Source organism: Rhipicephalus sanguineus, chromosome 1 (assembly GCF_013339695.2).
Source record: "Rhipicephalus sanguineus isolate Rsan-2018 chromosome 1, BIME_Rsan_1.4, whole genome shotgun sequence".
NCBI classification, from domain to species: Eukaryota; Metazoa; Arthropoda; class Arachnida; order Ixodida; family Ixodidae; genus Rhipicephalus; species Rhipicephalus sanguineus.
Window position 1 is genome coordinate 81,372,357 of NC_051176.1, and position 72,089 is coordinate 81,444,445.

Sequence of the window (72,089 nt, forward strand, 5' to 3'; positions counted from 1 at the left end):
CTATCTATCTATCTATCTATCTATCTATCTATCTATCTATCTATCTATCTATCTATCTATCTATCTATCTATCTATCTATCTATCTATCTATCTATCTATCTATCTATCTATCTATCTATCTATCTATCTATCTATCTATCTATCTATCTATCTATCTATCTACGGCTTTGTGCTCTCGTGACCATTTCGTTAACCTGATATATACCAAATTGGTACGGCATGACATGAGTATGACGATGACGAACATAACTGTCAGGTCGTAACATGATAGTCATTACATGCATGTGATGTACGTCATGATTTACATGGCACGGTCTTGGTAGTGGAGTAGGTTTGCTTTCGATAACAACGAAGTCAAGCATATCCCCCAGAGTGGGTATGAGCCATGCAGTAGAGGCTACTACTACTACTACTACTGCCAAGTAGGCGGACACCGCGAGTTCTCTTTTCAGCGCCTGGAAATCAAATAGCAAGCAAGTGGTTAATCGGCCACCTTTAATATTTCTGTGCAGGCGTAGGTAAATGCCTTTTATTCTGCTCTGTACATCGGACCACAAAATAATGCGAGCCGAATTTAAGCACATGATATAGTACCTAGAATACACTGTACTAAAATTATCTCTACACCCCCTCCCCTATATAATTGCCAACGGGCATTCAGGGTAAATAAAATTTCAAAAAAGGTATGGTGAGCGTCCTGTGATGAGAACCTTGCTTAGGCGGATGAACATCTTTTTGAGCTTGCAGGGATGCGAGGTTGCGTCGTTTGCCAGGGGTTCGCAGATAAACACAATTTTGTTGCAAGAGGCTGTCGCGGCAGTGACCGCCGTTGCGGTTACGCGTAAGAAAAGTCGGAGGCGTTAGAATCCTGTCATTTTGCTCCAATATTCCGTTTTGCCTTTTGAGCCAAGATTGTTATCTGCGAGCCGCTGGCACAAGGGTTAAAGGAAATGCGTACGAGCCCCAGAAGGCGCGAATTCACCCAGGGAAGCTTTGAGGTGAGAGAAGTTCAGAGCAAAATTGTGTGCGAAGAGATACTAAGGAATGTGAAAGGCAGTAGATTGGCAGAGAAAGTGTTCCGGTATTTGTATAGAAAGAGTGTTGACGCACGGTGGAGCAAAAAAAAAAAAGAACTAGGAGGCTCACCAGCAAGTGAGCGGCTGGCAGCGTAAGTGATGTGGCAATGAAGAGCGTTAAGCGAAAAGTCAGAAGGGGGAGAAGATTGATTGAATAGCAGCGATAGAAAATAACTGTCTCTGTGTAACTACAGAAAGGATAAGGACAAAGTAAAGAGGGGAGAATTTTATAATAACACGGAAGCGCTTTACTGTTTGAAGCGAGGTCATGTTGCCTTCGAAAGCATACTTATGAAGCGTTCAGCAATGAAGACAATTGTGCTTGTTGTGGTGAAAGCTGAGGAAACGATGGAACATGTTGTGATTGAATGTGGAGATATCCACCCGGGTGCATGTTTGGGCTCTAACTAGCCCACATGAAGCCTTAGGTATTAGGTACAGCACTACAAGGGTAAACAGATTCACGACAGAAATTAGTAAAAGACGGTATAGGAGGACTGGCGACGGAGCAGTAGGGAGAAAGGACAAAAATAGTGTGGAAACTAAGGTTACCTTCTACCCGTCGTGGTTGTCTAGTGGTTATGGTGCTTGAGTGCTGACCCGCAAGTCGCGGGACCGAATCCCGGCCCCGGCGGCTGCATTTCCATGGAGGCGAAATGCTAGAGGCCCGTGCGATTTAGGTGCACGTTAAAGAACTCCAGGTGGCCGAAATTTCCGGAACCCTCGTCTACGGCATTTCTCGTAATCATATTGTGGTTTTGGGGCGTAAAACCCCGACCATTATTATTATTATTATTATTATTATCATGGTTACTCTGCCGTAAGGCGCACAAAGTTGGGCTTCGCTTCGAATTTATGAGCTTTCTTTCTATAGGAACAAAAATTTAATGAAGATTGACAAGGTATTAGGCTCCATTAATGATAATAAACATAATAATAGTAATAATAATAATAATAATAATAATAATAATTACCAATTCAATCAATCAACCATTTATTTAACGTGCCCAAGAACAACCGTAAGGTCTTTGTGCTGGCGCACGAGAAAAAGAACACTAATAAAAAAGAATAACACAACACGATAAAAACAGAAGGGCAATTATAAATGCACTCGCATACAACAATCCGCAAGGTTTGTTGAAAGACAAAGGAGAAAAAGATATGTACAATGCGCAAAACTATGTTAAAACAGTGCAAGGTTCCCAGGATAACAATGACTGTGAGTTATGAAAAACACCGAGATGAACAAAATAACCATTATAAAGATTTTGTATCCTTTGTATGGTTCAGTGTTGGCAGAGGCAGGCAGGTACTTCATGAAACGGCCTGTGTTCTCTGGTTACCTTACGCCAGGGTTGCCGTTGGAGGCTACCTTGCGCCAAATTGGCTACTTTTAGACCTCGTTTGGCGACGAAAGTTTCCGGTTGGCTCCATGGCTGCTTTCTTGCTACTTTTAAACTTTTAATTCGGCGCATTAATAACTCTCCATTTTTTCTCATTATTTGCAGGCAAAAATACATTGTCTTTAAGCTTTTTTTTTGTCGTTTCAGCCGATGCGCCCACGCGTCCTCCACCCACCAGCAGGCTGGTGCGCATCGAGGCACCCTTACGCAACGCTCGGCAAGCCTGCAAATACAGAGTGCCGAAGTTGCGTGCATGTTAGCAAACGCGTGGCCAGCACGCTGCTCATGCTGCTCGCCATCTACGCTGATGCTACGCGCAAGTTTCTACGAGTAATTCTGATGCGCAGTGCGTTTTCTCGTGTAAACTTGACAAAACCAGAGACCTGCAACAAAATGAAGTCGGTTGCATGGTGTGTTCATCTTTAACCAGATTTCCCTATGTGAAGTTGGACTTGTATTATGTGAACTACTAATCAAATTAGGTTTGCAGCTTCAAGAAAAAGTTTCTTTGGCTTATTTATTTATTTATTTATTTATTTATTTATTTATTTATTTATTTATTTATTTACTTTCAATTACTGCAGCCCTATCTAGGGATATTGCATGAGTGGAGTACATTTTCATAACGCACAAACAAATAGGCAGTTCACAAGCATAACATGAAAGCAAAAAAAAAACAGTAATAATATCATAACACCACTTCCACAAAATCTGACAGCGCCAATTCACGAACAGAACCAGGTAAATCGTTCCAGCTTTCAACAAAGTTCGGAAAATAACTGTATTTAAAAATGCTAGTGCGCGTAAAGAAAGGCTTCAAGTTGAGGTTGTGACAACGTCTGGTTGAAAGAGCATTGGCATACGAGACGCAATCATTCGAGGATAGACGACAAAATGAATGCAGAAATGAATTTAAGAGCTTCAAGGAATTGGTATCCCATCTAGTGCACAGGAAAGACAGATCCAGAGACTTAGTTGCAGATGAGGGCTAAAAATTACGATCATCATCATAGCGATGGTAAATGAAATCAACCGTCCTTCTTTGTACAGATTCAGTTTTGCTAATGTATGGATTCATGAAGCATGCTCTGATATAACACGAATAAGCGTTCCTACTGATTTGCTGGCTGGAATACTCTAATATTACTCTGCATCTGGTAAAGAGCCCTTTCTTTTGTGCGTAAGCTATATGCACATGCACTGAATTCCATATAATTTGTTCATTTACTTGCAAGTTATCTGTGGCTTGTAGACCAAGCAAAAGGGGAAAATTTGTGCCCTTATTTCTATGGTCTTGATTTTCAAAATGGTATTACTTATTGATGAATAGACTACTCATAATACCGCTTCTGTTCTATACTTGGCTACAAATATGGCGATCATATTAAATGGCATGGCTACTTTTGGCTTGATAGGTGGCTCATTTTCAAGTCCACGCAACGGCAACCCTGCCTTACGCGGTATACGAAAAGTAGGACAACGCCGCAGCTCACGGCAGGTTATGATACCGTGAACAAGTTTCCAAAGAAACTGCACATCAGCGCGATTTCGTCGGAAGTGAACTTATGGCAACGATAATAGTCCAAGATTGCTATAACGAGATCCAGGATCATTTTTAGCGAAGCGATGGTTATATGTTCTAAGAAATTCTTTCTGAACCCGATCACTGGTAATACCGCTGGATTTAGAAATGCCATTCCAGATCACAAACGCATATTCAGTTTGAGGAATAATAATAATAATAATAATAATAATAATAATAATAATAATAATAATAATAATAATAATAATAATACTTCATTGTATACATCCATAAAAAGTACAAAGAAACGGGCCTGTCGAAGTCTCCGAAGACTTGTGTGACAAGGCCCAGCAGAGCCGGATACAGCGATGTGGTTACGAGGTCACAAAGTAACTTTTTTTTTTTGTTTTTGCCAACGAAGAGACGGATAATAGACTGCAGTGCTTGTTTACTGGCAGTAAATAAAAATGGAACAAAGAGGGGACAAGAGCATATATAACGTAGAAGTAGACCATTCCTAATGTAATTTCACAGCTCAGAGAATAATTTCTTCAACTGCTTTTTTGATGTAGCCGAAAAAAACTCTTGCGGTAGTTCATTGAAGATTTTAGGGATATATACATTTGCGCACGCTTCTCCATATCTGGTAGAAGAAAGGGCCAAAAAATTTCGCGAACCACCGAAATTGGACCAAGTAGAGCTCTTGAGCTTGGTAAGGAACCCTGCGGCAAGAGCGACTGTTGAAGATAGAGACAGGTGCATTCAAGAAGGAGTGGACTGCCTGTTACCGATGAAGCAAGCCGGGAGCTCACGTCAAACTTCCGTCATCAAGTCGCTACGCGCCGCAGATATCAAGCTGCTTCAAGCAGACGAGGAAGGTGGAATTGTCCTTGCTCCGACAGCCGTCTATAGAGAGAAGGCGGATGCCGCTGTCACAAGCAACTTCCAGGTCACGAATGTCAAACCCTCCAATGTCAAGGCAACGGCGGCCAAACTTTGTGAAGGAGGCTGGACTTCAGAAACTAGCGTCGTCAGTGCGGTCGGCGAAGGGCTTGAACCTTTCGGTGTTCTTTTCAGCAAAAACGCATAAGCCGGAGATTCCCTTCCGCGTCATTGTGTCGGAACAGGGCACTTGGCAGCGCCTTGTGGGAAGGTTCTTGCAACGTTCCCTATCTGTCCTTGATGTGGAGGATCCCTGCCTCATCAGAAAGCCACAAGAAGTGTCTGACTATCTTCAGCAAGGGTGTCCTTCAAAAGTGAGCTTCTTTTCAGTAGATGCTAAGGACCTATACTATTCCTTGCCGTTGGACCAGTTCTGCGCAGAGGTGAGCGAATGCATCGACCGCTATGGGAGCGTTAGGTTTCAGGACTCGTGTGGAGTCAGCGTCAGGAACTTTTTAGAAACGCTGAGCTTTTATTTACGTTCCACATTTATAAAGCATGATGGCAAACTTTATATTCAAAAAGAAGGTGTTTGCATAGGTTCGTGCCTCGCGCCGATCCTAAGTGATATTCTTTTAGCCAAATATGACAGATCCCTCATGGAATGCCTGCATCAGACGACCGCTGTAAAAGTGTTTAGATTCGTGGACGACTTTTTGATATTTTACAGCTCTAACCACTCTGACACACAGCAATGTGCTGATCGAATTGTTGAAGTGTTTCGCTCTTGCATGAGCAAACTGCAACTAACCACTGAATTTCCCACTGGTAACAGACTTCGGTTTCTTGAACTTGAAATGTTTTTATCTGACCACGTGTGCTGGCAGTATGCCCCCCGCTCCAAGAAAAGCTTGTTACCTTACAGTTCTGTTCATTCTAAACTTGTCAAGCGAGCGATTGCAAAATCTTGTCTAGGGGCAGCGTTGACGCGATCATGCCATCACACTATGTGCACTAGCTTTGACTCGCAGGTGCGCAGACTGCGCATGGCAGGCTACCCGGACAACCTACCGTGTTCCATTGCCGAAGGTCTTTTAGAAGGCTTAAAACAGCCAAAAAAACTGATTAGGCGTCAGGAAAAGAGCCCACTTTCAAAAACAGCGGTAATTCCGTATTTGCATAGGGTGTCGCATTGTTTAAAAAAAGTAGCACGAAGAGCAGGCATCAGAGTTGTCTTTTCAGCAAAAAATAAGTTCTCTGGTATGTGCAATAAGGTGAACAGAGAAGACAGAGGGCCTCACGTGTGTGATAAGAAACACGCCAAAAAGTTTGTTGAATGCTGTCATAACGCGGTATACGAAATCTCCCTCTCATGCGGTCGCTGCTACATCGGCCAAACTGGTCGGTGTGTAAATGACCGCCTCAGGGAACACCGCAATCTAATGAGGGGTTCTGTGGGCAGCCACCTAGCTGCGCACAGCTCCGTATGCGGCTGTCATGCAATGTTCGATGAATGTAAGATACTTCGGCGATACAGTGATCACGAAGCACGTGAGATTTATGAGGCATTTTGCATTGACAAAAAAGGTGATATGTGCGTGAGTGTGCCTTCGTTAGCGCTCCTCATCAGGGAAATTGCCTATCTGTCTAGTGGATGATGGTTTTATTATTTTTTCAGAAGCGTTCATAGAATTCGTGAAAAAAGTTCCACGTCACTGTTCTCCTCTCCTTCCTTTCATGTTGCGTGTGCTATATATACCCCCATGTACGAAATAAAACCTTGGTTGTAAGTCAGCGCTTGGTCCGTCTCTTTCACTGTCCAATGTGTCGCGCTGTTTCTCGTATCGTGTTAATAGCACCATATCATCTGCATACTGATACACATTCGCTTTACAAATTCCTGAGGGAAAGTCATTCATAAATAAATTGAATAACAATGGTGACAACACCGATCCTTGTGGTACACCGGCGGTAACATACTTTCTATTGCTAATTACTTCCCTACTTCCCTTAACCACCTGTGACCTGTCTTGCAGATAATTATGGAGCACATCATAGAAAGGTCCTCTGAAGCCCAAACGAAATAGTCCAAGAACAAAGCACAGCAAAAGAGGTTCTTGTCTAGAGCCGAATATATCTCATCGCTAAACTCTCCTAATAATGTTATAGTACTGCGATTTGCAATGAATCCAAATTGCCGGGGTGTTAGTACCGAAAAGTTTTGTAGGAAGGACGTCATACATTCAAGAAGAAATTTTTCTAGTATCTGGGAGGGTATAGGCAAAATAGAAATTGGTCTGTAATTTTCTATATCATCTTTTTTTCCTGCTTTAAACAGTGAGCTAACAATTGCCGTTTTTAATTTCTTGGGAATAGAAGCACTGGCTAAAAATCCACTCAACATAAAGAGAAGTATTTCCGCCAATGCTTCAAAGTTCCTTCGTAGCGTGGCAATTGCTAACTCATCAATTTCTGGTTGCTTATTCGGACGAAAGCTAAAAATTATTCTCCTAAGATGTTCCTTCGACAGCAGGGGCAAATAAGCAGAGGCCGCAACAGATTGTTTAAATGTGTTAGTGCGTTTATGAGCATGCGCATTCTTAGAAAAACGTGTGAAGAAGTGATTGAACTTATCCACCACTATCTCTGGTTTCTCGGAAAACGATTCAAATAAATCAGTGAGCGTGATCTTTTTGCCTCGGAGATTATTTATCAATGCCCACGTCTTTGCTGCATTTTTGTAGGCTTGGTTGAATCGTTTTAAAAAATACCGCTGTTTTGCTGACCTTAAAAGAGCGACTGCCCTATTCATCGCAATCTTGTATTCCGTTTTTAAATCCTGATTTTTCGGTGCTCGCCTGATCCGCTTCCATAGCCAATCTCTGTAAGAAATAGCTCTCATTATATCCGCCGTAAACCAACCAAGATTAATTCTTTCTATGTTTTTTAGTTACGACATAAGTACTTGAACGCTCAAATTTTCGTAGCTGCTCACAAAAATTTTCGTAAACTATGGAATAATTCGATTCCACAGTTAGGTGCGCCCAGTCAAATTGTGCAATCAACTGATCAAATACTTTGCTATTAAAGATCTGTATTTCCAGATTATTACTATTATTGTTTGCTTCTGTATTTCCATCGCTCGGCAGAGGCATTTGTCCACATAGGCGACATGCCACGAAATAGTGGTCAGCTATCTTTTGACTGATCACGCAAGACATTAATGAATAATTTGGTGCTCGAATATCTATATGGTCGAGACAGGAAGATACCAGTCTGGTCTGAATATATTCTTCCCGTGTAGGGTAAATTATGGTTGATTGTAAACCATATTTTGATAATATCGAAAGGTAATCAGATACAATAACTGAAGTAGAGTTCAATATGTTGATGTTTAGATCTCCTGCCACGCAAATTTGATCCGCTGCTGCTTTTCCATCTAAAACATCATCTAGTTCACGCAAAAATCGTGTGACACTATTTTTAGGAGGACGATAAATCACTAGCAGAATGAGGTCTGTGTTAGGCAGCGAAATTTTCATTGGCAGGCATTCAGCATTGGTGAAGCTAATGTCTAATAATGCAGTGCAATATTTCATCCTAACAAACAACGCGATAGCGCCGCCTCGTTGCTTTGACCTTGACCTAAAATGGGCTTTCTAACCATTTAATACAAACATGTTAGTGCCATCTTCTGGTACATTGGATTCGATTATAACCAATGCATCCACACAGTTCATCGCCGATTCAGCTAAGATTCAAAATTCATCCCAGTATTTTCGAAGGCTTCTAATATTGACGCTAACTACTGTAAAGTCGGGCTCACGGTTGATGCCAAAAGCTTCTTTAAACTCAGAGAAGTTTGATACAGTGTAAAAGTTCATTGCCATATTGTTTATGAAATTTTGGCAATGTCAAAGAGGTTGTTCACTCGGATCAGAGGCGCACTTTCGTCTTTCTTCGCGAAAATCTTGCCACCCTTCACCCTTGAAAATCTGTAGCCTTTTTCTCTTGCTGCCGTTCTCGTTCGCCAAAACAGATTACGGTTCAGCCTTGTCAGATTATCATTGAAGAACAGCCTAGGCAACAGACCGTTTTGGTGCAAACGCATTAGTTTTGCTCTAGCATCAAACCACAAGTCCCTTGAGGACACAGAAGAAAAACGCACCAGTACAGTCGGGCTAGACTTGTGTTTGCTTGGCAAGCGATGAACGGCTTCGATATCAGCGCTAACAAAATCTGATAGTTCCAGTTTCATGGTTATGTCCGATAAGACTTCTTTTAGGTGTTCCTCATATTCGACTGGTAGCCCTCCGATTTCCATGTTGGCCTTTCTGCTATATTGTTCGCTTTCATTTAGATCCTGTTGAAGCTGCTGAATTGTTTCTGCTTGCGTTTTCAGTTCAGATTTCAGTTCAGCGATCTGGGTCTCACGCACGGCTTCCCTTTCTTTGCTGGCTGATAGCTGCGCCAGGACCAAATCGTACTGTTTTGCCATTAAAGAAAGAGTTTCTTGTAGACCCTTCACCAGGGTTGCCACTGACTTTCGAGTAAATGTCGCCAAACGAAGAGCAAAAAGTCGCCAAAAGTCGCCATTTTTTTTACAAATGTCGCCAAAGAAGTCGCCATTCTAGATATGTACGGCATACCAAGTAATAAAAGTTTCCACTCACGTATAGCCCCGTAGAATACAGTACCATCCAAGACCCTGAAATTATGTTGACGTTTCTCAATGCCAGTCGTTTCACCCGCTTCACCATGGGAGTGCATAGTGCTGCTTCGCCGATTAACTGCAAGATGTGCGTCGTGGCGCAAGGGTGGATGAATGAAACGCTCATGATATCGTTCCATCCCTGTCCGCTCGTTTCAAAGGTAAAAGTGTGGTAAACCTTGGGCGAAAACCGTGAAAGCGTTGTTTGTAGACAGCTTTACGTACCCTTATATGAATTAAAAGTATTAAAAGGTTTATTGAAGGTAACACAACAGAATTCTTACAGGAACCGATCATTAGTGAGTATTACACCTTTTCATTGTGAACTAATATGATACCGGACGCCACCGACCCTTTCTTAAAGTCACCTATATCTACACCCGTCAATCTGATGCGTTATTAATGATCAGGTAGACAATGTAAAACGTTACAAAGCAGTTGTTTTCATTGCACACGCTCACCGAGAACAGTGGAAAATGCCTCAATAAATATTTTTTTATTGCACGAATAGCCGCGTATCCGCCTCTCTTCGCTATTCCAAAACAGTCTTTACAAGCTGAATTGGGGGTACTGCAACAGTAAGTCACCAAGCTATTCAAAACAGTTGGAGCTTTGGCGGAACAAATGGTCGGAACAGGCGGCCAACCCGTCGTCTAGCCCTTTCAGAAGCGAAACTTTAGAGAAGCTTAAAGCACCTAAAGCCATAAACTTATAGTCAAACACTGCCCCCTCGCAGTTTGCAAGGCAGTCCGCTGACTTACATTTTGCTAGAATGTCGCTGGGGGACTTTCCAGTACCTCCTGCATCTAGATGAATTGAGGAGATACACACGAGTTACAGGACGGACATACCGAACGACGCGTAATGTACACATACTACTCGTGGGTCTAAAACCAAGAAAAATACAGAGAATGTTGCCGATCATTCGTAGGGAAGACGCTGAGCTTAGGTTGCATGGCTCAGTGGAGACATAAGCCGAAAATCGCCAAAAATTCGCCATGTCGCCATTCATAATTTTAGGTCGCCACGGGCCTCTCAAATTCGCCAATTTGGCGAAAAGTAGCCACCATTGGCAACCCTGCCCTTCACTGACGTAGTTACTTTTGTGAATTCAGCTTTTAGGAGAAGCAAGGAGTCAACTTTCCCGTGTAATAATAATAATAATAATAATAATAATAATAATAATAATAATAATAATAATAATAATAATAATAATAATAATAATAATAATAATAATAATAATAATAATAATAATAATAATAATAATAATAATAATAATAATAATAATGTTTCTTTTTGGGCACTGAATCCCGGCCGCGGCGGCCGCATTTTTGATGGGGGCGAAAATGCTTGAGGCCCGTGTGCTTAGATTTATATGCACGTTAAATAACCCCAGGTGGTCGAAATTTCCGCAGCCCTCCACTACGGCGTCCCTCATAACCACGTAGTGGTTTTAGGACGTTAAACCCCACATTTATTATTCTATGTATCAATTACTAAGAGTGAGCCCTGTATTTCTTTCACCGTTTTTAAAGCTGCAGTGTTGCTTCGTAACTTTGAACCCCGTAACTTTACTTTTTTTGAACTACGACGCTGTTATCGCTGCGCCACCGCTTACTGCGAATCAGAGCTATGGCAACACATTCCGTGGAAGCACATCCTGCGTGATTCCCCGCGCTAAGAACATTTCGTAATGAATGTGACTAGCAACTTCCAGCGACCATCGATGATATTCCCCAAAAATAATCAGGTCGCGGAGGTGGCCCGTTTGCTTTCCATGCATGGTACGCGGACCATATATGAATGGCACCATGTGCACATGGCTGGTGGCAAGCGAGAGGCCGTAGGAGCGCGCTGTAATGCGCTGCGCCTCGGTGACCTATACCTGAAGTATCCGAGGAGAAACAACCAATGGAAGTGCGCTCAAGCAAAAGCATAGTGCCTTAATGCGCCCTCGAAAGGAACGTCACATTTACCACATTTCGTTCATTTGCTTCTGCTTCGTTCGTTTCTTTTTTTCTTTTTTTTAGTAAGCATTGCTTCGTTACCGGAACTTATTTCACACACACAGCCCTCACTGCATTGACGAAAATTTCTCGCCGCTCGGGGCTTCCGGAAATTGGCAAACAGTTTTGGCCGCGGGCTTTTCTGACAGCATATTTCGTACGCGAAACAGGCAGTGTTTGCAGCGTGGTGTGTGAGCTTGCAAATTTTGTTTCGCGTCAGTGAGTTGCGAGTGTGAGTGCCAGCGAGCCAGCCAGCAACGTGTACAGTTTCGTAGGTCATGTTCTGACGCGCTTCAGCAGCATTCACTGCCAGCGGCTATGAAGCCAAGGAAATCATGCATTTCTTGGCCTCATTATCTGTTTACTACGTAGGGTGGTGTTTATAAAAAAAAGAAATAAAAACGGGGGCCCTCGATCCATTCCTCTTCTTTCATTGTGTTCCTTCGAGCCACGAAGGGTAATGACGTATTTTCGTGAAGCGGATGTCCGCGGGAGAACTCGACGGATGAGTAAAAATTGAAGAATGGCCGAATATTGCTGACGTCGCACATTTGTGCGTCCTTTTATCCCGTTTGGCGAGCTTGGAGAACAAAAAGCGCTGCTCCTCAAGCGCACACGCGCGGAGACGAGGCAGGGAGAGCGGGTGACAGGTGAAATACGTTTCAGTATATGCGCGCGTTAAAGACTAAGAAACTGCTGCTTTCTTTCTTCAGACAGTGGCTCCACTTTGTGAGGCTATTCGTAGACTTCAAGTTAAGGGCACAAAAGTAGTTCTGCTACGGTCTTACGCACGGTGGATTGCTGTTTTCTTTGCAGCGTTTTACAATATAAGCCTAATGCTGCAGATTGAACGAGATGTAATGAGATCAGCCATTTTTTTACGTTAATATCAACGGTCATTGCTGTAGGTAAAACAAGCGTGTCAATAAAAGCAATACCAGCACCAGTAACGCACGCAGTAACAAGGGCATGATGAAAGCACCATAGTATAGAGGCGGGAAGGGGGTGGGGCGGGGGTTGTTCTTTACCTAAATTATATTAGGCTAGCACATGTGGAGACGACGCGTGTCACTAAGACAAAAAAAGAGACAAGCGCGACGAAAGCAAAAAGCGCATAAAGTCTATTACATTTCATGCTGAGATTCGCATAACTTAACCTGTGCGACCAAGTTATAATCTACCTCAATATAACTACCGAGTTTCTAAAGCAAATTACGCGCCTTTTTGAGTTCCGTACCTGCGCAGACACACCGTCATAATGTAAATGGACTTAATTTTACACGTCACCCGCGAATGTGGAAACCCCAGAGTAAAATATGTGAATACAAAACTGGCAGAATCACACAGCAGAAAAGCGATGAGGTATAGATTTTTCCAGGCATGAAAATTCGTCTCGGCGCTTGTTAAAATGCTGCAGGCCAGAAAGGGGCCATCTGCTCCAACAGACAGTGTAGCCCTGTCGCTGTGTATGTGTATAGAGCTAATTCGTGCCGAAATAAATGAAGGTAGCACGGGTTTTGCAATGGTTAGTTTTCGCCGTTTCTTTTCATGCGCTATACTTATCAACCGTACCACCGAATGGCGTAGGCGATATATAGACAAGCGTGACTTCGGGCGAGCCGTGAAGTTGAGAAAAAGAAAAAATAAATAATACACAAGCACCGTTGCTGTACAGATACGATTTCTGCATCCAAATTTCATTAGCCTCAGTACTTCATGAAAACAAACTGTTTTTCTATTCGGCAAGTCCTCCTCATTTATATCTTGGATCAATAAATGGCAACACTGGTCATGGAACAAATGAAAGGGAGTTGTATAGCAGTGTGGGGAAGGAACACATGAGCGCCGAGATAATTCCTCATCGCGAAAACCATTCCTGCGCAAGACGAGCAAACATGTGCTCGTACTCGTTCACTCCAGAAATGACTACGCCGCATTTAGTTTAGCGTATACTTCCTGACAAAATATATTTCTAGCTTTTGCAATTAGCAAAATATTTGTCCATGCCGAATCATTTCTCCAAATGTTTCGGCGTCACAGGCATCTCTGTATTTCCAGATGGCGGAGAGTCCGTATATACTCTACTCCACTGATTGCGATAAAACGAGACGCAATTTCATCGCCGGAAATAATACTGGCACCTCGTAAGCAACGCTGATCATTAAAAAAACGCGAGCTAAATTGACGTACTAAACTAAGCGCGTCATGGTCGTGGAAAAGCATATATCATTTCTCTTCGTTTGATTCATTAGAGTATACCCCTCGTACCAATAATAATCCCGCTACGGTGAAGTCGCGTGCTTATCAACGCGACCGGGGTAGCCGTTCGTGGCTACCTTACGCTATATTGGCTACTTTAGGATCCCGCTTGGCGATAAAAATTTCAGGTTGGCGCCATGACTTTTATTGCGATAGCAATTATATGGACACTTTTGGCTGGTTTTTGCCGTCGGCGTCGCTGCCGCCGTCATGTCCCATATATATATACATATATATATATACAATATTAATGAGCACTAACAGACAATAATGCCAAAGAAAGTATAGGGGATGTTCTTACTAGTAAATGTAAGGTAAATGTGAAGAAAGACAAGTGGACGAAAAGATAGCTTGCCGCGGGCAGGGACCGAACCTGCGACCTTCGAATAACGCGTCCGATGCTCTACCAACTGAGCTACCACGGCGGCCATCCCCCCGTCCACTTCATAGGGTATATATGTACATCTAAACGTGGGAGCGTCAGTCAGCGCCGCCAGTAGCCATGACGGCGAGTGTGGAACACCCGTTTTTTTGCCTGTTGGCGTCACGTAGCACGTGAACTTATTACGAGCTGGCAGCTGACCAATAATCCCTCGCATACCACCTGAAAGCATCAAGTCTGCCAGAACGAGACCCTCGCTATGATTGAAGGAAAGAAGTGTTAATTTCAAGGGATTGTTTTCTTTGTTATACACAATATTAATGAGCACTAACAGTCTTGAAATTAAGACTTCTTTCCTTCTATATATATATGTAATGTACCTCATTTACCTTATATATATATATATATATATATATATATATATATAAAATCTACCTCATTTACCCTTTCCGACGCGTGGAATCGAACGGGCGACCTCTCGCTCCGCAGCGCGCGGCGTTAGACGGCTAGGCCACGAAGAGTAGCGTCTTTCTTTTATATCTGGGATTTAACGTCCCAAAACCACGATATGATTATGAGAGACGCCGTAGTGGAGGGCTCCGGAAATTTCGACCATCTGGTGTTCTTTAACGTGCACCTAAATCTAAGTACACGGGCCTCAACCATTTCGCCTCCATCGAAATGGGACCGCCGCGGCCGGGATCGAACCCGCGACCTTCGGGTCAGCAGCCGAGCACCGTAGCCGCTATACCACCGCGGCGGACAAGTACCGTCTTTCAGCACGCTAACGGCGAGCTATTTATATACACCATTTACTTCAGCGTGCTTTCTTGCTCGCCAGCGAAATGGCGCGAAGTGCGCGAGGGGTGCGCTTTAAAGGTCATCGCCCCGCTCGTAGAGCTGCGCGCGCGCGCCTCCGTGCACTTCCCCTACAGAGCGTGGTCTTATTTCGCGCTTATTTCGTGGAGGCAGGAGGGGAGGGGTGTATGTCTTGTGCTTTCAGCGCGATGTCCGCAACTTCAGCGCGATGTCCGCGCTGAAGTTGCAGAGCATACGAAGGTCACTTCGCTCGCTGCAGCGGCCGTGTTTGCGAAACGAGCACGCAGTTGAAATAGAAATAAGTAACAACTGTGACACTTGATGTACAGCTCGCGCTCGCCCTGTGTGTGTGCTTTTCGTGCGTCCTTTGCGCCTGAGCGACGCGGTGGAAATTTCGAGCTGCTTTCCGTTCCTCGCGTTACATTCCAATTTGTTGCTATCGCATTCATTTCTTCGCCGTTGCGGCGAAGCTGTGACTTTCTTAGATGCAAAGCATCTTATAGCGGCGGCATCATAGCGGCGTCGTGGGCGTCCGCACTCACACTGCGCATGCGCAACTCTCCTCCTTCCAACTCTCCAACAGCTGTGCGTTACTCTCTCCACTTCTCTCCTACCAGCTGCTTGCGCTTCTGCGTTCTCGCTTCTGCTCTCGCGGCGCATGCGCTAGTCTCCTTCTCTAGTCTCCTCTCCAAGTGTGAATATAAAGCGGCTAGAGCGCTGCGCGCGTTCAGTTCGGCGCTTGCTTCGGTTCACCCCGCTTGACTCCGTTAATGCTTCCGATGAAGTGTGATGGTCCGATGAAGTGTGACGGAAGGAACAGCCCCGTCATTTAGTGGGTTGGCGCAAGCAAGCGTCAGCATCAGGCCACAAACTAACAGCAATGCTACCTCCACTGAAGACAAAGCTGCGCAGCGAAGGGCTCGCCACGCTGAGCGCAGACGCTTGAAGGGAGCTGCGGACCCTGAGCTTCGTCACCTCAAGTACTAGACGCTGCTCAATACAGACCTTCGTAAACCGTTTCACCTTCGTCTACGCAATTAAAACAACGGAACCCCCCCCCCCCGATGCTTCGTATCACCTCTTGGTTCCCTTCGGAAAGATGCGGTTTAGATGCGAGGCATCTTATGACGGAGTTCAAACAGGTGGTGGTGGTGGTGGTGTGCGGCGTGACCACCATTAGTGCGCATGCGCAAGTCCTCTCCACTCCCCCTCGCCCTCCCCACTCACTATTTCTCCCTCTACCCTTTCCCCACTCCACTTACCCTCTCTCAGCCCCCTCTACACTTCCCCTGCCCCTCTCCACTCCTCCTATGAAATGCGGGCTCGACATACCGAAATTCTCTCCTGCGCGACGTCGCGATGAGCGCCAGCGCATGCACGTCCCCTCCCCCTCTCTCCTCTCCTACGCTGCCCCCTCTTGCGCGCCTGTTGACCGCGTTCCCCGCTCGCCCTGTGAGAATTAACGGCCAGGCTAGAGGAAAGACACGACGCGCGTAGCGTTCCTCTTCGCGCTCCACGACGCGAGGTCGGTAGCATGCCCGAGGTCGGTAGCATGCCCAACGAACGCCAACGGAACGCGATCGTGCAAGTGCTCCGGCTTCGTATCGCCTCGTGGCCCCCTTTAGCGGGAGATGGTTAATTTTTTGGCTACGTTGACACATATATTCGTAGGCAAAATAACAAACAATCCCAAAGACTACCCAGGCTTCCAAGCCGATGCGCGTGCATGCCACTGGTCGATACAACTAACAAAAACAAGTGGTGTACACGATTGCGTACATAGCGTGTGATAGGGTTATTACATGACAAATACGACTAGGATTTGAATATTTCGTTTCAGTATATGATCCTGGGCACGTTAAACAAATCGTTGCCCCGTAACTTGTTCAGAATGATTCTGCTCGTTTCATTCTTCCTTACTACAATCGCGCTGCTAGCATACAGGGCTGCGCAAAGATACTTTGAAATTGTATCGCGATACGATACAAGATACTCGGGCAAGAAGTATTTGAGATACAGATACAAGATACTTCCGGAATTATTGTATCCGATACGATACTTCCAAATTGTATCTTAAGATACTTCGATACATTTGCAAATTTGTTATTATCGAGCTATAAATTAAGCATCAAACGCCTATGTAGAAAAGTGTTTACTTGAAAATTTCTTAACTGCGACAACGTTTAACTTTAATGGCATATCTGTTTGTATCCCAAAAGTTCTGTCTTTCTTGCCTAAAGCATGCAAAGCATACTAGTTTTATTTCAAAACAACTTACTGGGATTTCTTTGTCTGCTTAACATGACAGCTTTTAATTCGCTGCGCAGTCGGTAGTATTTGCGTGACAGTTTTGCAATTGATTGGTGGGTGATTCCACGTAAGATGGAACAAACGATGGCTGGTCGACCTCTCAAATTTATTTCAAAATTTTATATATTATTGCCTGATGAGTGGAAAGAAGAGATCCGCAATTTGTTTTGCCGCCAAAAATTTTTTCGAACCACAGGAAATCAATAACGACGAAGAGGTGGAGTGGAGCGCTCATCCGCTCTGCTGTTTTGGCCAACTTTCGTTATGAATTGCACAAAATATATTAAAGTTAGGTAGCTGAAATTTATTTACCTAAATATATGCATGTTTTTGTTTCTGCTCAGGTATTTTTAGTTTTTATGTGTAGTGTAGATGTTTTTATAAAAAACCTCAAAAATGGCCCAATCGGCAAAATTTTCTTTACTTTGAAGGTCTTTATCTCAAAAAAGGCTTGTAGCAGAGCGACAAAAACTCTGCATTGCGTTCTTCGCATGCTTATCTACCAAACTGCCAAATCTTGTATTTATATAACTTTTCAGTAAAGAGATATGATCGGGCTAACTTCAAGAAAACACCGAACAATGAAAACTTCTGACGACAATTAAAAAAAAACCCCATTTTTTAAATTTCTTAAACTTTGTCCACTTATTCTCCTCCACATCAGCTTTCACAATCATTAAAAACATGTTGCATAATGTCGTTGCACTAATAGTTACGGCCCCTCCAATGAGACCCTTTGGCAAGGATGGGCAATTCCGACTTCTTGCCCAGCAAGTGTATAAAATGCAGGCAGGATTGAATTTTTAATAGTATACGTTGTTGGGCTACTTGGTTCATAATCTTCAAAATTGGCTAGCGCGAAAATCGACGAGGACTAAGAAGGAACACTGATGAACACTAGCGCCTGTCCTGTACATCAGTGTTCCTTCTTAGTCCTTGTCGATTTTCGCGCTAGCCAATTTTGAAAAAGGATTGAATTTCTTTTTATTAAAAGGCCAGCAGGTACCTAAAAAGGTGTCGCCGGCACTGAAGACGTTAATTTTGAAAATATTTGGTCACTGCAGCGGCCACGAGCGCGGGGCTATCGACCAGGCGCGCGCGCACCCAAGATGCTCGTTGTAAGAAACGGCGCAGTGAGAGCTCGTTTTCGCGTCCTCAGACCGATTGAGTTCGAAACAGCAACACCTCTCGGGTGACTTGAACGCACGTGCACCGGTAGTCGCAGTGATCTGGTTAATTGTATCGATTTCATTTTCAGGGGGCATAAGAATGTCATCGTTAAACTGTGCGTTCCGTGAAGATCTTTCATTGCAGTGGTAGCAAAAGCACGCGTAGCACAAGTAGTCCGTCTCACTGACAGTCACTGATCTTTCGGCCGTTAAACGTTCCTTCAAAGCATTTATGTCTAGGTCGGTAACTCTGCGAAATTTTGGCTTCTTTGCAATAATTAAAGGAGTACTGACACGATTTTGACACATCGCAAAAGGGACATTTTTTGCTTCGTTGGTATGCAGTGTCCACGCTGTCCACACACTGGAGTCGGAGAACACGTATAAAATATTTTAATTTGACTTTGAAGTTTTCGTCGCTGAGCATATGCAAGCCAGCCACACTGCAAGGACATTCTCCCGACAAGTCAAGACAGTTCCTCCGAGTTCGCGAGTTCTGCGTCCTGCATGCTGCCTAAACCGTAGAAATCACTGTCAGGGTCACTGGACGACAATTCACTCATCGTTGTCTATTGCCCCACGAGCAGATGACGGATTTCCCGCTAGTACGTCGCGAATTTCTGTATCTCCGTGACGTCACACTGCTATGAAACGACACTGAGAAGCCACCCCCTCGATATCGAAACCGAAAGTGTCTTTTTAAGGTGGCGCTAATTAAAATATATAGGATGCATCCCCAGGCACGACAATAGTCGTTTTAGGTTTCTCGACACCAGTATTTTTATTTAGAGCAACAATCCGAATTTTTTTAAAATTCGTGTCAGTACTCCTTTAAGCTTCTTGTGCTTCGAAAGGTAGTCTCCACAATAGACTCATTCAGAGCTATACTTTCTCGTCATGAGACGCACAGGAGGAGTAGAGTAAGAGCGAAGCACAAGAACTATCCGCGCCGAATGAAGTGTGAACAGCGCACCAAACGCGCGGCCAGTTCACGCCGTCTGCTGCCGACATCTAATATAGACAAGCGCATCCGGTTACCGATAGTTTTGCTTTTCTTTCCTTTGACAATTCATATTTTGCTTTGCCACTGGAGCGCCACGTTCATGCTTTCCACTGATCGCAACTGGCGCAGCGCAGTTTCTGTGGCAGCAGCGTGCGTGAAGCGAGCGCTCATAGCTCCCTTATAGAGTTTTCATCTTGCTTCCATCTCCGCCGTGTTATCAGCGCCTAGCTGAGATGCGAACAGAGGGCGGATAGAATAGCGAAGCTCCAGTGCACGTGCGTTCAAGTCACCCGAGAGGTGTTGCTGTTTCGAACTCAATCGGTCTGAGGGCGCGAGAACGAGCTCTCACTGCGCCGTCTTTTACAACGAGCATCTCGGGTGCGCGCGCGCCTACTCGGTAGCTCCGCGCTCGTGGCCGCTGCAGTGACCAAATAATTTCAAAATTTACGTCTTCAGTGCCGGCGACAACTTTTTAGGTACCTGCTGACCTTTTAATAAAAAGAAATTCAATCCTGCCTGCATTTTATACACTTGCCGGGCAAGAAGTCGGAATTGCCCATCCTTGCCAAAGGGTCTCATTGTAGGGGCCGTAACTATTAGTGCAACGACATTATGCAACATGTTTTTAATGATTGTGAAAGCTGATGTGGAGGAGAATAAGTGGACAAAGTTTAAGAAATTTAAAAAATGGGGTTTTTTTTTAATTGTCGTCAGAAGTTTTCATTGTTCGGTGTTTTCTTGAAGTTAGCCCGATCATATCTCTTTACTGAAAAGCTATATAAATACAAGATTTGGCAGTTTGGTAGATAAGCATGCGAAGAACGTAATGCAGAATTTTTGTCGCTCTGCTACAAGGCTTTTTTGAGATAAAGACCTTCAAAGTAAAGAAAATTTTGCCGATTGGGCCATTTTTGAGGTTTTTTATAAAAACATCTACACTACACATAAAAACTAAAAATACCTGAGCAGAAGCAAAAACATGCATATATTTAGGTAAATAAATTTCAGCTACCTAACTTTAATATATTTTGTGCAATTCATAACGAAAGTTGGCCAAAACAGCAGAGCGGATGAGCGCTCCACTCCACCTCTTCGTCATTATTGATTTCCTGTGGTTCGAAAAAATTTTTGGCGGCAAAACAAAAATGCGGATCTCTTCTTTCCACTCATCAGGCAATAATATATAAAATTTTCAAATAAATTTGAGAGGTCGACCAGCCATCGTTTGTTCGATCTTACGTGGAATCACCCTGGTGTCGCTGCTTTACTTGGCGACCAGCCAGCGCGTTGCCATCTACTTGCAAGGACGTCATTAAGAAGCCTCCGCACGATGGCACAAATACCGCTGTACAGTCTTACCTTGTCCGTAAGTGTATTAACTTTTTCGGAATACCGCATTACCCGACAGGTGTAGAGCAGCAACACCGCCGGTAGCGATATTTTTTGTGACCCATCGTGTGTAGGCGATAACTACAGAGTCAGCGCTCACAATTCATTGAGGATATAAAACTGCAATGAATTTTGATATCTTACTTATCTACTGGCGTAAAGCGTTCGTTAGCAACATACCCACTCACGTGCAATCTTTTACCATTTCTTTTCCGACAGAATTAGTGCTGCCCTTAAATAATAATTGTTGGGGTTTAACGTCCCAAAATCACGATATGATTATGACAGACGCCGTAGTGGAGGGCTCCGGAAATTTTGACCACCTGGGGTTGTTTAACGTGCACTTAAACCTAAGTACACGTGCCTCTAGCATTTTCGCCTCCATCGAAAGTGCGGCCGCCGCGCTGCCCAGAAATATCTGAGACGTATTGTAGTCGCAACACAGAGCGTCGCAAGATCTCACTGCTATTCACACTATTGCCACTTCTAGGTCTGCTTTCCTGCTGATTTGTAACAGTAAAAAAACAACTGAACGGTGACCTAAACAAGAAAAAACAAATATATCTCACTCAAGTAGCAAGGAGGTTACGTATTAAACAATCACAGTGAATAAGTTTACAGGGTGTTTCATGTACTAGGTAGAACCAGATATTTAAAAGACAAGTTGTTAAAGACGACTGCATGAAAACAACAGCATATGGTTTACAGTCGTGTGGAACTCGTTATGGTATAGTTTATTTTGTGCTTTATTGATTAATTAAATAAGGTAAATTATTCAACATTCTCAACATTTACTTTACGGCCAAGTGCGCTTCCTCACGTCGTAGAGTGGATTTAAAGAAGACCGATCCATTCTTTGTTTAGTTGATTTTTTTGCGACGTACAGTGCTCACGGGTTGAAACACGACATTAAAACTTTTCGCAAGCGTTACTTTTACGCAAGCGAAAGTATGTGCGTTACTTAGCCTCAAGTTGAGAAAAACGGAGTACTTGGTGTTATGTTTCTCAAATGCTCTTCCTAACATCCTTGAAATTTTTTCTTATGATTTCTATTGTTCTAACAAAAGCTCAATTTCGCTATTTTACTAATTCGTAAGCAGAATTTTTGTCACTGTATGCACTCTAGGCACGCTCAGATTATTTTACCTTTGTCGTCAACATCGCCTCGACAGAACAGCAAACTCACGTGGAATGTACGTATGCGCAATGACGCAGACAGTCAAAAAAATAAGAATAAAGCAGAGAAGGTATTTTAGCAGCAGGTTACAAAAGAGATATTACAGTAAACAGACGGGCAAAAACTATACCGAGGCCTCGTGAGACGCAAACGAAGGACAGCAAAATGAGCACTTGTGCTGCACTCACAATTGTCATTAAAGGAACTTCTCGAATAATTTAGCAAGGAGAACAAAGATACAGTACGCCAAAACATATTCTGTTACGGAAATGCTTGTTTTATTGTATCTAGCACCAGCACCGGTGGTGTGACGCATGTTAGAATCTCATTTGCATATAACTCAATCTCATCGTATGTAATTCAAGCTTACATCCACGATAGCTGTCAAATCGCTGATTTGTGAAATCCGTGAGACGCAAAACAACCCCATTCTTGCATTCTTGAGACTTTGCAACGAAGCACCACTCAAAACAAACTTCGATAACGACACTGTAGCGGCATGAAAATTTAAGCGAAAGACGCCGCACGCATTGGAGTACGCAGCACAGTGAAGTGCTACAAACAATGATCATGGCACTGGCGCAAATAAAAAGAAATAAAAACATCGAGGAAAAAAAAAGGTTGGCTTGCCGCGCTTGTTTTGGTCGAGATCACTCGATTGCCATCACGTGACTGCTCCACCAATAGAAACGCGACGACCAAATCACCTGTGCTCGCTGTAGCACTCTGGCGGAAAGATAAAAGAAAGTCACTGTCGTTACTTTTATTCAGGTGGCTTAGTGGCAGCAGTATGATCTTGAGATGCGGAGTTCAGCCGACGTTTACTGTTTCGCATGGTAGTATTTCTATAGCAGTATCTTGTATCTTAAGATAAACGATACATTGCTGAATGTATCGAAAATACAGATACAGATATTCGTTTTGCGAGACCTATCGCAATACAGATGCAAGATACCCAAAGAGTATCTAAGATAGTATCTAAGATACGCGTATCTTCAATACTGCCCAGCGCTGCTAGCATGAGAGCGATGAAATCCAGCCTTTCCCCTCTGTTTTAAGAGCGCATGGAAACTCTCGCCGCTTGAAATTATTTCATGAAATATACTACCGTAGCGTACTTCACGTCACATTTATTTTAGCACTGCATTACATGTCCCATCAGTTTGATTATCGCTATAACGTAGGTATCCCAGTTTGTAAAACGCAAATATTTTCCGAAGATTTTCTACCGCGCGCAGCAATTGAGAGGAATCATCTTCCTTTCCAATCAAGGGGGGATAATCATCGCTTCCGGGAAGCAGTAACCACCCTGTTACATATACTAGTCTTTTGGAAGTTTGTGCATTGTTCTTTTTTAAAAAAAGCTCAATACATCTTGTTACTCCTTTGTGTTCTACCCACTCTCTTCTCCAATGCCCTTGGTCATGAGGGCATACAAATAAATAAATAAATAAATAAATAAATAAATAAATAAATAAATAAATAAATAAATAAATAAATAAATAAATTTGCAACTTACCTATGTGGCTTGAAGAGCAAGATGGAAAAATTGTGCTCTCATTTCTGTTTTTTGCATATTCAAAAGCAGGTTATTTATTATATAATAATAAAAAACTGTAGTCATATTACCGGTTTTGTTATATTTGGCTACAAATTTAGCGTTAAGGTAAATGGCATGGCTACTTTGGTTACTTTCAGCTTGAATTCTAGCTTTTTTTCAAATCCAGCCAACAGCAACCCTGAAGGCGACAACCACGCTTTAATCCTTTCAATCCAGGTGGGAATTAGCAATCGTAATGTTCCGTCGCCTCGCCGGCTCCTGTCAACCATTATTGCAGGCAGAAACTCAGTCTCTTCGTACGAGGACTTCTGTGTGGCTAGAGAAGCATCACTGTTGACAAGCACTGAAAGTTGAGCGAGTTATAGTAAAGTTTTTTAGCAGCATAACTTCACATAATATAACAGTTACACACGGCGCGGTTCTCGGCTGTTCGAGGTGCAAATATTCTGTGTCGCGCAAGTTCAGCTGGCTTCGATTTCTACTTCTCTACATAACGGCCGAAAAGCTCGATGCCGTCGTCTCATCTCGTTACACTATAGCATTGGTGTGCGCTTGGTTCTCCATTAAGGGGGAAAGTTTCTCTTGCGCCACCCCCCCCCATTTTTCCCGACCCCCTCCCACTGAGACCCTTATAATCAGAAGTAAGGCATTTCATTTGGCTAGTTGGTTCATTCAATAAGAAGACACGCTTAAAGGGGAACTCCGGTGCATTTTCTACCATATTGAGATAATGCCGTTTTCAAATAGTATTAACAGTCCTGTAAGAGCAAGGGCGGTCCATTTTGCCGAGAGACTCGTGAATATTTTAAATAAGCAATAAACAATGTGTCAAAACCGAAACCGAAATAGGGAGCTGCTTCATGCTGAGTAGACGATGACGTCACGAAATACAATACACGCCGCCATAGCGCGCGTAATTATTCTATCGCGCGAAAAGCAAACTGGCGATGTTTTCCGACGCGGAATCAAGCTGTACCAGCTCGTCTGAACTTACCAGCGACGAGTTCAGCGATCAGTGCAGCGTGGAAGCATCGCTTTTTGATTTCAACCCGCTGGCGCGTGAAGCAGCTGACTTGTCCCGCATCTATGGCATCGAACCGCGGCAAAACGAAGAAGGAAGCGCGCGCTGCGTCCGTCTGCTACGCCAGGCCGTGTAGGAAAAGGGTAGAAAGCATGCATCATGTAAAGTACGGTCCACTGTTAAAGGGAGCACTCGAATGAGCAACTTTCATTTCGTTGGTGCTCTAACGGCTAGAGGATGCGGAAAGATTATTCGTGCACGTTACTAGTCTATCATAAGGGTTCGGAACTGTCAACCACCAGTAGTGTTATGCAAATCTAAGCCACTATGCTTTTGCAGGAGAGCGAAAGCCGGACATACCCGAAACGCAAGTGTTCCCTTTAACAGTGGAACCGTCTGTACACAGGGTGGCCCGCATTTAAAAGCGTGAATCCGGAATTGGCTACCAATTTATAAATTCGTTTTCTAAAAAGCTGAATGACTTACGCTGGTATTATTCGGCACATATCATCAGGGTACCGAAGAGAACATATGTTCAAAATTTTATTGAAATTGGTGAATATAAAGAAGTCACAGTTTCGCCGCAAGGGCGAAGCAATGAATGCAATAGCAAGAAACTAATGCTATACGAAGTGTGGCTCGCCAATGGATACTCTCAGTTTGAACAGTGCTCCTGCTGCAAAGGCGGCAGAAGCAGCGAAGGAAACTAGCGTGCTTCAAGTGTCGAGCTGTGACACTTGATACGCGCCCATCGTCTGTTTGTTCGTTTAGCGGCGTCCCTTGAGCTCGAGTGACTTTACGTACGCTCCGTAACATGAGCGCGGACAACATGGTGAAAGCTTGAAACAACCCTCTTCCCCTCACCACGAGAAAACCGCGCGAGCAGACAGCGGAAGGGCAAGGTTCTCCCTGCGCAAATATAAGAAGATGCGAGCGAGCTCGCCGACGATTTTAAATGCGCCCGTCGTGCTCCTAGCGCCATCGCGCTGGTAATGAAGAAACGCTTATAAGCGCCGGCCGTCTCCGAGTCCGTCCAGCGGTAAAGGGTGTGTATATAACGCTCGCCGTTAGCTACGTGGAGTATCTGCGATTCGTGGCGTAGCGGTTAGCGCCACTCGCTGCGGAGCAAGAGGTCCCTGGTTCGATTCCGCGCGTCGGAAGCATTTTTCTGAATTATTTTTCTTTAAGGCTTTTATATATATATACACACTTATACATATACGGCGCGTGACGGCGATGGCAAAATCCAGCCGAGACTGTCCATACAATTGCTATCGCAATAATAGCCCGCCGTTAGCAGGCTGAGAAACGGTGCTGTCGTGGCCTAACGTCTAACGCGGCGGGCTGCAAAGCGAGAGGTCGCCCGTTCGATTCCGCGCGTCCGAAAGAATTTCTTAATTTTTTTCTTTGTGGCCTTCCTATATATATACATACTTATACATATACGGTGAATGACGGCGACGGGGACGGACATTTTCCAGCCGAGACTGTCCATATAATTGCTATCGCAATAAAAAATCACCGGAGTACCCCTTTAAACTGAGCGAAGAAGACAACACGTTAGAAACATAGAACACGCAGACACACGAAGCGCATACTTGCAACCGGCCACATGACAAAGGAATTTCATAAATAACATTTGACAGACATTTATTGTACTCATTTTTGTGGTTCTTTTTGTGCGAGCGACGCTCATTCTTTCGTTTAGTCGTGCAAAAAGAACCACAAGAATGAGTACACGCATGTCACATGTTACCTATGAAATTTTTTTGTCATGTGGCCGGTCATATATTGGTCAAATCGGCCGCTGCTTCAAGGAACGCGCGCAGGAACACAAGCGATTCATGCGCGCTGGCTCGGGAAGTAACCGCGCCTTACACTGCAAGAACTGCGACAGCATGAGCTGTTTTTCTCAACTGGAAAAAAACAAAATTCCTTTCTAAGGCAAAAACGAGAACAGAAACAGCGGTCATCGGTGTTTTCTTCTTCGCAAAAGAAAAGGTGACAACTGCGTTAGCTCACCCTCATTATCATTATCAAAAAAGAAAATAGATTTCTCAGATGGTCACATTAGGACCCTTCCGAGCTTGTAGTAACGCGCATGTCGTCTTGCCACATTTTCGCAGCCTGCTGTAAGATTATCGGTGCGATTGCTCCTTGTCAAGTCATAAATGCTCTACCTTCAACAAATAAACACAGTCGGAAGCCTGTGCTTCGTGTGTGTGCGTGTGTGTGCGTGTTCTTATAATCAGATCGCAGGGCAGGAAGGAGGTAGTGGGGGGAGGAGGCGTCTCCCTCTTCTTCTCTGAGCACGCGCATGCACAGTTCTACATCTGCTCTCAGGGCAACTGCATGAGTTTATTTCACACTGCGGTCGAACTCTGTTGTCGTCAGTTCCCCCCTTTCTCCCACGTTTTCAAGAAGCCTGCAAAACTTAACACACTTATTCGAAACTAACTAACCGTGCGAAAATTTGAGTCTACACTTTACGAACTAAACTCAACTTAGACCTTATTTTGGTACCTATACAAGATGCATATGACAGGGGCGCATACAAAATCCACAAATTCGGATTGTGCAGGTCTGTGTCCTTTATCGGTTTCACTTTTTTTTTGGCGCCCAAATGAACAAGGACGAAAAGCGACGCGTCGCTTTTCGTCCTTGTTCATTTGTGCGCTCAAAAATTGAAACATGAATTACCAGAATGCCCAAGCATACGCTCATTCACCTTATCGGTTTTTTTTTTTTTTGCAACAAGTAACAATACGGGCGTAAATACAAAACGTAGTGACTTGCACAGGTAAAACAGTGTGCACATAAATAATATGCGTTGTTGCTGCTTGATCTGAGCATTAGAAGTTAACAGCTTAGCCTGTCAAAATAGTTTCGAAGTGCGCAAAACAGTGTTGAGGAACATAAAACAATTTTGACTATTCAACAACAACAAAGTAAACAGCTATTGGTGCCTCATAGATGCAAATAAAGGTGACACTTCCAAATGTGTCGATGCTGTGTTGAGTAATAAATGCTAAGCCTGTTCCGACAAGAATAATATTTGGGGTGGCTTACAGGGTGTTTAAAAACCTGTGTGGAAAATCCTCAAAAATGCTGGAAATGGAATATTTGCTCGATGGCTACATAATTACTTTTTCCGTAGTGCAGACATCTTATGTCGGCTGGTTATATCAATTACGACAGAAATTAAGGAGATTGAATTAACTTAATAATTTGGGGAGACCGGTGGTCGGGTCAAATAGGAGAATACGAGCCGTTCTATACGAAGAGCCCGTTGCCGCTCTGAGATTTCTAAAAAGCGGCCTCTGCAGGGTAATTTTAGCAGACTGAGGCAATCTGACCAATTTCGCCGGCGAAACTGAAACCGCAACGCGGAAGAACGGCACTGCTATATTCTTCCGAAACGCCCAGAATGAATGAGCGTTGCTATTTCCACCATCAAAAGACTTCGCTTCGTGTGTGCGCCGGCTGCGCTTGGCATTATAGCACGCATGGCGCATGTACGTTCACGAATGTCGAAAAACTCACAGCACTAAAATTGTTTTTGTAAACAGCAACGTCATTCTGGTCGTGTTCTAGTGTCGCTCATTGGCGCTTTGGTTTCGGATTTGCCGGTGAATTTGGTTCACTTTGTTCCCTCTGCACAAGTTAACCGAGACCTTTTTTTTTTTTTTTTAAATTTGAAAGCGGCAATGGGCTCTTCGCAGGAAGGACTTCAATCCTCCCATTTGCCCGACCGCCTGTCTCCACTAATTAAAAAGTCATCCAGTTGGACTTACTTAATTACTTCCGTAATTGATGTCTCTAGACATCCTAAGGTGTCTGCCGTTACCGAAAGAGTCATATTGAAGGCAGTGAGCAAATATAGCATTTTCCTTTATTTTTGAAGACTTTTTTACACACTTCTTGAAACACCCTGTATAGCTTCACTGGTATGCATGAAATATAATCCCGCATACAATGTCAAGTAGCAGAACTGGCGTTCACTTTCGCATCACTGAAAGTATCACTTTCGCATGCGTTTGCGTAACATGGAAAAGGTCTTTTTTGCTATTGTTTAGATGTTTCATATCAATGTAAAAAAATTCTGCGACTGCCTGTTTAAGCAGCGCGTCCCACATACTTTATATGGGGAAGGTGCATAACACGTTGAACTGCGTACAGACTCGGAGCAGCTATTGCAGTATATTACACTAATAATGGGAACTTGCCCGAACTGCCATATCGGGTGTCTCGTCAGTGTAAAATATGAAACCACGATCCTTCTCGAAACGCACTCACTCGAGCATAATATATCATGGGGCTTTACGCATATGACGTTATGTGAGACGCAGTGTAAAAGCAGGTTTCAGTATACCTGGATAGCATGAGCTTCATTAACACGCGCTGGCGATTATCAACCAGCGCGCGAGCCGTCCAGGATGAAAAGCGGTTGCCCGTGTATACAGGTTCACAGGTATGCAAACAAAACCTGTGACCCGGAGCCGAGTATAGGCAGAGACGGTGGATTGCAATACGCTGGGGACGTATACATGGCGAGCCGCGCGCCGCTATTCACCATCCCGAAAAAAAAAACGAATAGAGAACTCGCCAAGTAGCAGTTGGTTCGTGGCTACTGAAAGTAGCTTACCGAAAAGGAAGCCGAAGCCATACACGCAAAGTAATGAGGCGTTGCACTTTAGATCTCTATAAAGGACTTAATGAGGAAAGGGGTTCATTAATATATACACACCTTATTGCTTCCGCATGAACCGTGAACTTTCGGTTCGTTTATGGACACCGAACAGGTTTCCATGGCGTTTTTGATAGCCTTCGGGTAATGTTTTGTGCCGCACAAGATCGGTAATGCTTCTTTCGTATGCGCGATCACTATGTAGTATAGTAGAGATTGCGGCGCTGTGGCATTTTCAACGCCTCTTTGGCGACTTCCACAGGAGGCGCATATAAAAACTTTTTGAATCGCAAGTCCCCTCCTTTTGAACTGCGCTGTATCGTAAAAATTTAGGGCACTGAAGCAACACCTGGGTATTCCGTATACGTGTGTGTTTAATAGCCGTGAGTCCCAACGTCCGCTGATTGGTTGTTGTGTTAGTTTGTGTGTAATGCTGGTAGTGGGGTTACTTAATCAGGCAGACAATTAGAAAAACAGCAGGTAGTTACAAGAGTCGCGATATATATATATATATATATATATATATATATATATATATATATATATATATATATATATATATATATATATATATATATATATATATATATATATATTGTAACGCGACGTTGCGCCCCGTTGGTGTTTGTTCGGCTTTAGTAACGATTGGAGGACAAAGTTTTAGAGCAGAATTCATTGTATTGGCGCAAGCAACTCATAGTGTTATCTTAGGGATAGACCTCCTGCGAGAATGTGGCGCTACACTTGACTGTGGGACTGGGGAAATTTTTCTCTAAAGCACGTTGCCAACTGCCGTAATTGACGATTTTCGGGCTCAACCCGGCGACGTTCTTTCGTTGTCAGAAGATGCGTTGATCCCTGGTCATTCAGCCATGTTTATTCCCGTGTGCTCTTCTCGTGTCCTGTTGTGATCCTGCAGCGGCCTAGTGGAACCAGATCATACCAACGCACTTAAGAAGAATGTGCTGGTCCCTCGGTCGTTTATTCAAGTTATTGACGGACGTGCTCTCTTGCGGACAGTCAACGCTTCTGCAGAGTCTGTCTGTCTGCCAGCCGGATTCAAATTGGGAACGTTTGAGGAGATGATCACAATTAACGTCCGGACGGTTGAAGGGTCCCGAGACATCCGTCCACCCACTCCTGACTACTCAGCCGACTTGCGGCGCATGATAAACAAGTCGCTGTCTTCTACTGAGCTGGATGTTCTTCAAGAGGTACTCGCCAGGTACGCGCCAGTCTGATTTTGCTCAAAGCGATTATTGTTTTACGCTGCCAAACTCCCGTATGCACCACCGTATCAACACGGGAGATGCTACACCGATACGCCAGAAGCCTTACCGCGTATCCCCTTCGGAAAGGAAAGTGATCGCCGAACAGTTCAACGACATGCTGCAGAAGGGCGTTATTCAGGAGTCATGCAGCCCCTGGGCAGCTCCGGTTATACTCGTCAAAAAGAAAGACAACTCATGGAGATTTTGTGTCGACTACCGCCGCCTTAACGCCGTCACGAAGCAAGACGTGTATCCTTTACCACGCATCGACGATGCTGTTGATTGCCTGCACTCCGCCTCGTACTTTTCATCCGTCGACCTCAGGTCTGGGTAGTGGCAGATACCAATGCATCCGTCTGACAGAGAAAAGACTGCTTTCGTTACGCCCGACGGCTTATTTGAGTTTAACGTTATGCCGTTTGGCTTATGTAACGCTCCAGCAACCTTCGAGCGATTCATGGACTCCATACTTCGCGGTCTCAAATGGGAGATTTGTATGTGTTATCTCGATGACGTCATTATTTTCGGCAGGACTTTCCACGAGCATAACCAGCGGCTCAGCGTTGTTCTCAGTTGTATCAAACAAGCTGGTCTTATTTTAAACTCCAAGAAGTGCCACTTCGATGAGCGCCAAGCCGTTGTTCTTGGATATCTAGTCGACCAGGACGGCATACGACCAGATCCCAACAAGATGACTGCAGTCCGCAACTTCAAGCCACCAAAGACGGTGAAGGACCTTCGTAGCTTCCTGGGCCTTTGTTCTTATTTTCGCCGGTTTATTAAAAACTTCGCCCAGCTAGCTCATCCACTGACAGACTTGCTTCGAAAGGACACCCCCTACCGGTGGACCGCTGAGCATGAGGCTGCTTTCGAACAGTTGAAGTTTTTGCTCATTTCTGGGCCCCTTCTGCATCATTTCGACCCGGAGGCACTCACAGAACTGCATACCGATGCAAGTGGCGTGGGCGTTGGTGCCGTCCTCGTCCAGTTTCATGACGGACGCCAACACGTCGTCATTGTGTATGCAAGTCGTGCTCTGACAAAGGCTGAAAGCAATTATACTGTAACAGAACTGGAGTGCCTCGCGGTTGTTTTCGCCATACACAAGTTCAGACCTTATTTCTACGGCCGACATTTCAAGATCGTAACCGACCATCATTCCCTATGTTGGCTTGTCGGATTACTTGACCCAGCGGGCCGGTTGGCTCGTTGGTCCTTGCGGCTTCAGGAATATAACTTTTATGTTGCCTACAAAAGTGGGCGATGGCACGCCGACGCCGATTGCTTATCTCGTCTACCATCTCCAACTACAAGCACCGATGACGACGATTTCGACAATTACCTTGCGACGGTCTCCTTGGACTTTCCGAGTATGGACATCTTCAGTCAGGAGCAGCTGCGCGACCCATCACTGAGACCAATTATTGATGCGACCAACATATCTCGACACTCAACGCAATTTGTGATTCGTGACGCTGTTTTGTACCGTAAGAATTACTCAAGCAATGGTGCCCCACTGCTTCTAGTCGTCCCAGAACGCTTGCGCCTTGCGGTGTTCCGAGCAATGCACGACGACATTACGTCTGGGCACCTTGGATTTGCTCGGATGCTTCATCGCATCCGACAGCGGTTCTACTGGCCTCGACTGTGGAAGACCACGAAGCACTACGTCGCCAGTTGTGATGTATGCCAACGCCACAAGCAACCGACTGCTCTTCCTGCAGGTACACTGCAACAAGTTACGCCACCGACTTCGCCTTTCGAAAAAGTCGCCATATATTTGCTCGGCCCTTTCCCGAAGTCTTCCAACGGACGCCGCTGGATTATCGTCTGCGTGGATTATCTAACACGTTACACTGAGACGATGGCACTTGCTTCAGCCACCTCATCTGATGTGTCCTGGTTCCTACTGCATTCGATTATCCTCCGTCACGGAGCTCCCCGTGTGGTAATAAGTGATCGTGGCCGGCAGTTCACCGCTGACGTTGTCGAAGAAGTACTACGGCTCTGTGGGTCCCACTATCGGCATTCCACGCCTTACCACCCGCAAACCAACGGGCTTACTGAGCGTACCAATGGTACCATCATAAACATGCTTTCAATGTATGTCTCAGCGGATCATAAGAACTAAGATGCCGTACTACCTTTCATAACGTATGCCTTTAACACCGCCAAACACGAAGTAACAGGTTATACACCTTTCTTTCTGCTCTACGCTCGCCATCCTCAAAGTTTCATCGACACCGTGCTTCCTTTCTCGACCAACGAAAACGCAAGTGTCGCGCAGACCTTGTGTCGCGCTGAAGAAGCACGTCGACTGGCCCGGCTCAGAACTCTCTCGTCCCATTGCCGTGCTAAGGCCCGTTACGACGCAAGACATTTGCCTGTCACCTTTGCAACAGGTGATCTCGTATGGTTGTGGACACCACTAAGAAAGCAGGGACTTTGCCAAAAGCTTCTTTCTAAGTACACCGGTCCATTCGTCGTCGTTAAAGGTTTGAGCGACGTCACCTACGTCATCGCAAAAGTGACAGCTGGCAACCGCCGTTCACGCAAGACGCAACTTGTCCATGTTGCACGACTGAAGCCCTGCACTCAGCGAGCCCTCTGACTTGCTCGGTGAGCTTCGTCTGGCCCCGAGGAAAATGTAACGCGACGCTGGAAGAGCGCGAAAGAAGAACGAAGAAGAAGAACGGGCGCGAGGGATTTGGTGCTCGGCATCATCGGATCGTGCCTTGTCTTTTGCGTGCCGCTTGATTGACCTCATTGTAAATAAACCCATATCATCCGTATATATATATATATATATATATATATATATATATATATATATATATATATATATATATATATATATATATATATATATATATATATATATATATATATATATATATATATATTGTAGTGAATCAGACAGACACAACACCCGTTCCTGGGCCAGCTGTTCTCATCCGAACCTCTTCCTCCTCTCCTCCATCTAGCTGTCCGCGCGCGCCAGAGCCCCGGTGTCAATCTTCGTCATCACATTCGGCCATGACTGCAAAGCGCGCGGAGATGTCGACAACATTTCAGGTGGACGGGGCTGGCTGAATCGCGATGGTCGGAACAGACCACGCGGCCACTCGGTCAGAAGATCCGCCAGGAGTGTGTCCGGTGGGCGACACTGGCTGTTTCGTGGTGGTCGGCCTCGACCCCGCTTCAGCATGGTTTGGTGGTCTGCTAGAAGTTTTTCTGGTGGGCGGTGCTGGCTGCATCGTGGTGGTCGGTCCTGGACACGCTGCGACTTGGCTTGAGAAGTCTCAGCATACTCTGGCGGTCCAAATCGACTTTGTCGTTGTAGTCGAAGTTCTCGGACATTCTGGCATCCGGCATGGAAAGCTGCCGATGGCGACTCTGGCGGGCGCCATTGGCTGTGCCATCGAAGTCGTAGGTCTCGCTGACGACTGCCTTGGTGCACGTAGGAGCAAGGTAGGTCAGACTGTAGACGACGTACAAAAACAACGCGGTCGTCCGGATCACGACTGGTCACAGTGGGCTGTTGTGGTAGTATGCTACGTATCGACGAACCGAGAGCCACACTCAGTGCCGGCGCGCCACGGGACTTGTGCTCTGGCAGCTCCGCTGTCATCGGGCCAGTGCGCCACGGATTTCGGGAAGCAGTTGGTGCTGAGTGAATTCCGCATGAATTCAAGCCGGGTATTTCATGCCAAAAGGGGTCAGAAGCCGTGTCAGATGAAAGATACTTGGGCTGCATGGCCAGTTCTCGGCTAAAAATGACTTCAGCCGTGTTCGTCATGGCTTCGTTGACGTCAGTAAGCACCCTTCTGGAGTCGGATGCGATGTCGTAAGGAGGCGGCGCAGGCGGTATGGGAAGGTCGTTTGTGGGAATAATGTGTTCTTTCATCTGGGGTTCATTCACCGAGAGTTCGCTCAGCTTGGAATGACCGCCTCCTTGTGCCTCCCATGTCTGCGCTGACAACCGAGGATGTTGAATCAACGGCTCACGAAGCCTCTCGTTCCTGATATCCGTAGGTAAGTCAGCGTCCCGGAATGGCGCATCAGAGGCGAGCGGAGCCATAGCCTCTGTGTGCTGTAACAACGCCGAGTTTGGTAGTGGCAATTGCGAGTTCGGCGGATGAAAAGTGCTGTCGGCCGCTGACAGTAGTGTAGCGTTCATCTGGTTATCGCGATACTCTGGCTGGTCTGTTGTTTGGATCTACGGTGGGGAAGAAACGGGTCGCTTCATGTCTTCACGCGAAGACGTCCTCGAGGGCAGCGCCGCAGACTTCTGCAGATGCAAATAGGACTCGGCCACTGGTAGCAACGGTGTCGTGTCCGACACGTATGCAGAGTACGAGACATGAAGTGGTGAGCACGACCTCGGTCCGCTGCTTAGACTGGGGCAAGCTGCGACGCTGTCTGCCGGTGAGCGGCTGTGCGCAGTTTCAGCCTTGAGGAGATGGCCTTCTCGAGCTTCGTCCTCGGTGACAGACGTGTTAGCTTCGTTGGTGGCGTCATAGGAAATCAGGCCGAAAGCAGCAATCAGAGCTGCACACCATTCCGGCCATGACTGTCGCTTGATGCCGTCGTAATTGTGCCATGCCTTGGCTGCGCCTCGGAGACGGTCTATGGCAACGAGCCGTTTATGATCGTCAGGCCAGGCGCGACGAGAGCCGAGCGCATTGACCGTCTCTACCCAAGCATCGGCATCGTTCTGCAACCCGGAGAATTCCGGAAGTTCCGAATGAACCGGATGTGGTAAGGTGGCAGGCCGGAAGCAGGAGCCCAACGACGCCAAGCGATCGAGTTGGTGCGTCATTTGCGTGATGGTACGCATGAGCTCCGTGACAATGTCGGGTGAGGCACTCGCATAGCCAGGATTCACGCCCGCGGAGTATGTGGTGATGGCAGCACTCATGGCGGCAAGATCCACGGCCAAGGAAGCCTGGACGGCATCCCTTGGAGGCCCAGATGTTGCGTGAGTCCTGGGCGAGAGGATGTCGCAGCGGGAAGCGTTGACGGCGTTCCCGGCCAACAGGACGCCGTGCAGCGTCGTGGAGACGCCAGGATATGGCTGCCTTTCGGCCACCGAGGAGGCCTGGACGCCGTCCTCGAATCGTGGCATAGGTGCTTCCGTCATGATCAGGGTCCTGGTGTCCATGATCGAGAAAGCGTGGACGGCGTTCCTTAGATGTGGCCACCAGCAACGTCGACGGCCTACGGGCACGTACAGGTGGCTTCCGCCTTAAGGTTCAGTTGTCGTAGACTGCGCCATTGTAATGAACAAGACACAGAGACAGCACCCGTTCCTGGGCCAGCTGTTCTCATCCGAACCTCTTCCTCCTCTCCTCCATCTAGCTGTCCGCGCGCGCCAGAGCCCCGGTGTCAATCTTCGTCATCACAACATATATATATATATATATATATATATATATATATATATATATATATATATATATATATATATATATATATATATATATATATTGTCACATAAGTGTTTGTGCCACTGTGGACTAGAGGACGCTACTAGCCGAAGACGAAGTTGAAGTGTCTCGGGCTTAGATCGATGCTGCTGTACTGGCACCTCTTACGTATTGTAAATATACTGTAAATACTGCAACTCTACACGTAACATTTTGGTGGAGCTGCGGGGTAGTCTCTACGAAAGTCGGACCTGGATCTCCGCAGCGGACGTCACATCGGTTCCGCTGCTATGGCTACCGAAAGTGTCCCGGCCACTTCGACACCAGTGCAATACGTCATGAACCCGCTACGTGATCCGGGAATCTTCACCGGTACTGGCAAGGTAGACGTCGAAGAGTGGCTGGCGATGTACCAGCGCGTTGCCAACAGTTACAGGTGGGATCCAACCCTTATGCTGGCGAACGTGATATTCTACCTGGGGGAAACCGCAAAGGCGTGGTTTGAGACGCACGAAACCGAGCTCACAAGTTGGGACATTTGCAAAGAGAGGCTACGTGATCTCTTCGGGAGACCAATCGGACGCCAAGCGGAAGCCCAGAAGGAGCTAGCCTCCCGTGCCCAGACGTCCACCGAATCGTACATCTCCTACATTCAGGACGTTCTGGCACTTTGCCGAAAAACGGACAGCAACATGCCGGAGGCAGACAAGGTCGGACACATTATGAAGGGCATCGCCGACGATGCATTCAACTTCTTGCTTTGTAGGAGCTGCACAACAGTTGATTCCCTCATTAAAGAGTGCCGCCACTTCGAACAAGCAAAAGGCAAGCGCATCGTCCAACGCTTCGACCGGCTTCCTAATACGGCTCCGACCTCATCCTGCAACGAACCTGCGCCGTTGCTTCAACCAGCATCACCAACTTTGACGCAAGCCATACGTCGCGAACTTGAGGCTATGGCTCCGAGCGCTCGTGGTCCTCCCCATACGCATGACAATCTGACAATCTCACTAATTCAAGCTGTTGTTCGCCAGGAAATTGCGAATATGGACATCCCGTCCGCCGTTAGCCCCCGTCCCACCTCTACCGCTCCGATCATTGCTTCTGCTGCACCTCGACAGTATTTCTCGAATCGGTACCGAAACCCATCTGAGTGGCGAACACCGGACGACAGACCAATCTGCTTCGTGTGCTCCCGGATCGGCCATATCTCTCGCCACTGCCGTGACCGCTGGAATTCATCGCCTCGACCATATGTTGACCGCCGCTACGAACGCGCCTCTCGTCCTCTGTCACCTCAAGCCGACCCGTCCAATGCTGGCCCTGCTGCTCCTCCATTCACCAATAGCCGTTCGCCCTCACCGCAGCGCCGTCAGTCCCGTTCGCCTACATCTCGGCGTCCCCCGTCCCCATCCTACTCAGGCCGCTTCTCGGGAAACTAACCAATGCAGCCCCTGGAGGTGAGGCTGCGTTGACGACCCTGACTGCAAAACCTCTGTTGACCCTTGCTCCTAAACGAAACCTAATCGAAGTTTTTGTTGATCATGTGCCCGTTAAAGCCCTCATCGACACTGGTGCTCAGGTGTCGGTCATGCGCTCCGACCTTCGTAGCCGTCTTCGAAAAGTACTAACGCCCGCCGAGTCGCCTGTCCTACGCGTAGCCAACGGCAGCACAACAGCCGTAATGGGAATGTGTACAGCCCGTATTACCATCGCCGACCGCTCAACGTTAGTTCTGTTCACTGTACTTGCGGAGTGCCCTCACGAGGTGATTCTCGGAATGGACTTTTTGACTGTTCACTCTGCCCTTATTGACTGCTCAACCGGTATTCTGAGGCTTGAGCTACCCCAGTGCTGTGCCGACACCACCGCAGATATCCAGTCCCGACTTCGCTGCACTGAATTTGTTCGGCTGCAACCTGACGCTGCGACTTATGTGCTCATGTCACCATGCCCACCACTTCGGGATGGTAATTATGTTGTGTCCCCACTTTTCGACGTCCTGCTAGAGCGCCAAATCGTTCTCTCTAGCTCCATCGTTACAGTCACCAACAACCGTGCGTGGCTTCCTATCCTGAACTTTGGCTCGTCTCCACAAGCTCTTCCTGAGGGTGTGTCTCTCGCTGTGTTGTCCCCTTTGGAAGAGTCCGGAGTGTCTGCTCTCAGCTATGAACAACCATCTCAGTTGGCTCAACCTTCGGCTCCGACGATGCTATCTAACGACAAATTCGCCAAAATGATAGCTCCTGACTTACGACCTTCTTACGCTGATGCCCTCCGCCGCGTTTTGATGTCCTACGAAGACATATTTGATTTCGACAATCGCCCGCTGGGTCGAACCGACATTGTAACCCATCCGATCCACACTGGTGACGCTCCGCCCATCCATAGGCGTCCCTATCGTGTGTCGGCGGCAGAACGTCATGTCATACAAACAGAGGTCGAGAAAATGCTCTCGAAGGACATTATCGAGCCCTCCTCCAGTCCGTGGGCATCCCCTGTCGTCTTAGTAAAAAAAAAGGACAATACTTGGAGGTTCTGCATAGATTATCGTCATCTGAACAAGATCACGAAAAAGGACGTTTACCCGCTTCCGCGTATTGATGACGCCCTGGACTGCTTACATGGTGCCAGTTATTTCTCTTCCATCGATTTACGTTCTGGTTACTGGCAAATCGCAGTCGATGACAGAGATCGCGAGAAGACGGCTTTCGTCACCCCAGATGGTCTCTACCAATTCAAAGTGATGCCTTTTGGACTATGTAATGCCCCAGCCACCTTCGAACGCATGATGGACTCTCTTCTGCGTGGTTTTAAATGGTCCACGTGCCTATGTTACCTTGATGACGTTCTTGTATTTTCACCGACGTTTGACAGCCATCTCCACCGGCTCTCGGCCATCCTTGACGTCTTCCGACGAGCAGGCCTGCAGCTCAATTCTGCGAAATGTCATTTCGGCCGTCGTCAATTACGAGTCCTCGGTCACTTGGTGGACGCTACTGGCATACAGCCGGATCCTGACAAAGTGCGCGCAGTCCGAGAATTTTCACCTCCTCGTACCTCTGCTGATGTCCGAAGTTTCCTGGGGCTGTGTTCCTACTTCAGACGATTTATTGAGAACTTCGCCGAAATCGCTCGTCCTCTCACCAATATTCTCAAAAAGGACAGCCCATTCAAGTGGGGACCAGAGCAAGCTCAGGCATTTTCAACGCTTACGAGTCGCCTTGTAAATCCGCCCGTTCTGGGTCATTTTGATCCGTCTGCTTACACTGAAGTTCGTACGGATGCAAGTGGCCATGGCATTGGTGCTATTTTGTCCCAACGACAGCGGGAGGTGAATCGTGTCATCGCTTATGCTAGCCGCCTTCTATCGCCCTCAGAGCGCAATTACTCGATCACAGAACGTGAGTGTCTCGCCCTTGTTTGGGCCATTGCCAAGTTTCGACCATACTTGTTCGGACGACATTTCACCGTGGTAACAGACCATCATGCCTTATGTTGGCTGTCCTCACTCAAAGACCCTACGGGACGCCTCGGTCGCTGGGCTTTACGCCTCCAAGAATACACATTTTCTGTGTCCTACAAATCTGGACGGCTACACAAGGACGCCGACTGCCTCTCCCGATACCCCATCGACCCACCTGACACCACCGAAACTGATTCGGATGCCTGTGTTTTGTCGCTCAGCGACTTCCTACACGTGACCGACGAGCAGCGTCGTGACCCACACTTGCGATCTCTTATACAACGCCTCACCTCAGAACAAAGGGACGGCACCCTCCGTATGTTTGTCCTGCACGAAGGCACCTTATATCGACGCAATATGACACCACACGGTGCTGAACTGCTTCTCGTTGTTCCTAAGCACCTGCGACCATCTATCCTCTCGCAATTGCATGATGCTCCCACCGCTGGACATTTGGGCGTTTACAGAACTTACGATCGCGTGCGCAGACGTTTCTTCTGGCCTGGCCTATACCGCTCTGTTCGGCGCTACGTCGCTTCCTGCGAGCTCTGCCAACGCCGCAAAAAGCCTCCTCTCCCACCCGCTGGGTACCTTCAGCCTATAGCTGTCCCCAGCGAACCATTCTTTCGTGTCGGCCTGGACCTCCTTGGCCCTTTCCCGACGTCGTCCGCGGGTAACAAGTGGGTGGCCGTAGCGACTGATTATGCCACACGTTATGCCATCACGCGAGCCCTCCCTACCAGCTGTGCAACCGATGTCGCTGACTTTCTCCTCCATCAAGTCATCTTACACCACGGTGCTCCTCGTCAGCTGCTGACTGATCGAGGTCGCTGTTTCCTTTCGAAAGTTGTCGACGACCTTCTCCGTTCTTGTGCAACGTCCCACAAGTTCAGCACCGCTTACCATCCTCAGACAAACGGACTTACTGAGCGCTTGAACCGTACACTCACGGACATGTTATCCATGTACGTGTCTGAGGATCACCGCGATTGGGACTGCACCTTACCGTTCGTGACGTTTGCCTATAATTCGTCGCGTCACGACGTTACTGGCTATTCTCCATTCTATCTGCTGTATGGCCGCGACCCGCTCTTGCCTCTCGACTCGCTACTTCCTTCAGAGGCAAACTCAACCACATTCTACGCTCACGACGCCATCGCTCGAGCGGCGACGGCACGTCGCGTTGCCCGTGATCGACTCCTGGCGTCTCAGGCCGACCAAAAGCGCCTGTACGACAGTCACCATCGGGACGTGCGTTTCAGCCCTGGCTCCCTGGTCTTGCTCTGGCTGCCTTCGCGTCGCGTTGGCCTGAGTGAAAAACTGCTGCCGCGCTACGCTGGACCTTACCGAGTTCTTCGCCAAGTAACCGAAGTCACCTACGAGATCTCGCCACTCAACCCCAAGCCTTCGTCCCCCTCACCAGCTACTGAGACTGTGCATGTTTCCCGACTAAAACCCTACATCACGTACACCGACCCGACGCACCGAGACGGTGCTTCTGCCGCCGGGAGTTAATGTCACATAAGTGTTTGTGCCACTGTGGACTAGAGGACGCTACTAGCCGAAGACGAAGTTGAAGTGTCTCGGGCTTAGATCGATGCTGCTGTACTGGTCATAGTGCGTCAACGCTACACCTCTTACGTATTGTAAATATACTGTAAATACTGCAACTCTACACGTAACAATATATATATATATATAAAGTTCTCACATCCGTTGTACGCACGGACGCACAGGAACATCGTTTGGGGAGCCGCTGCGAACTTTGATCAAACGGGCGCTAGTGCGCTTCCTATCCCAACAGATATCACTCGAGGGCTCGTATACCCTTGTACGTGCTGGGCTCCCAACGCTTACATCGCTTACAGGGTGTGCAAACACGGACACAAGAAAGAAGTCAGGACACCACAGACGCCGACTAACAACTGAACAGATGCACAACGGCGGAAAAGAAACAAGGCACGAAAACTTATCTGCGCATGCCCATGCAATACGCGAACCTATCAATCCGGCACGCGTGGGGGCCTACGCGAAAGATAACTGTTAAGGCATTTGATTTCATCTTTATGCAAGTTAATCGACGGTTGGCTCACGCATACGCTACGACTATTCTAGATATGCCATGCCTCAATCATCAGACGCGTTTCTTCATTCCTATGTCGGTACAAAACTGCGCATTCATTGAATTTTGGCGTGCACTTACAATCTCGACAATGTAACGATAGATTAGAAGATGAACATCCGGATAGTGATCTTTTATGTCCTAATAAATGATCCTAGATCTTCAAAACCGCTATTAAGCCCCGCCACGGTGGAATTGTGGTTATGGCACTCGAGTGCTGACCCGAAAGTTGCGCGTACTTTCATACGTTAATCATCAAAATTTAATGGCGATATCTAGACTGATCGCACCCTGTGTGCAGGAAACGCGGCCAATTTGTTACGTCTAACCGGAAGTCCCCGTGACAAGAAAGTGTCGAACTTTGAATGAAGGCGCGTCTTAGCAGTTTCTTGTCGTGGAAAGCGGCAAAAGTCGTTCTCACTTGCACCAGCGGATGACCTTACATTTGCGCGTGATGTTTGATGCTTTTCTGTTTTTTTTTGTTTTTTTTTTTTGGGGGGGGGGGGCTGCGCGCAAGGAAACCTCAATACGCATTATTTTCTTTCTCTATACAGCTAGTGGCAGCCACTGTGGCGCTTCTTCTTGAGAACAGGCGAAAGAGGTTTTTTTTTTTTTTTTTGCTGCTGTGTATAGTTGCAAGAAAGAAACATATAAGCACCACACGTCACACGCATGGAATAAGCGGTCTACTTGTGTATTTTGGACGACGTGCCAACTTTCCTGATCAGATTCCGTGATGTGATCGACCGAAACCAATTTGGCGCAGATTTTCAAGCAGCTGAAACTTCACTTGGAGCAGCAAATCAGCCTTTTGGAGCAGTTGCCAGTAACATACATTCGAACACAACTCTATAAGTCGCTAAGCACGAGTACTTTGCCATGTTTCAGAAAACAAATATATGCGCACATGCATGTATATTTATATGATATATATCGTAAAAAGTGAACTCCTTCTCCGTTGTCCGACAGCCCTAAATTTCTACATATCCGTAACATTAGGCGACCCGACATTTACTCACGATGCACATCTCATTTGCTACTCAGTGCGGCTTTCCCTGATGCTTCAAACTGCGTAAAATTTCCACTCATATTTTTTTACTATCAAAAAGGACGCAAAATGCGATTACGTGACGTCTCTGCTTTCAATGCAACCTAGGCGTTCAAGCTGCTTGCAGAAGTACGCTGTCGCACTTTACGGACAGACTTGTTCGGCGTTTGGCTCGTTGGCAGTTAATAAAATAGAGGGTTTAATAAATAATTGGTACATTGCGAATTCCAGCGATGCCCAAGACGAAATTTGCGAGAATTAAATGCTTCGAATTGTATTTGGACGGAACTTAAACTTTTGCCGAAGAAGGTGCGCCGATATACAGAGGTAATGTTTCACCGTGCTATACCAGCAAAATCGCACCGGTCGCTGCAGCGGCTGGAATTCTTGATAAATCCTGCTCATTGTATAGCATTAAAGATTCAGTGACCTGCATGAAGTCTTAGAAATCAGAAGAAATAGCAATATAAATTTTCCTAAAATTACCTATTTTAAACTAACGAGAGAAGGTGAGTTTTTTTCGTAGGGGCTCGTTTATATGTTAGACACAACCAAATGAATGAAACAGACAGTTAGGTCAATGAAAGCATAAGTGACGTTAATTGTTAATTAATCCCACCGACAGAAAGGGTGGCGTTTCGTCCACTTAGTTGATTTCGATTTACATCATAATCAGTACACTACAGCCTGGCCTAATAGTCTGTTCGGTTTGTTTGGTTGTGAGTAGCATATAAAAGAGCGCCTCGGAAAAAAATTCGCCTTCTTTCGTCTATTCATAGCGAGGGCCTCGCCACGGCCAACTTCATGCCTTAGGTTAGCATACGAGGGCTTATTGGTCAGCTACCGCCTCGTGCAAAGATCATGTCACGCCCTCTGGCAAAAAAGCGTTCCACACTCACCGCATGGGCTTTAAGCTACGCTGGCTACACTCCCAGGAATCGCATGCACAGAAATACCCGCGAAATGGACGGGGAAGCGCCTTCCCTTGCCAGTGCCGATGTATGAGTCAGTACATCAAGCTTTCGTACGACCTACCACCTTGCATGGTCACACGAGATGGCGGCACGCACTAAACGCAAGTGCGTCTCTTTGCAGCTCAGGGTGGTCACAATGGACAAAGTTCTAGCAAAAATGGCGGCTAAGCATGAACAAGATTGCTGCGATTTACTTGCCCATCACCATTAGCTCAATCGAAAAAAAATATCTGTTGAGTACGTAGTTATGGCGTTGAGAGATTTTTTTTTCAACGACACAGCTGTCGTCCGTTTATCCAACCACAACTAAAAAATTATGGCAGCGTCGCCCTAGTGGTGCCAAGCCTGACGGAAGAGAGGACCTGTATAGTTATAGGCAAGCAATATTAAAAGCAATTCGTAACACTTAGTCATTAGCTTGCAGCACATAGTAAAGTACCGCTGGCTTGCTGGAGGCGCGAGTGGAAGTGCTCGCAATCAGTTGCGATAGCCAAACTCTCCGGAAGTTTGTTCCACTCTCGCAAAAAGAAAGAATTTTTTCAACAACCCTTAGAAAATTTTTCTTCTTTCACGTATGTGGAACGTTTATTTCTTACTACACGCGACATTGCTTCGGTTATGTAGCGTTCAGTATTGATGATCAGCTTGTGATTCATAACGTTGTAAAAGAGATATAGCCTTTTTAGGAGCTTGCTCGCCAAGCTTCTTATGCTCGCGCCTTGTCCATTGCGCCGAACATGGCCTCCGAGATAACGGTCCGCCATCTCGGAGGCCATGCGCCGAAGCCGCTACTTCTCATTGCTCCTGCTAGAGGCGCAGCTGTGCTCTCTCGGGTGAATCAAGCGCGCTCACTAGATGGCGCGCCGCCGCTCAGGCGGCGCCGCACACTTCGCTGCACACTCGGCGCGTGCTCTCGTTAGATGGGTGACTGCTAGAGGGCCGCGCCCATATACAGCACTTGCTCTCGGCGCGCTTCCTTTCACTTCGCCGGGAGCTCACTCAGTGCACTTCGCTACCGCTACTCAGTATGAACATCCAAGAAGCCAAGGCAGCGGCGGTGAGAGCTCGCAAGGCAGCAGCAGCGCGGCCTTGCCTCCAAGACGCTGCGGTGAGAGCCCGCGAAACAGAAGACAGACACTCTCCGATGCGCCCCATTACGCTCTATGATGCGTGTCGTGCGACTGCAAACGTCCCGCCACCATCAGAGGGACCTGTATCCACGTTGCCTTCTCGAACTTTCCATTGCATCCTGTCATCGAAGATCCCTTGGCCACGCACTTTACGGATCACAAAGCAGTCATCTTCATAGGGAAACTAGTCCCCGAGCTTATCGAGGGACGTGCTTCTTGTAATTAGTAAAAATCTATGTAAACTTGTGTACATATTCTATATATAGTCCATCAAAATGTAAAAGATTGTATATAGTGCATCAAAATGGGATATATAAACATTGTGTATATAATGTATATATATATATATATATATATATATATATATATATATATATATATATATATATATATATATATATATATATATATATATATATATATATATAACAACTTGGTCACGTCTCTATATGACGGTAGAGGAATTTTTACGTAGGATTCACGGGTTACCCGATCATCTCCGAGGAAGCTCCTCTAACATCATTCGCTTCGTGGATATGGCGTGATTTTTTTCTTTCTCTTTCTAGCTCTTTCTATCTTTATTTCTCTTTCTTCCCTTTCTCTTTCTCTGTATTTATCGCTTCCTCTTTCTTTGTATATCTTTCTCTCTGCTTCTCTCTTTGTTTCTCTTTTATTTTTCTTTCTCTTTCTGTCTTGCTCTCTGTTTTTTATATCTTTCTTTCTCTGTCTTTCTCTCTCTCTCTCCTTCTTTCTCTCTCTTTCTTTCTACAAATAAATCTCTCGCTCTCTCTTAATTAACTACTAGTGTTAGTTTTAGCAGGGGGATCGCATGGCGAAGTCAGAAGCGTTTGTTTACTGCTACAAAGATTCACCTTTATATAGAAGCCCCGGTGACTGCCGAATGACGAAAATTACTTGATGCATAAAAACGTGCGAATATAGATAAATAGGAGAAATAATAATGTGCGTGATACACTGCGGCACTCGAGGCAAAAGTAACTATACAGAATACTAACGAATTCACACTCTCGGAACTTGCATGATAGGTCGCAAGTGCAACCGTCGAACTTGATCCGCACTTCAAAAATCTTCACCTGATAATTGTAAATACCAACTCGTTTACATTACGCTACGCCTATGGCCCCGTGTTTTTTAGAGTGTTAAACTTGGCCGTTCAATCACACTTGGTGACTGCCCGCTGGCTCGTAATATGTCGTGCTGCGATAATTAAAAGGATGGTCTGTCCGTAAGTCACATAGTCACTGATTGCTTCCGCCTTTCGTGTTGCGGCTGCACTTCATACTCTCGCAATCCTGGCTTTAGCTATTACAAAAAAAAAATTAAGTGAACGAGAAGCAAACGCATCATAAAGAAGCGTTTAAGGGTCTTCCTATATCGAATGTTTCTCGGTAGTCAAGGAAGGCACCCGTGGTCCCTGACACGAGCTCATCCCCCACCACTTCGATATCGAAAAGGGGAAACGTACACCACGGCTTGGGTAAATTACCTCACCGTTCACCCCTTCTGCACTCCCCATCGCCTGAACACAGCCCAATTCTGCCCAAACGACAGGCCGTAAAGTTTACGACCATGACGTGCGAACTATCTGGGTTGCCTTCGTCGATGTCCCTTCTATATATCCCTAAGATGCCTAACACTGCCAAAACCAGGAAACCAGGAAACCCGCGCATGCCATACAGTTAACGTTGGACGGTAACTGATCGAGAATTACATCACAACAATTGCCTTGCGACGCACAGCTCACGAGCGGCTTTAATTACTGGCGTAAATAAGCGCGCAACCGATCACACGGCAAGGCTTCCGTGAGGTACAAGCAATTCAAGCTGTACACTACTAAACGCGGCGAGAACAGCGTCGGCCGTCGAGTAATGCGCCAAGCGGTAAAGCGCGTCGGCTTTTTATACATGTGCTATAGAAGATTCCAGCGTTATCGCTGGTGACCCCGTAAGCTCTCGAATAAGCTAGTCTGTTCGCGTCCTGCGCTAAATCTTAACAGAATGATCTCAAACAATCGCAAAGCTCCTCAGACATTGTGGCATAGTATGCGCCGAGCATCGCTAACAGTCTTGCGGGTGATATCCGAATACATCATGAAAATAAAACTCGCGTGGCCATGTGTGTATATATATATATATATATACATATATATATATATATATATATATATATATATATATATATATATATATATATATATATATATATATATATATATATATATATATATATATATATATATATATATATATTTATATATATATATACGAGGGGCGTTCAATAAAGATTTCCCCTGACCTACTTCCTGTGGACGGAGAGCAACGAAACTTTGCAGATTTATTAGTCCTTCTCTACATAGGTGACACCCCGGGACACACACTTCTCCCATCTTTTTATGCAACTGTAAACACCTCGCTTGTAGAAGTCGACAGGTTGCTGCAAAATCTATGTTGTAACTTCAGAAATCAGAGTCTCATCATCTGTAATATGCTTGCTCTTCAAATATGACTTCAATGTTGGAACGAGGTGGAAGTCCGCTGGTGCGAGGTCGGGTGAATAAGGGGAATGCGGTAGAATTTCAAAGCCGCAGGAGCGTGCTTCCATCTGGGCAACATGTGAGTTGTGAACTGGGGTACTGTCTCGCAGAAGGCGGACGCCTTTGGTGAGCATGCCACGTCTTTTGTTTTTGATGGTCTCTCGCAATTTCCGCAGTAGCGAAGCATAGTATGCCCCAGCAATCGTGGCACCCTTTGCTAGGAAATCCTTCAAGACCACTCCGTGCTGGTCCCAAAAGACTGTGAGCATGACCTTGCCCGCCGAGGGCTGGGTGCGTGCCTTCTTTGGAGGCGGTGAGTCAAAGTGCTTCAATTGCATCGACTGGACTTTAGTCTCCGGATCATAGTGATGGACCCAGCATTCATCCTGTGTAATCAGTCTGTTGAAAAAGTCCTGCTGGTTTCCATGGCACATGGTCAAAAGAGCCTGGGAGCATTCGACTCGTTCCTGCTTTTGGAAAGGTGTGAGCAGCCGGCGAACCCAGCGATCGGATACCTTACGCATATGAAGATGGTCCTGAATGATTTTTTCCATGGACCCCACACTAATCTTGAGATGTTGGGCTAGGTCTCGAACGCTAACGCGGCGATTTTCCAAAATGGCGGCCTCCACTTGCTGGATGGTGTGTTCATCGACAGCGGAGTGGGGTCGCCCTGCAATCGGAGCCGCTTCCACGGAAATCAGACCGTATTTGAATTGGCGATGCCAGTTATTCACTACATCATATGATAGGGAATCCTACCCATAAACCTCTTTTATCTCATCGAACGTCTCCCTTGGAGTGCGGCCTTTCAAGTACGGGAACTTGACGGCTGCTCTGTCTTCCACTGCATCCATTATCACACCTCACACCACTTCAGCACCTTTAAAAGAAAGACCTTTATTAGTTTAGAGTTGCAAATTGGCACGTGACCTACAGTGACTTATGTCATTACACATGCGCAGTTTCAGCATCCTGCAATAAATGGAAGTCAGTCAGGGGAAATCTTTATTGAACGCCCCTCGTATATGCGAAACAAGCTTTACTAAATATATATATATATATATATATATATATATATATATATATATATATATATATATATATGTTTATTTAAGTTATTATACATGGTATAACAGCTCGACAAAACTATTACATCACAACATTTCATGACTGCAACTTTCGGACAATGTCACCGGTTGCGCAATTTATGCAAGCATAGCAACTCATCTGCCGCCAGGTGTGTTCCAGGTGTGTCCATCTGCGACAACGGAACTGTATACTACGGACGAATGATCGATGCGCTAACGTTCATTGTAGTGGTCGCCGAAATAGTATGAAGTAACAGCATCTTACGTCGATGACTTTTGAAACCTCTGAACCTTGACTTCTTTTTATTTATTTATTTTTTAAACATACTCTCAGCCCTTTGAAATGATGACCAGGATAGGAGTGAGTACAACAATTTACACGGTGTACAACAGCGATAACAATGAACACACATCAGAGAAATGACTAGTTATATACAATATTAATGAGAACTAACAGACAATAACGCCAAGGAAAGTATAGGGGGTGTTATGTGTAGTATTTAGAGTATAAATGTGAAGAAAGTAAAGTGGACGAAAAGATGACTTGCAGCCGGTCCCTGCCGGCGGCAAGTCATCTTTTCGTCCACTTTACTTTCTTCACATTTATATTCTAAATACTACACATAACACCCCCTATACTTTCCTTGGCGTTATTGTCTGTTAGTTCTCATTAATATTGTGTCTAACAAAGATAAACGAGCCCTTAAAAATCATCAGGTTTCCTTCATTAATAGTGAGGGTCTCGTCCTGGCAGACTTAATGCCTTCAGGTAGTATGCGAGGGATTATTGGTCAGCTGCCAGCTCGTAAAAAGATCACGTGCTACGTGACGCCAACAGGCAAAAAAAGAGTGTTCCACACTCGCCGCCATGGCTGCGATTGGCGCTGACTAACACTCCTTGGTTTAAATCCACATATATACCCCAGAAAGTGGACGGGAGGATGACCGCCGCCGTAGCTCAGTGGTAGAGCATCGAACGCGTTATTCGAAGGTCGCAGGTTCGGTCCCTGCCGGCGGCAAATCATCTTTTCGTCCACTTTACTTTCTTCACATTTATATTCTAAATACTACAGATAACACCCCCTATACTTTCCTTGGCGTTGTTGTCTGTTAGCTCTCATTAATACTGTGTCTAACAAAGATAAACGAGCCCTTGAAAATCATCAGCTTTCCTTAGTTATATACAAGCAATATTAAAAACAATTCATACCACTTGGTCATCAGCTTGCAGCACATAGTAGAGTACGGCTGGCTTGCTGGAGGCGTGAGTGAAACTGCTCGCAATCAGTTCCGACAGCCAAACTCTCCGGAACTTTGTTCCACTCTCTCACAGTTCGCAAAAAGAAAGAATTTTTAAAACAATTCTTTAAAAATATTACTTCTTTCACATGTTTCGAACGTTTATTTCTTACTACACGCCACGTTGCTTCGGTTTTCTAGCGTTCAGCATTTAAAATCGCCTTCTGATTCATTAGGTTGCTTTTGCAATTGAAGTAAAGGAAGGCTTGCTTTTTCGTAAAGTTGGAACACTGAGACTTGTCTTCGGAATTTAGAATGAATGAAGCGTAAAGCTCACCGTTCTACACTTTGTAATTTTTGTGCCTTTTTTTTTTGCCGTTCGAGTCCCACACATCACAAGCACATTCCATTATAGGACGAACTCGCATTTTCCAGACCGTCCGTTTACACTCTGCGGGTGCTTGCGTCAAAGTCCGTCGAATGAATCCTAACCTTTGATTGGCCTTGCCTACTGTACTGTCAATGTGACTCGCCCAGCTCATGTTTGAGGTCAATCTTACGCCCAAATACTTGTATTAATAATAATATCTGCGGTTTAACGTCCCAAAACCACAACATAGTTATGAGAGACGCCGTAGTGGAGGGCTCCAGAAATTTCCACCACCTGGGGTTGCGCCTAAATCTAGGTACACGGGGCTCAAACATTTTCGCCTCCATCGCCCAAATGCTTATATCCGGTCACTGTATTTAGCAGGGTACCTCACAGGGAGTATAGTCGAACTATAGTGGATCGTGTTGGTGCGATACAGTCATGTATACAGCTTTTTTTCAATTTCAGTGATATCTGTCACTTCCTACAATACTAATGTATTTGATCTAAGTAAGAGTTAAGCTTTAGTTGGTCAGATGTGGAGGTTACTTCAGTAAAAATAACGCAATCACCTGCAAATAATTTGACTGGAACCGATGATTCTGCGCGCGTATTCGCGCGTGTATAATGGCGCGTGTGTTATGACGAATGTCTGGAATAACGGCTTGTGCGTCCTGGGTTTCTCGTAACGGCTTCTACTGAGTAGAAACTACGAACAAACAACAAGACCTGGTGGACTACGCCCCGGACGCCATGAGAACGTTACTCGAAATACTAATCTTCTAGGCATGGCTAACGAGCAGGTCTCGCCTTTGTCAGCAAGCCTGGACAGGGGTCAGTGCTAACGTTTCTCCCTCTTTTATCGCGAAAGCGCTAAAGAGCTCATTTCGCAGAAATTCCGGTGTCGGCGTCGGCGTCGTTGATTGTGAGCGAAGGGAAAATTTGTAAAAGATACGAGTAAACAACAATAAAATTATGCGGTATAAGTGTGAATCGAACCCAGGCCTTCTGCGTGGCAAGCAAGTGTTCTACCACTGAGCCACGGCACTGCTGGAAGCTGTTTCGCAAAAAAAACCTAAAGGCGAATGTGATGTAGCGCGAGGAGCATCCTTACCGCACGCAGTATAGAGGGGCATAAGCGTACAATTTCAACAGGCGTCAAAACACATTAATTTCGCAACGAGTGGGTGGTTTAAAGGCCTACCCATGACAAAGCGCTCAGCCATAATTAATCATCAGCAGCAGCAATAGCATCAACAAAGTGGACAGGTGCACAGGTTCGCGGGATGCCTTACGGACGCGTAGTGGATACTTTTCCAGTTGGCAAAAGGAAGAATGATGGCGTAGTGGGCAGTTCGCAAATGCTCTAATAGTAGGCATTCTAGGATAGTTAGAATGGGCCTATGCAACGCGCACAGTCGTTCCATTCCTTCCAGCATGGTTGAGCTGTCTACTCACAAACGAAGCAGGCTACCGATTGAGAAGGCGATGCGAACGGTGCCCGATTACGCTATCGCGTTCTACTCTTGAAGGCGAAGCTCAAGAGTCCCCCAATTTTAAATCCGAAGCATTTCTTAGCAAACTTCTGCGACTTTAAGCGTATCTATCTATCTATCTATCTATCTATCTATCTATCTATCTATCTATCTATCTATCTATCTATCTATCTATCTATCTATCTATCTATCTATCTATCTATCTATCTATCTATCTATCTAGCTAATCTAGCCGCCTACGACTTTGTGCTCTCCTGGCTGTTTCGTTAATGGGACGTATACCAAAATTGGTATGGCACAACATGACTATATCACGAACATAAATGATAGGTCATAACATGAAAATCATGACATGCACGTCATGAATGGCATGCTTTACATGCCACGGCCTTGGTGTTCTTACAACTGTTTCATTAACTAGATATATACCAAAATGGGTATGGCGTGACAAGGTTGTCTGACAAACATAACTGACATGCCCTATCGTGAAGAATCATGGCATGCATGTCATGTACAGCATGATTTACATGACATAGTCTCGGGGCACTCGCGACCGTTTAAATATATGGATATATACCAAAAGTGGTACGACGAAGGATTTCTGTATGGGGAACATAATTGACAGGTGGTAACATGAAATCATGACATGCGTGTCATGCACGCTATGACATACACGCCCCGCTCATGGTGCGCTTGCGGCCGTTTCGCTATCTTGACATGTACAACATTCGGTATTGCATGGCGTGACTGTATGAAGAACATAAATCACAGGTGGTAACATGAAAATCATGACATGGATGTCACGTAGAACATGATTTACATGCCACGCTTATGACGCTCTCGCGGTCGCTTCGCTAGCTTGATAAACATCAAAATTGTTATTGCATGATGCTACTGAGCGACAAGCATAAATGACTGGTGATATCATGACAATCATGACACGCATTTCATGTGCTGTATGATTTACATGCCACACTCATGGTGCGCTCGCGGCCGGTTCGTTGGCTTGGTATAGCTTAAAAGTAGTATGTGGTGACGTGACTGTATGACGAAAAATTGGGGGACGCTTAAGCTTAGCTTTTAAGAGTTGAACGCAATAGCGGTATCCGCATCCTCATCGTGCTCTGCATGTTTCGCTTGTCATTATGTTCAGTCGCCCGGTCTCACACACACGCACACTCGACATACCTATAGTAAATGTAAAGGTTTCCGCCCTCTTCAACAGCACTTTTATGACAACAGTGTACCCACTACGTGTATGTAAGAGAATGCGCGCACTAATGTGTATGCCCTTTGTAATGGGTGGCATGCTTTAAACCAGCAGCAATTACGCGCGTGATACTTTTTCGAAGTTGCGATGCACCCACTACGTGTTCGTAAGGGAATACGCGCAGTAATGTGCGTGCCTTTTGTAATGGGTGGCCGGCTTTAAACGACCAACCTGTTATGCAGTTTACATGCTGTCACGCCCGATGGCAATATACGCTTGTACCCCGTTTTACTGCGATATTACATCTCGTACTGTGACACCTGCACGCAGAACGCGTATGTTTGTGAAACATTAAAGTTAATTTCAATGCAGTCCCAAGCAATGGAGTGGCTCTGTGGTAGAACACCTGCTTGGCACGCAGACGGCCTGGGTTCTGTTCTTACATGCACCTAACATTTTTTTTATTATTTATTTTATTTCCATCTTTCTCGACTTTTCGGTCATGGACAAGATGATGATTTTTCGCTCACAACCAACGACGCCGACGCCGGAATTTCTGCGGAATGAGCTCTCTAACGCTATCGCATTAATACAAATGGCAGGCGGTAACATGACAATCATAACATGCATGTCGTGTAGGGCATGATTTACATGCCATACTCATGGTGCGCTCGGCACCGTTTCACTAGCTTGATATAAACGAAAATTGGTATTGCATGACGTGACTGTATGACGAACATAAATGACAGGTGGCAGCATGACAATCATGAAATGCATGTCGTGTAGGGCATGATTTACATGCCACGCTCGAGGGCTGCTCGCGGCCGTTTCGCTAGCTTGATATACACCAAAACTGGCGCTGCATGACGTGACTGTATGACGAACATAAATGGCAAGTCCTAATACGCAAATCATAACATGCATGTCATGTTCGGCACTATTTACATGATACTGTCTTGGTGCGCTTCCGGCCGATTCGTTAACTGGATATGCACCAAAATTGGTATGGCATGACGTGAGTGCGTGACGAACACAAACGACAGGTCATGCATTGCATATGCCAGAATATACGTTTCAGTATATTAAATATCGTACATGCATGAATGAATGATAAACGTGCGATATACAGTGAACTAGGTGTCATGACATGAATGATTTGACTTGTCTCAAAGGCAAACGAGGCGATGTATGCAGCTCTTTTCTTGCTGCTTCGCATTACATCGATTCCTACAGTGCGCGGGATCTGTAGGATTTTTTTTTTTTTTTTTGGTATCGACACACTGTTTTTTAGCACTTATCAAGATCAGTTCGGCCGTTGCGGCACGCGCATTAACATTATGACCTGGTGAAGGATATTTATCGATTGTGGATAGCAATGAATGAATGGCTGGTGAATATTTCGCTATTTCATATCCTGAATGTAGTTGGGAATATGTGTCATTAAAGAATGCATGTCTTTATTGTTTATACCGCGAATGCTTGTACTGTACTTTTTCTCTCCGCCTATATACCTTGTACTCAATTCACAGTTATGGTGAGTGTTTTTATACAAGTGTTGTGACTTTTGGCGCCTAAACGACTATCTCCGAGCTTGTTGTATGCTTCTGTTCAACTTTAACTGAAATGTTTGACTTGTTATTGCAGTGAAAACTGCGCCGATCCGCTGTGACAATACACGTTTGCCTTCGCAAAAAAACACTTCAACATGAATGCATCGCGACTGTGAGAAGACAAACCAACGTTCAACTTTAGAATTTGACAAAGCCGAATACGCTCCTGAGCGTGTGTCGTAAAATTAATAGCTCGAAAGCTTATCCCAGCGCGACGGCCTGAAATGTGTTCCGATTGTCCTTTCGTCCTTCTCGTGTCCGCGTTTAATACGTCTGCACTCTGAGAAAAACGCTGGCGTCCTGTGGGGGCTTAACATGTCCCGCAACAACATGCATAATCAATCTGTGCTTCCCTGATTTAAAGCTTCGTTCTGAAGTACTTTCAGGTCATGAACGCGGAATGTGTCTTTCGGCGGAACAGAGCATTCTTCCTACAGAAAAACAACTAGAGAGCGTGCGAGTGTTATATAGTGAGCGATTGATAAAGGATGTGTTGGTTTTTGTTGCAAACGCAGCGCGACCGAACTCATAGGAACGCTGATTGAGTGGATTTTTGCACTCAAGGTCGCGAACGCGACACAATGCTGGCAAGCTCCATTTCTTTATTACGTCAGAGCTAAAAAAAAAGAAGAAAAACGGCAGCGGCGAACTTCCGGGTACGTGCCGCTATCTTATGACAATCCATTACACCCCCAACACTCCCCCTTAATGGACTGTCATTTCTGCCACATTTTTGACGCCTAAGCTCTCGCAGTATTTTAAAGTCATTTTTCCATTCATGGGTTTGGTGAAAAAGTCGGTGGAGTTGCTTGACGATTCAACGTACCGAAGTTACAGCCTTTCCTCTTCAACCTTTTCTCGAAGGAAATGATATCTGAGATCCATGTGCTTGCTCCTGTCTGATTTGGCTTGGTTTTTCACTAACGCAATGGCACCCTGGTTGTCCACCAGCAAGACCTGTGGCTCATGCATAAATGCCTGCGCGTGCAGCTCTTTCCTGAAATTTTGGAGCCTCAGCACCTCTTTAGCAGCGTGGCACATGGCTATATACTATGCTTTGACTGTCGACAATGCGGTGCTTTGCTGCTTCTTGCTGCTCCAAGAAATTGCCGCACCAGCCAGTGTGAATACGTACCCGCTGAATGACTTTCTGTCATTTTTGTCACTGGCCAAGTCTGCGTCGCAATGTGCCTCTACGCACTTCCCGGTTCTTTTGTAAGTGAGTGCATAACTCTTCGTCTGCCTTATATAGCGGAGAATGTGCCTCACGCCACACCAGTGTTCTTCTGTGGGATGTTCATTGAACTGGCTCATATAGATAGTGGCAAAGGCCAAGTCGGGCCTTTACGAGGTAAAGCAATGCACCGATTGCTTTTCTGTACCTCCTTGGGAGCTCCTCTCTTGCTGGGCTATCATCGTTCCCTCTTTGGTAATTGCATCCAGGATCCAAAGGAGATGACGCTGTCTTTGCGTCTGCCATGCCAAACGTCTCCAGTACATTCTCAGAATAGGCCGCCTGGTCAAGTGTCAGCTCTCCATCCCTTTCCTTTTTCAGTCGTATGGAAAGTATGTGTCTGGCTTCACATAAATCATTTGCATCAAACTTTCCCCCAAGCGGTTCTTGAAATTGGCAATCTCGTTTTCATCTTCTGCGATAATCAGCAAGTCATCTGCGTAGACGCCTACAATGAGCTTCTTCTTACTGATATAGACGCAGGGGTCTGCTTTTGATCTTGTCATCCCTTCCGACTTCAGCAGTTTGTCCAAAGTGCAGTTCCACTCTCTTCTAGACTGCCGTAGCCCATAGAGACTTTTCTTCAGGAGGCAAACTTCATCCTTCTTATAGTCACTAAAAGGTTGCGGTTTTTCCACGTATACAGTCTCTTTCAGCGTACCGTTTAAGTACTCTGCCGTGATGTCGACCTGGTGAATCTTCCAATTTCTCTCAACTGCTATGGCTAACAATGTTCTGATAGATTTTAATTTCACCACAGGAGAGAAGGTTTCCTTGTAGTCGGTACCTTCCACTTGAGAGTACCTGCATGCAACCAGCCGAGCCTTGTATCGCTGTAGGTGACCATTTTCGTCGTACTTCTTGCGGAACGCCCACTTGCATTTAGCGACCTTTCTGTCTTTTGGTCGTGGCACCAATTCCAACGTGTTAGAAGCTTCGAGGCTATCTAGCTCACTCTGTATAGCTGCCTTCCATTCCTCCTTGTCTGGTGCAGATAAGGCTTCATGCAGCGTCTCTGGGTCAGTCTGGTTAGTTTGCTTAGCTATACAGCAGCCTAGACAGTCACCTTGAGGTCGTCTCTTATTTGCCAGTCTTTCTGAACGCCTTAATGCCTGTGCGCCTTGATGTGGAGCACTTGACAACTGTTGTACAGCTCTTTCATCCTGTGCCACTGTCTCGTCTTCAACAGCTAATGAGCTAACTTCTTCAGGATTGTTGTTCTCAGTATCATCATGATTTGAATCACAAACATCATGCGGCCCGCTCAAGCTGTCTTCAACTTGAAAGAAGATTGTGCTACTAATGTTGTTATCTGCTTCAATGTTGCTACTTGCAGATTTTGCAATTTTGCATGAAAAGAGTCTTCTCCAAAAATGACATTCCGACTCACCAAAAATCGATCTTTTTGGTTCCACAACTTGTACCCCTTCACTCCATCTGGGTAGCCAACCAGTATGCACTCCTCGGCTTTCTGGTGTAGTTTGTCTCCCTTGCGCAGTCTGTTTCGCACGCTCCATGCTTTGCACCCGAGCATTCTTAAGTGGTCCAGTTTCACTTCTCCCCCTGTCTACAGAGCTTCTCGCGACTCTCCTCCTACTGCCTTTGACGGGCACTTGTTTCTAATGTAGCTTGCAGTGACAATGGCATCAGCCCAAAGTTCCTTGGTGACGCCAGATTCGATGAGGAGGCACCTCGTCATGTCAAGCAGTGTTTGGTTCATTCTTTCAGCAACTCCATTTTGCTCAGCTCTACCAGGAATGGTCAGCTGGTGCTTTATACCGTGGTTAGCCAGGTACATGTTGAACTCTTTGCTTGTGTACTCGCCTCCATTGTCACTTCTTCACCTTCGTGTTGTGGATATTTTCCACCATGCGTCTGTACTTGTCAAAGTTCTGAAGCACTTCATTTTTAGCCTTCCTGGGATACACCACAGTGTATCTTGAGTAGTCATCTATGAAGGTTACAAAGTAACAGGAGCCCCCTCTGGATGTTGGTGTGATTTTTCCAAAAAACATCTGAATGGACAATCTCCAGTGGAACCTTGACCCGTGTTGCCTCACCTTTCGGGAAACTGCTTCGTCTTAACTTTCCCAGACAACACGTGTCACACTTGTCCTTCACAGAATTTTGACTGGCTCCACAGAGGCGACGAACAGCATCATAGTGAAGGTGTCCTAGTCTTCTGTGCCACAAGGCTGTGTTTTTATATGTGCCATCATCGTCGACTTTGTAGCTTCTTTGACATAACACAGTTGTCCTTCTCAAGTTGCGGTAAGGATCAGCTCGCCAGTGTCATTTGCGACTTCGGATTTGCCCTCAGCGAACGTCCATGGAACCCCCGCTCCTCGATTTTTCCAACTGACAGTACGTTGCCATTGAAATCGGGCACATAAAGGACATCTTCAAGTGTGACGTATGTTCCACCACACTCCTCAGACAACTTAATTTGAACTTTTCCTCACCCCATCACACTCACCGATTCTGTTTCCAGTCTCCACTGCTGACTCACATGGCTTGAAGTCTTTGAAATTTTTCCTGTGTGACGTCATGTGGTCAGTCACATCGCTATCCAGATGTCACACGTAAGGATGTGCTGTTGCCAAATTTTTGGCACACAAAGCTACCTGAGTAGCAATTTTTGCCTGTGACGGGTTTCTCTTTAGTCGATCATTCCCTTCGTTTGAAATTTCGTCACAATCTTTCGTTATATGACCAATTTTGCCGCAAGCAAAGCATCGTACTTTCTTCTTCTGGGTACTTGAAGTACACTGACGATTTTTCTTTTCATCCTTTTTGACGTTGGGTGGATGCACTTTCTCGTTGTGTTGCTTACTCTCAATCTTTGACCGAGCTTTTGAGATCAGGGCCCTTGTCCGACTCTCTTCATCGCTCGTACACTCTTCGCTACGACGCAGCTTTCTCTTCTCCTCGATCAGCAATCTTGTCTTCACTGTTCTGGTCATGAGCGTTTCTTCATCTTGCTCTAAATTCAGAATGAGTTGCTCGTACGTATCAGGAAGCCCCATCAACATCACTAAGGCAACCTCTCTGTCTGTAAATGCATAGCCTGCACTTGACAACTTCCTGTGTAGATCCATCAGTCTTCCGAGGTAATCTAGCACTGACACATCTCTCTTCGTTTTCACGTTGAAAAAATCACGCATCAACTGGAGTATATGCAAGAGTCCAAACTTGGAGTGCATGTCCTGTCGCGTATTCCAAGCGTCTCTGGCAGTTTTACTTGTCCCAATGTCGTCCAAATAGTTGCCCTCCACGACAAGGAAAAGAAAAGTCAGTACCTTGTTGTCAATCGCTTTCTCTCGCTCCTTGACATCTCCCATCGAGAAACCAGGGTTGATCGCCTCCCAGCATCCTTCCTGTACGAGAGCTGCTCTTGTCCTTATCGGCCATGTATGGCAATTGTCGGACGACGACTTGGGCAGTCTGAACTCGCCTGACGCCGACATGCTCGAACGCACTGCCTTTTCCGGCGCTGCTTTTCAACTAGCGCGTACACACAAAAATTGTCAGTGACTTCTCACGCGACAATTTTGTCGCTAACGTCCACTTGAGACCGGCACGTCAGTCGCAATTCTTCGCAACACTTCTGTCACTAGAACGCAAGAGAAACAATTTGCCAGTCACTTCTTTCCGACAATCGCAGGTGTACGATGCCTCGTGCTGCTAACGGCGAACACACCACTTCTAGCACAGATTTCAGTCACTTCTTCCCGAAAGTGTTGCCGCACTCACGCCCGACGCGTCCCAGCCCATCTTCTTGACGAGAAAAAAACGAAACGCACCTCTCACTTCCGTCTAAGACGTACACCACTTGTCAATCACTTCCTCCTGACAGTTCAGCAGTACTTACGCCGGTCTAACCTTCTGAAGGCATGGGCATGTTGTGGCGAAGACGGTGAAGCTTGACGCATTATCCTTCAACGTAGTCGCGTCTCTTACGCAACCGAGGCTCCGCTCACGTTTCTTTTGAAAAAAAAAAAAGGTCGATGCGTCGTCCTGGGCCCATAACCTGTTGGCCTTTGTTGCAAACGCAGCGGCACCGAACTCATAGGAACGCTGATTGAGTGGATTTTTCCACTCAATATCACGGACGCGACACAAGGCTGACAAGCTCCATTTCTTTACTGCGTCAGAAAGCTAAAAAAAAGAAAAAAAAACGGCAGCGGTGAACTTCCGGGTACACGGCGCTATCTGATGACAGTCCATTACACGAACAAGATGTTCGCGTAAGATTGATTATTCCTATCCGTGAAGGACCAGTAGTAGACTACAAAACGTTTCGGCTTGCTTTGTTGTTCGAACGTAATCTTCGTAACTATTAATATTGACGAAGTGGTTCAGACTGCGGTCGTGTGAAGTATTTATTATTTGCGTGTAGTAGCAGAGCGTGGAGCCATGCGCTTTGAAGAGCGGCCGCTCAATCAACCCTATTGGCTGCTCGTTGGAGAAAACCACTTTTTCTAAATTAGAATAATTTGCTTTGCCGACGAACCCAGATGATTTCTCAAGGCCGTTCAAGGTCATTAAAGAGTTTTCGGTTTCGCAATAAACACCCATTTCTTGTTATTTTCTATGCTAAAAAAACTTGGAGGACGCTTGAGCTTCGCCTTCAAGAGGGGACTGCGATAGCCTAATCGGACCCTGTTGGCATCGCCTTCTCAATCGCTGCACTGGCTTCGCTTTTCGGCGGTCACCTAAGCCGTGCCGCAAAGAACGTTTGAGCGCCTGTAAATCGGCTCTTTCAAACTCTCCTAGAATGCCTACTGGTTGCGAAGTGCCCACTACGACATAATTCTTTCTTTTGAGAGTTAGCGAGGTACCCACTACGGGGTCGTAAAGCCACATGCGCATCTGCGCAGCTGCCCACGTTGTTGATGCTCTTGTTGATAATAATAAATAATTATGTCTGTGCGCTTTGTGATTTATGAGCCTTTAAACCAATCACTCTTTGCGAAATTCAGATGACTTGACGCCTGGTGTGATTCTAGGCTTCTTCCGCTCAATATTACATGTGTTAATAACACTTCTCGCACTACATGACATTCATATAGTGTTTTTTCCGAAGTAATTCCAAGCGCTTGCGGTGGAACACCTGCCTGCTACGCAGAAGTCCTGGGTTCGATTCCCACTCGAAATGAAGTTCTTTATTTGGATCTATCTCAAATTTTCGCTCACGGACAACGCTGATATTTGCTAACAACCAATGACGCCGACGTCGACACCGACCACGGAATTTCTGCAAAACGAGCTCTTTAACGCGTTCGCATTAATATATTATTCATTGAGCGAAGGCAGAGGCAAATCCCTCGGCCGCAGTCACTGTAGTGCGAGGAACCGACAAGCCGGCAGCAATGTCTCCCTGATTGGTAATGTCACGCGCAATCCACAATCTCATCGTCTGTGGGTGCATTATTTATATATTTAAATATGCACGCTACTAAATATACCAATATAAAATGTACATTTCGAAACGTTATAAAATATATGTATTTCATTTAAGATCGAAATCTTAATTACACTAGCCCTTCTCAATCATCCTACCCAGGGGTATTACAGTTCGCCGGAATACTGTCGTATTGGACCTCGGATCGATCTCTGCATCTTCATCTGTTGAACCATCAGATGTCACCGGTTGTTCTGTCTGTATGGGGGTTCTTGGTGGATCTCGGTAGTAAGAGATCGTGGGTCTAAATCCGACAGCGTTAGCATTCGGGCATGTCTTTGCTCACGCAGGGACGTGCTCTGCGCCGGCATACCGCAGCTTTCGCTATAGGAAAGATACGACGCCGACGAAACCACTCCGCGAGTGATGCTAGCAGCGCTCGCGTTCGTGTCCCATGTCGCCGGGAGCTGCCAGCCGCAAATTGCCACGGTGCCGTTCAGGGAGGTCTTGAGCGCTAGCTGACTGCGGTGCATTAGGCAGCAGAGTGGTCCTACAGGCGACGCCTGCGCTGCTAACAACCTTCAGTGGTGCCTTGATGGTGTGCAGGGATGCCATGGCCGATACGGTGCCGACGAAGCATGTTCGCGAGTGACCCTCGAAGCGCTCGCGTCCCTCCTCGCCGTGAGCTGCCAGCCTTAGGCTGTCCACGGTGTCCGTAACGGACGTCTTGAACGCTTCCTGTGGTCCATTGGTCAGACTGATGCTACAGGGGTCGCTTGCGGTGCAAATCATTACTGGTACTTTGATGTTAAGCAAGGAGTCCACGGCCAATACGGAGCCGAAGAGACCCGTTCGAGAGGGGCCCTTGCAGCGCTCACGTCCCATGTCACCGTAAGCTGCCACGCGTAGGTTGCCCATGTCGTCCGCCAGGAACGTCTTGTGCGCTGTCTGTAGTCCATTGGACACAGCAATCTCACTGGCGACTCTTGAGGTGCCATTCCTCCGCGATGACTTGATGGTAAGCAGGGCGTTCAAGGCAGGTACGGCGTCGAAGAGACCCGTTCGCGAGTTCACAGAGGCCACGCCGCTGTCGCTGACCGCGGACACATCCCAGGAGATGGCGTTCATTGGCGTATCGAGCGTCGCGGCTATGGAGCAGCTACAAGGCAGGACACGGCCGTTGGAGCTCACTGGACGCATGGTAGACAGCCGCAATTGCGGACCGAAATGTTCGCTGGAATGAGAATTCCACTGCTCGGGCAAATTCACGCGATCAACCATAACATAACGCCGGCTACATCATTTGCTTGTTTGTTTTTCCTTCAACACTATGGCACATACCCCTTCTCGGACATTGGCCAAGAAATCGTAGTTTAAAATTTAGAAGGTAACTTGAACAATGTTGAATATAAAAAAATTAATAAAAATGAAGTATTAGGTAATTATCAAATAATTTACTGCAATTACTATGCGATTTCGCCAGTAGACCAGACTGCAGTGTTAATCCGATCAGAAAAATTTCGAATAAATTTGTTGGATTATAACGCATTTTTATTTACTTTACGAATAGTTGTTAAAGTCAAGATTAAAATGGTGTACATTTAGTAGCTGGAATGAAATTACACACCGCATTAAAAGCATCATTGTGGCAATATCCTAAACCAGAGGCACCGAAGCTTAGTACAATTTCTGCAGTTGAGTTTAAGCTCATCTTTGAAAGCGGAGTAGTGAGAAGTCTTTTTCTAATAATTGAATATCTGGGACATCACAAAAGATATTGTTCGATATTCTCTATTTCTTCGCAGAATTGACAGGGCTGCGCTACGGTCAGACCAGTCCTGTGTATATATAGGTTTATAGGTAAATCTGGTGATCGCAATTTCTGATTGCCGAGATTGACACCACTGAGACTTCCATGGGAATTTTAGGCGCTGATATTCCGTCCACGTTGTTGTTGATTCCATCCTATCTGCGCGAATTTCCTGGTTTTCTATATCTGGTTGCTGCTATATATTCTACTACTGGAAGTGCGTTAATTATTAGGCCATCCAACGATGCTTGCGCTAAGGAATCGGCCACTTCATTTAATTTTAACCCACAGTGACCAAGAACCCACAATAATTTTAGGTACTCCAGCCGAGGCGGAACTAACGAGCGTAACGTCTCTAGGCCTCGTGAGGTATGTGAAGCTGTAAGAGCTGTGCATATACAGAAAGGGAATCTGTTAGTATGACCGCACTGTTCTGATCCTTCGGCAGTTTTCGCAGCGCCATGATAATAGCCATGAGCTCAGCTTCGAAGACAGGAGTGAAATATGGCAGCCTCACGGCGAACGACCATCCCAGCGACTGTGAGACGATTCCTACGCCTGCCCTTCCTTATTGATGGAAGCATCTGTGGCTATTATGTTATCTGCTTGTGCATGTACAACGTAATCGTGTAAGGTGTTCTTTAGAAATTTCGAGATTGAAATTTAGAATTTTCAGGGAAAATGTCATCATATTCTATCCTAATATTCCGATTTGAACCATTAGTTACAATCATCTCTGTAATGTTCACATTTATATAGAGTTTCTTTTGTACAAAAATTATCTGGGGCGACACCGGCGAGCATTTCTTCGTCTTCTGCATCGAGTGTATGCCGGTCGTTGTGGCTAGGTGATCATAGAGAGAGAGAGAAAAAAAACTTTTTTTATTTCCCTATGAGGGGACGTTATGTCGTGAGGTACTTTCACTAGGACGTTACAACGAAACATTTTCTTGTGTATGCGTAACACAATAATTTGGTATTTCTTTTATTTCACATTATTATTCGCATTTAGAGTTTGTTTTGCCGTGCCCTTTGTTGTTCTAAACTGTTTGTAATGGCGAAACTGCACGTTATATGTAACGTTGTTTTGTTTTTGTAGTGTCGTGACACTACTTTGACTATTGCGTGGTGTAGCTCTTTTTTGCATGATGCCAGGAATGGAACAATAATAATAGTAATAATAAGAATAATATTTTTTTTAGTGGGAGACTCCGGAATAATGTCGACCGCCCGGGGTTCTTTAACGTGCACCTATATCTAAGTACAGGGGTGTTCTTTGCGTTTAGCCCCCATCGAAATGCGGCAACCGTGGCCGGGAATCGAACCCGCGCCCCTCGTTTAGCAGCGTGACATCTTGTCTGCTAAACTATCTCGGTGTGTATATTTGTGTGCCAACATATTTTGTCATATCCTTAATTTACAAAAAAACTTGTCGAACGCTAGTGCTTCGCTTGCAAGAGTAGAACGCGATAGCGTAATCGGGCCCCGTGCGCATCGCCTTCTCAATTGCTATCGTGGCTTCAGTTCTCGGTGGATGCCTCAACTGTGCCGCGAGGAAAACGAACGTCTGCGCGCGTAACACTGGCCGTTTGAAACTATCCTACAATGCCTACTGCAAGTATAGTTGCGAAGTGCTCACTAAACCGTAATTCTTCCTTCTGCGAATCGGCGAAGGGCTCACTACGCGTCCGTAAGGCAACACGCGAACCTACGCAGCTGCTCACTTTGTTGATGCTTTTGCTGATGCTGACGATTACTTATGCCTGCGCGCTATGTACTGGGTGGGCCTTTAAAACACCCACTCGTTGCACAATTAACACGTTTTGACGCCTGGCGCGATTGTACGCTCCTGCCACGCAATATTACATGCGTTAAGGAGACTCCTCCCACTACACGCTACTCATATAGTGTTTTTTTTTTTCCGACGCAGTTTCAAGCAATGGTACGCTCTGTAGTAGAACACCTTCTTGCCACGCAGAAGGCATGGGTTCGATTCCTTCTCGAACCGAAGATCTTCATTATTTATTGTACTTGAATCTTTCTCGATATTTCGCTCACAACCAACGACGCCGACGCCGACGCCGCCACCACCATCCGAATTTCTGCGAAACGAGCTCTTTAACGCTATCGCGTTAATAAATTTGATCGCGCAAATCATAATAGCAGTTTCCTTCAATGACACAAAAACGAGCTTGCTATCCCTATTAAACAATGGGTAATTTTAGACTTAATTAGTACATGTCGACATTTGCGCGGAGCGCAATGTAAATCATCAACGCACTGCAGGGTGTTGCACTACATCCGTTTTCGAAAACAGTACCTAGGGGCTTTCGGCTTTCTTTGTGGGCTTCGCGAGCGCTCCAATTTCTCGGTTGCTTTAATGCCAGTAATATTGCAGTACCCAGCTAGCCCCTGAAACACTCTCATAACCTCTGTTAGTCTCTTCATGATAGCCAAGTGTACCCTTTGACAACATTTGTTCATGTCGTGAGCGATGCAGAGCTGATGAGATATTTCATAGCTGTCTTCGAATCACAAAATATAGCCCTTGGATCCAGTAGCAATTGATGTGCGTAAAGGACTGTGCTATGGAGGTCGACTAGTTGGAACCCTACAGATACGAAATCGCTATCTAGAGAGCTTTAGGGGCGAAGCACCTTAAGGCCGAGGCATGTCCGTCCGTGTGGCGTCCGTGTCCTTGCTTACACACCTACTCGCCCACTGGCCATGATTCACTTCGTGGAGATGCGTGGTTTTAACAATAGACTAATATCAATCATAATTGTGACGAAACAATATAAAACACCTGCAAGCACAAACCCTTTGTACTAGTCGGCGACTTCAACGTACACATTAAGGACCTTAGGACCTAGCTTTGTCGTCGACTCTCACTGTGGCTCTCATGGTTATAGAAAACCGTCGCTATAGTCGAAACATATATGTGTGTATGTGAATAAAAAAAAAGGTTTACAATAGACGAACATCAATCATAATTGTGACAGAACAATATAAAACACATACAAGCACAAGCCCTTTATACTAGCCGGCCACTTCAATGTAGATATAATGGACCTTCGGACCTAACTTTCTCGCCGACTCTTTATGTCACTTTATGTCACTCAATATACATTATATGGGGCAACGCCAGGGTAACGTACGGTTACTCACCCCTACGATACCCAGAGCTTCGCGCACTCGTCATCATTGACTTCATGGAGATGCGTGGATTTTTTCAGGTCGATGTCGATCAATTTGCCACCAGTGGAGCTGGTTAGAGTCAAAGTGCCGTAAGCGCAAACGGGAACTCGATACCAGTATATATCTTGCAGGTCTAAAGTTGCAGAGCAACTTGCTTCGATTCATAAGCCAGCAAATCAAATATCAAATCGGCTTCAGCACCCCCAAAATTGTTTCGTGCTGTCATGCACCACCTACCCCAACAGCCAAATACCTACACACTGGAAAACATCTTGGATTTTGTGTAGAAGTCTTTTCCACGTTCGAAAAGACATTTTGGCATTAGCGCGTGGTAATATAGCCGCAGAGCATGGCTCTCGCCCTCGTGCACGTCGTCTTATGCGGATTCATAAGAGAGAAATAAGAGGGCTTGAATATGTTTAGCAGTCGCCTGCATGCCCTAGGAAATTTTCAAGCAAATAAATCTGACTAGTAGCGCTTTCCAATAGAAAACGTTATTTATGATATACTTTCGTTATCATGATTCGATTATTTCTGACTTCTGAAAATTAGTGAGAAAACAATAATTCAGCGCTGCAAAGCTAAAAAATTCGATATTAAAGAATAATACAGGACCTGTAAATATTCTATTGCGTTCTTGTGCGTCCCTATTGTTTTCTTCGTGTGTTTAGCGCTCCATCAGCTCAATCGGTCGAGTAGAATCAAATGCAAATTTCGTAATTTCTTGCTTAGTTTCAAATGCGAATCACGCTATTACTGAACGAAATCTCCTGAAAACGGCAATATAATTTAAAGTGTATATTTTCATTTTTTTGTTACCTGTTACCCTGTTCACCGCTGGAAGAACCTCGTACGCGAAATGGGCGCGATTACTATTGCCGGATCAAATAAAGAAGTGTCGGGTTACGTCGAGCAGACTATATCACAGATCTAGGAACGAGCTGTGTCATGTAGGCGAAGTGATGAAGTTTGTATTAACTGCAGTAGTACAAACTGCTTAATTTTTTCTGCGTACCAGGTAGTTTTGCCCGCCATTCAACGACACGTTCTAAATATTTTTTTTGTCATAACCGCCCGAAACTTCTGCTGAGGCGGTCGGCGGTAAACAGTGAAATGTAGGTGACAGCACCTCGATGCGAGCTTAGTAAATTTCCTGATGTTGAAGCCAACCATATAAGTTCGATGAACCTGAAAAGCCAGTAATTTTGAACATTACGTTCCCTGATTTTTTTTGACAACGTAGCAACGTTCTATTGTAAGTAAAAGGTGGAGAAACTGTCACACAATTCTTTGAACTGATACGCTGAACTGAACTGAACTGAACACATTTTTTGTTATCACACTTTCCCCATCCTTTCTGAGTAGGTTCAGCTGGCGGCAAGCGGGGTGAATTCAAGGTCCTTTACTTATGATCACTTATCACTTGCCTATTCCACATTTGGCGCCCATTGCGTTCAAGCAGTACAAGAATCTTAATAGTCGTCATCAAAGAAAAAGCCTCATCAAAGAAAAGAACACCTTTAGAATTATAGGTATGCAGCAATGGAATGAAATATTGTCTAAATTAAAAAAAAAACACGGGTAGTACTAACCGCGTGGGAAATAAAATAGGACGAAAAAATAAACATGGATACAGTGCTGGGCAGTATCGAAGATACATGTATCTTCGATACTATCTTAGATACTCTTTGGGTATCTTGTATCTGTATCGCGATACGTCTTGCAAAACGAGTATCTGTATCTGTACTTCCGATACATTCAGCAATGTATCGTGTATCTTAAGATACAAGGTACTGCTATAGAAACAGCACCGTGCGAAACAATAAACGTTGGCTGAACTCCGCTTCTTAAGCTGATACTACTGCCCATAATGCCACCAGAAGAAAACAAAACAACCGCGACATTCTTTTATCTTTCCCTTCCGCCAGAGTGCTCCAGCGAGGGCAGGTGATTAGGTATACGCGACCCCATTGGTGGAGCAGAGTGACGTGATGGCTCGCGAGCCATTTGGACAAAACCAAGCGCGCGAACGTCTATGCACTGTCGACCTTTTGTTTTCTCGATGTGTTCTTTATTTTTAGTTGTGTTGATGTGATGACACTTGTTCATAGACCCTGCACTCTGCTGCGTACTCCCAATGTGTGCGGCGTCTTTTGCACAAATTCTGATGCCGCTATACTGTCACTATCGAAGTTTGTCTTGCGTGATGCTTCGTTGCAATGTCTCAAGAATGCAAAAATGGGGCTGCTTTGCGCCTCGCGCCTTTCACACACCAGCGATTTGAAAAATCTTGTGGATGCAAACTTGACTTGCATAGTACGACGAGATTGACTTGCATGCAAAGGAGATTCTAACAACCGTCCCACTAACGGTGCTACACGTTAGATGTAATAGAACCAGCATTTAAGTAACAGGAAATATTGTGAAGTACTGTGTCTTTGTTCTTCCTGCCAAATTATTCGAGTTCTTTTAATGATAATTTGATTGTTAGCACAAGTGCTTTCTTTCCTGTCTTTCGTTTGCACCCCATACATTACCTAGTCCTCTGCATAGTTTTTCGTCCGTCTGTTTATGTAATATGTCTTTTGGAACCTGCTGCTAAAATACGTTCTCTGCTTTATTCTTATTTTTTAACTGTCTGCGAACGTGGTTTTATTTCATATTTTCGCGGGCTTTCTCTAAAAGCCCAAAAATATTCACCACGCAGCATGTACGCCGCCAAAAAATATTGGGTTTATCGTTTTTAAATTCGCTCTACGATGTGTCGAAACGCAGTTGGCTCTAAAGTGAATATTAAAAATGTCGCAATGTCGCATAATTGACCTTATTTAATTAACCAGTTAAGGCAGCAAGGAAGAAACAAGCAGAAAGACAGGGATGTTAGCCAGTTCTTAGACCGGCTAGCTGCCCTGTGCGGGGGGAAGAGGTAAGGGAGATAAAAGATGATAGAAGAGAGATGCTGCAAAAAAAAGGAGAGCAAGAAAAGGAACAAAAAGAGAGGGGCAAAAAAAAGGAAACTAAAATATGACACTGCTCAGTGTCTGTCTCTGACGACGGCCGAGTCCGTCGTCAGCACAGAAGGCTTTCAAAGCATTATCGCGCTTCTATTAACCTGTTAAGCTTAGTACAAAACATACAATAACGAATGCCACATGACGGCAAACCAAATACCTTTTATTTCATTCAGCGGCGGTTAACCACTTCTTTTTTTTTTAACGTTGGGTTCTACTTACGTGAAACGCCCTGTATACTTATTCGCTTTGATTGTTTAATACGGAACCACCTTGCTATTTGGCTTAAATATATTCGTTTTCCTATTTTTAGGTCACCTTAAAGTATTGGTATTGCTACAAATCCGCAGGTATGCAGAGCTAGAAGTGGCAATAGTGTGAATAGAAGTGAAAACCTTCGGCGTTTTGTGCCGCTAGAATACGTCTCAGACGTTTCCTGGCGGCTCAGGTTCTCTCGGAGAACAAATGGTAAAAGATGGCACGTTAGTGAATATGTTGCTAACCAACGCTTTACGCCAGCAGATAAGTAAAATATGAAAAATCACTGCAGTTTTGTGTCCTCAATTAATTGTGAGCGCCGACTATGTAGTTCATCGTCTTTACACGATGCGTCACAAACAATATCGCTACCAACGTTGCTGCTGCTGTACACCTGTCGGTGGATGCGGTATTACGAAAACAATACGCTTGCAGACAAGGTAGGACTGCACAGAGGTATTTGCGCCATCGTGCGGAGGCACTTGCAAGTAGATGGTAACCAGCCAGCTGGTCGCCAAGTAGAGCAGCGACACCAATAAACTACAGAAGTGTCAAGCAAAAACAACTAACAGCGCAGCAGTTAAAGAGCTGTCATGTTAAGCAGCCAAACAAATCCCAATAAGTCGTTTAGAAATGAAACTAATACGCCTTGAGCAAGAAAGTTTGTATCTTGTGATACAAACAGATATTTTGTTAAAATTAAACAAAGCTGGTCGCAGTTAAGAAATTTTCAAGTAAACACATTTCTACATAGGTTTTTGCTGCTTCATTATATAGATCTATAACAGCAAATTTGCAAATGTATCGAAGTATCTTAAGATACAATTGGGAAGTATCGTATCGGATACAATTATTCCGCGAGTATCTTGTATCTGTATCTCAAATACTTCTTGCCCGAGTATCTTGTATCGTATCGCGATGCAATTTCAAAGTATCTTTGCCCAGCCCTGCATGGATACGAGAAAAGAAAACCCGATAACACAAACGCCGGCGTTTACTGGCATGTCCATGGCATCACGTGCGTGTGTGACAAACATGAACGACACCTCAGGACATAAATGCCATCATATGCATTCCATGTACGCCATGCCATAAATGACAAGGCGCTGTCGGGATGCGACGGTGGTCGTTTATTATACATAATTACATTGAAATATACCAGATTGTGCATTCATGCATAACAAACATGATGAGCTAGGCCTGAATGTAAGAACATCCGAAATGTGGCCGCCGTGACCGGGAATCGAACCCATGTCCTCGAGCAATCACGGTAGGTAATTAGAATAGGTGCACGTTAAGGAATCCCAGGTCGCTAAAATTCATCCGGATTGCCCCACTGCAGTGAGCCTCATCATCATTTCGTGGTTTGGGCACGTGAAACCCCAGAATTTACTAACGAATCTTCCCAAGAAATGACGAGAAGACAGAACGTTTAATACTGCGTTGAATGTAAGCGTAACGATGCACCAACCAACAATTGTATGAAACTTCAGTACGGAGCGTGTAATGCGAAACGGTATTTTAAAAGAGGCATTAGTATAGCGTTTGACGAGAAGTTTAACATGTAGCTCCGTATATGATGGGCTGTTTTTTTTTTTCAAGAGGCGCCGAATTCAATAGTAACGAGTGTATCAATTCGTAAGAAAACTTTTTTTGTTTCATCCTACGATGTAACACATTATCTATAACGGGACAAAATCAGTAGCCAATTTTTTTTTTTCAAATTATGAAGACTGGGTTGGTGCGGCGCGAATATTCGCAGGAATTTTGTTTCTCTCTTTCCGGCATTTCATATGTTTCCATTAAAATGTTAAATTTGGAGTCTTTCGAAACAATTATTTATAATTAGCGACTGAATGGAATAGTGTCCACAGAAAAGTAGCTCCTTTCCTCCTCCAATCTCAAAGTTCTAATTTCCTCCCCTGTATGAATGAATCAGCGCGAGCCTTTTGCTTGCCGAGATAAGCAAAAGGCTGTGAGGATAGAAAGTAACAATCGCTCTAAAAAATTATCTGCCGGTGTCTCGACGGCCCTGTATTCGCAATAAAGTGAGCATTCGTATTCGCACTCTTTTGACTCTTCATTTCCTCTCTTTCTTCTTTTCACGCGTTTTGTATTCTATTCTGTGACATGTTCCATCTACAGACTCCATGCACCTGCACCGCTCGAAATCGCATTACCGCGTTTCAGCTGGCACTCGCTTGACGTCAAGTGGCGAGACTTCAAAAGCTTCCGGCATGCGTTGCCTTACAATCTTATCTAAGGCCTGTATTCCCCCCTGTAGGCAGTAACTTGGAGGGCGAATTACGTCAGCAACCACTCGAGAAGATTGTGTAGCGGTCGTCCTCTTATTCGGTTTGATTAACGTCCACATGGGGAAACTAGTTCGCAGCAAGCCCGGAAAGCATTTCCGCCAGGAATTACGAAACGATGCGTTGCGACATCATTGCGGCGTTAGCCTCAGCGGGGGAGGCGCTCGTGTATTGTCGCCGCTCCTGTCATCTGCAGGAGACACTCTACGCCCACACACAAACGAAGCAAGCATCTTTTGCTTCCACCACAGAAGTTCGGTTGCATAATGCCTCAATACTTATGACTTCTTAGAGACTGCGCGTATGAGGACTTTGTGCGTACCTGCGTGCGCTAGAATTCGGCAGACGTTCCGGCGGAGGGTAACATGCAAAGCAAGAAAAGCCGGCATATATACAGGCGGCTAAGCAGCATTGAGATAGGGGGATGCGCTTACAAGAGCTACGTATGGCGCTGTGGTAAAGAAAGAAAGAAAG